Source organism: Piliocolobus tephrosceles, chromosome 2 (genome assembly GCF_002776525.5).
Source record: "Piliocolobus tephrosceles isolate RC106 chromosome 2, ASM277652v3, whole genome shotgun sequence".
In the NCBI taxonomy this organism is placed as follows: Eukaryota; Metazoa; Chordata; class Mammalia; order Primates; family Cercopithecidae; genus Piliocolobus; species Piliocolobus tephrosceles.
Window position 1 is genome coordinate 127,260,831 of NC_045435.1, and position 72,089 is coordinate 127,332,919.

Here is a 72,089-nt window from a genome sequence, read left to right on the forward strand (position 1 = left end):
AGTGCTCCCAAATGTACCACCACAAGCTAAACATACCCAGGGTTTTAAAACTACTCAACATAAGGAGAGGCTTAACTAAGTGACAGGAATTAAGATGACAAAGGCTAGTTTCACAGAAAGCTTCCTTCTGGATTTTACCTAAGGATATTTCTTTCTCCATTTTCTAAGTATCCTTCCCAAATGTCCTACCTCAGATTCCACAAAAACAGTGATTTCAATCTGCTCCTTCCAAAGAATGGTTTAAATCTATGAGCCTAATACACACATCACAAAGCAGTTTCTCAGAAAGTTACTCTGCAGGTTTCATCGGAAGATGTTTCCTTGCTCACCACAAGCCTCCAGGCGTCACGAAATATCCATTCACAGATTCTCCAAAGACAGAATTTCGAAACTGGGCAACATAGAGTCAGCATAAATTCTGAGAAGTGAATGCACATATCAGAGAGCAGATTCCTGGAGCTCTTCTTTCATGATTTTATTTCAGTATATTTTGCTATTTGCCATAGTCCTCAAAGCACTCTGAAATATCACTTTTTCGGTTTCACAGGAACAGTGTTCAAACCCTGCTTTGTGAGAAAAGAGGTTTAACTCCCTGAGTAGTTTCTCAGAAAGCTTCTTTCCGGTTTTTATCTGATGATATCTCCTCTTTCTCCAAAGGCCTGAATGTGCTCCTAAATGTCCCTTCGCAGATACACGCACGATGGAGTTTCCAAACTGCATAGTATAAGAAAGGTTTGAATATGCGAGATGAATAGTTATATCTAACACAAAGTGTTTTCACAGAAATGATATTTCTATTTTTTGTCTGAGGATATTTCCTTATTCACCAGAACAGTCCCTTTACTCCTGAATGTCTCTTGGTAGCTTTTTCACGAAAAGGGATTCCTGAATCCTCTAGGAGAAGAAAAGTATATTTCTGTGAGTGGAATGAACATGTCACAAATCAGCTCCTCAGAAAGCTTCTCTCCAGTTTCTATCTGAAGACGTTTTCTTTCTCATCGTAACCCTCATATCACTCCTGCATATCCGTTCACAGTGTAAACAAAAACAGTGTTATGATACAACTCAATGAAAAGAGAAGCTTAACTGTGTGAGCAGAATTCACGTGACACATAGCAGGTTCACAGAAAACTTCCTTCTGGTTTCTCTCTGAGGTTATTTCTTTTTCAGGGTATTCTAAAGAGTGTCTCCAAATGTCCTTTCTGAGATTCTACAGAAACAGTGATTTCAAACTACTCAATACAAAGAATGATTTAACTCTTTGAGATGAACACAAACATTCCGAAAGAGTTGCGCAGAAAGCATCTATCCAATTTTCGATGTGAGACATTTCCTTGCTCGACACATGCCTCTGGTTACCACTTACTATCCCTTCGCAGAACCCTCAAAGGCCGACATTCAAACTGGGAAATGTAGAGTAAGCTCTCACCCTGTGAAAAGAACGCGTATGTCAGAGAGAAGTTTCTTCGAGTGCTTCTTCCTGTTTGTCATTGGATGACATTTCTCTTTTTGCCATAGTCTTCAATGTGCTTCGAATATCCCTCTTTTGGTTTTACAGGAACAGTGTTCAAACTGTGCCTTACGAGAAGAACATGAAAACTCCCTGAGTGGAATGCACACATTTAAGGCCCAAATGTGATCCCAAATATCCCTTCGTGGATCCATCCACGAGGGAGTTTCCAAGCTGAGTAATGTAAAGAAAGCTTCATCTGTGTGAGAAGAATAAACAGCAAAAAGCAGATTCACAGAAAGCTTCTTTCCAGTTTTTATCTGAAGATATTTCATTTTTCACCATAGTCCTGAGTGTGTTCCTGAAAGTCCTTTCATGGATCCGTCCATGACAGTTTTCAATCTGTGTAATGTAAGGAAACCTTTACCTCTGTGAGATGATTACACGTATCACAGAGTAGTTTCCTAGAAATCTTCTTTCCAGGTTTTGTCTGAGGCTGTTTGCCTTTTCATCATCGGCATCAACATGCTCCCGAATATCACTTGGTACCTGTTTCTCCAACAGGGATTCCCCGACGCTGTATGAGAAGAGACGTATAACACTGTAAGTGGAATGCACACGTCAGAAAGCAGTTCCTCGGAAAGCTGCTCTCCAGTTTCGGTCTGAACATATTTCCTTTATCACCATAAGCCTCAAAGTGCTCCCGAATGTCCCATCACAAGCTAAACATACACAGGGTTATAAAACTTCTCAATGTAAGGAGAGGCTTAACTAACAAGAGGAATTAAGATGACACAGAGTAGTTTCACAGAAAGTTTCCTTCTGGGTTTTACCTGAGGGTCTTTCTTTCTCCATGTTCTAAAGATCGTTCCCAAATGTCCTTCCTCAGATTCCACAAAAACAGTGATTTCAATCTGCTCAATCTAAAGAATCGTTTAAATCCATGAGACGAATACACACATCGCAAAGCAGTTTCTCAGAAAGTTACTCTACAGGTTTCATCGGAAGATGTTTATTTCCTCACCACAAGCCTCCGGGCGTCACTAAATATCCCTTCACAGATTCTTCAAAGACAGAATTTCGAAACCGGGCAACATAGAGTGAGCATAAATTCTGTGAAGTAAATGCACATATCAGAGAGAAGATTCTTGGAATGCTTCTTCCTCGATTTTATTTCAGTATATTTCACTATTCGCCATAGTCCTCAGTGTGCTCTGAAATATCACTTTTTCCGTTTCACAGGAACAGTTTTGAAACCCTGTCTTGTGTGAAAAGAGGTATAACTCCCTGAATGGAATGCATACATCACAAGTTGTTTCTCAGAAAGCTTATTTCCAGTTTTTATCTGATGATATCTCCTCGTTCGCCGAAGCCCTGAATGTGCTCCCAATGTTCCTTTGCGGATACGTGCATGACGGATTTTCCAAACTGCATACTATAGGAAAGGATGTAACTATGCGAGATGAATGTATATATCTAACACGAAACAGTTCCACAGAAATCTTCTTTCCAGTTTTTCTCTAAGGATAATTCTTTTTTAACCGTAGCCTTCCCTGTAGTCTCAAATGTCTCCTGGTAGCTTTTTCTCCAAAAGAGATTCTGGAATCCTCTAGAAGAAGAAAGATATATTTCTGTGAGTGGATTGCATGCGTCACAAAGCACTTCCTCAGAAGACTTCTCTCCAGTTTCTATCTGAAGATGTACCCTTTCTCATCATGAGTCTGAAAGCGCTCCTCAATATCACCTCTCAGACTAAACAAAAACAGTGTTATGATACTGCTCAATGAAAAGGGAAGCTTAACTGTGTGAGCGGAATTCACGTGACACAGATCAGTATCACAGAAAGCTTCCTTCTGGTTTCTAACTGAGGTTATATCTTTTTCAGGATATTCTAAAGAGCGTTTACAAATATCCTTTCTCAGATTCCACAGAAAGAGTTATTTCAAACTGCTCAATCCAAAGAATGATTTAACTCTATGATATGAATACAAACATCACAAAAGAGTTGCACAGAAAGCTTCTCTCCAATTTTCGATGGAAGACGTTTCCTTGTCTCACACAGGCCTCCGGTCGCCACTTACTATCCCTTCGCAGAAACCAAAAAGATTGACTTTCAAACTGTGAAATGCAGAGAAAGCTTTAACCCTGTGAAAGAATGGACATGTCAGAGAGCAGTTTCTTCGAGTGCTTCTTTCTGTTTTTTACTGGACGACATTTCACTTTTTGCCATAGTCTTCAATGTGCTCCAAATATCACTCCTTCGGTTTTACAGGAACAGTGTTCAAACGGTGTCTTATGAGAAGAAAGTTATAACTCCCTGAGTTGAATGCACATCACCAAGCAGTTTCTCAGAAAGCTTCTCTGCCATTTTTATCTGACTATATTTCCTATTTCACCATAGGACTGAATGTAATTCCAATATTCCTTCGCAGATCCATCCACGAGGGAGTTTCCAAGCTGTGTAATGTAAAGAAAGGTTCATCTGTGTGAGACGAATAAACATAGCAAAAATCAGATTCACAGAAAGCTTCTTTCCAATTTTTATCGGAAGATATTTCCTTTTTGCCCATACTCCTGAATGTGCACCTGAAGGTTCCTTCATGTATCCGTTCATGACAGTTTCCAAACTGCGTGATGTAAAGAAAGCTTTATCTATGTTAGATGTTTACACATATCACAGAGTAGTTTCCTAGAAAGCTTCTTTCCAGTTTCTGTCAAGGCTATTTCCCTTTTCACCATCGGCATCAACATGCTCTCGAATATCACTCGGTACCTGTTTCTCCAAAAGGGTTTCCCCAACGCTATATGAGTAAAGACATATAACATTGTGAGTGGAATGCACACGTCACAAAGCAGATCCTCGGAAAGATTCTCTCCAGGTTCTGTCTGAATATATTTCCTTTTCCACCATAAGCCTCAAAGTGCTCCCAAATATCCCTTCACACACTAAACATAAAGAGGGTTAGAAAACTGTTCAATGAACAGAGAGGCTTAACTGAGAGAGAGGAATTAAGGCGACACAGAGCAGTTTCACAGAAAGCTTCCTTCTGTATTTTTCCTGCGGATATTTCTTTCTCCATAATCTAAGGATCAAATGTCCTTCCCCAGATTCCACATAAACCGTGATTTCAAGCTGCTCAATCCAAAGAATGGTTTAACCCTATGAGACGAATACACACATCACAAAGCAGTTGCTCAGAAAGTTTCCCTGCAAGTTTCATCGGAAGACGTTTCCTTGCTCACCACAAGCCTCCTGGCATCACAACATATCCCTTCACAGATTTTTCGAAGACAGAGTTTCAAAACTGTGCAACATAGATTAAGCATTAACTCTGTGAAGTGAAAGCACATATCAGAGAAGAGATCCTTGGAGTGCTTCTTCCCCGAATTTATTTCAGTATATTTCACTATTCGCCATAGTCCTCAATGCGCTCCAAAATATCGCTTTTTCGGTTTCACAGGAACAGTGTTCAAACACTGCATTGTGAGAAAAGAGGTATAACTCCCTGAGTGGAAAGCATACATCACAAAGTAGTTTCTCAGAAAGCTTCTATCCAGTTTTATCAGAAGATATCTCCTATTTCACTGTAGGCCTGAATGTGCTCCCGAATGGACATTCGTGGATCCGTGCATGATGGAGTTTGCAAACTGCATAATATAAGAAAAGCTTTAACTACGTGAGATAAAGAAATATATCTAACCCAAAGCCGTTTCACAGAAATCTTCTTTCTAGTTTTTGTCTGAGGATATTTCTTTTTTCTCCGTAACCCTCCATATACTCCCGAATGACTCTTGGTAGCTCCTTCTGCAAAAGGGATTCAGGAATCCTCTGGGAGAAGAAAGGTATATTTCTGTGAGTGGAATGCACACGTCACAAAGCAGCTCCTCAGAAAGCTTCTCTCCAGTTTCTATCTGAAGACGTTTTCTTTATCACTTTCAGCCTGTAAGGGCTCCAGAATATCCCTTTCACAGACTAAACAAAAACAGGGTTATGATACTGCTCAATGCAAAGAGTAGCTTCACAGTGTGAGTGGAATTTACGTGACACAGGGCAGTTTTACAGAAAGCTTCCTACTTGTTTCTCTCTGAGGTTAATTCTTTTTCAGAATATTCTAAAAAGCGTTTTGAAATGTCCTTTCTCAGTTTCCAGAAACAGTGATTTCAAACTGTTCAATCCAAAGAATGATTTAACTCTATGAGATGAACACAAATATCACAACAGAGTTGCACAGAAAACTTCTCTCCAGTTTTCGGTGGAAGACATTTCCTTGCTCGACCCAGGCCTTTGGTTGCCACTTACTATCCCTTCCCGGAACCCTCAAAAACCAACTTTCAAACTGGGAAATGCAGAGTAAGCTCCAACCCTGTGAAAAGAATGAACCTGTCAGAGAGCTGTTTCTTTGAGTGCTCCTTTCTTTTTTTATTGGACGCCATTTCACTTTTTACAATACTCTTCAATGTGCTCCGAATATCACTCTTTTGGTTTTACAGGAACAGTGTTCAAAATGTGCCTTATGAGAAGAAATTTATAACCCCCTGAGTAGAATGCAACATAATCAAGCAGATTCTCAGAAAGCTTCTCTGCAGTTTTTATCTGACTCTATTTCCTATTTGACCATAGGCCTGAGTGTGATCCCAAATATACCTTCGCAGATTCATCCGGGAGGGAGTTTCCAAGCTGCGTAATGTAAAGAAATCTTCACTTTGTGAGATGATTACACATATCAAAGAGTATTTTCCTAGAAAGCTTCTTTCCAGTTTTTGTCTGAGGCTATTTCCCTTTTTTGCCATTGGCATCAACATGTTCCCGAATATCACTTGGCACCTGTTTCTCCAAAACGATTTCCCTGATGCTGTATGAGAAGAGAGGTATAACACTGAGTGTAATTTACACGTTACAAAGCAGCTCCTCTGAAAGCTTCTGTTCAGTGTTGGTCTGAACATATTTACTTTTTCACTGTGAGCCTCAAAGTGCTCCCGAATATCCCATCACACGCTAAACGTACACAGGGTTAGAAAACGGCTCAATGAAAAGAGAGGCTTAGCTGAGCAATAGGAATTAAGATGACACAGAGCAATTTCACAGAAAGCTTCCCTCTGGATTTTGCCAGAGGATATTTCTTTATCCATGTTCTAAGGATCATTCCCAAACGTCTTCCTCAAATTCCACAAAGGCTGTGATTTCAAGCTGCTCAATCCAAAGAATGGTTTAACTCTATGAGACGAATACACTCATTGCAGAGCAGTTGCTCAGAAAGTTTCTCTGCAGGTTTAATCGGAATATGTTTCCTTGCTTACCACAAGCCTCCGGGCATCATTAAATGTCCTTTCACAGATCCTTCAAATACAGAGTTTCGAAACTGGACAACATAGAGTTAGCATTAACTCTGTGTAGTGAATGCACATATGAGAGAGCAGATTCTTATAACGTTTCTTGCTCGATTTTATTTCAGTATTTTTCACTCTTTGCCATAGTCCTCAATGGGCTCCGAAATATCACTTTTTCGATTTCACAGAAACAGTGTTGAAACAGTGCTTTGTGAGAAAAGAGGTATAACTCCCTTAGAGGAATGCATACATCACAAAGTAGTTTCTCAGAAAGCTTCTATCCAGTTTTTATCTGAAGATATCTTCTCTGTCACCATAGGCGTGCATGTGCTCCCGAATATCCCTTCGTGGATCTGTGCATGACAAAGTTTCCAAACTGCGTAATATAAGAAAAGTTTTAACTATGCGAGATGAATCAATATATCTAACACAAAGCAGTTTCACAGAAATCTTTCCGGTTTTTGTCTGAGGATATTTCCTGTTTCTCCATAGTCGTCCCTATACTCCCAAATGTCTCTTGGTAGCTCTTTCTCCGAAAGGGACTCCAGAATCCTCTTTGAGACTAAAGGTATATTTCTGTGAGTGGAATGCACACGTCACAAAGCAGCTCCTCAGAAAGTTTCTCTCCAGTTTCTATCTGAAGACGTTTCCTTTCTCACTGTAAGCCTCAAAGTGCTCCTGAATAACCCTTAACACACTAAGCAAAAACAGCTTTATGATACTTCTCAATGAAAAGAGAAGCTTAACTGTGTGAGCAGAATTCACGTGACATGATACTTCTCAATGAAAAGAGAAGCTTAACTGTGTGAGCAGAATTCACGTGACACAGTGCAGTTTCACAGAAAGCTTCCTTCTGGTTTCTCTCTGAGGTTATTTCTTTTTCAGGATATTCTAAAGAGCGTTTCCAAATGTCCTGTCTCAGATTCCACAGAAACAGTGATTTGAAACTGCTCAAACCAAAGAATGATTTAACTCTATGAGATCAATACAAACATCACAAAATCGTTGCTCAAAAAGCTTCTCACCAATTTTCTTTATTATTATTATTATTATACGTTAAGTTCTAGGGTACATGTGCATAACGTGCTGGTTTGTTACATATGTATACTTGTGCCATGTTGGTGTGCTGCACCCATCAACTCGTCAGCACCCATCAATTTGTCATTTTTATCAGGTATAACTCCCAATGCTATCCCTCCCCCATCCCTGCTCCCCATGATAGGCCCCGATGTGTGATGTTCCCTTTCCCTAGTCCAAGTGATCCATTTTTCGATGGAAGACATTCCCTTGCTCACCATAAGCCTCCAGGAGACACTAAATATCCCTTCAGAGATTCTTCAAAGACAGAGTTTGGAAACTGGGAAACATAGAGTAAGCATTAACTTCGTGAAATGAATGCACATGTCAGGGAGCAGATTCTGCGAAAGATTCTTGCTCGATTATATTTCAGTATATTTCACTATTCGCCGTAGTCCTCAAAGCGTTGTGAAATATCACTTTTTCGGTTTCACAGGATCAGTGTTGAAACACTGCCTTTTGAGAAAAGAGATATAACTCCCTGAGTGGGATGCATACATCACAAAGTATTTTCTCAGAAAGCTTCTATCCAGTTTTTATCTGAAGATATCTCCTCTTTCACTGTAAGCCTGAATGTCCTCCCGAATGTCCCTTTGCAGATCCATGCATGATGGAGTCACCAAACTGCATAATATAAGAAAAATTTTACCTATGCAAGATGAATAAATATTACTAACATGAAGCAGTTTCACAGAAATCTTCTTTCCAGTTTTTGTCTGAGGATACTTCCTTTTTCAGCATAGCAGTCCCTATACTCCCGAACTTCTCTTGGTAGCTTTTTCCCCAAAAGGGATTCCGGAATCCTCTAGGAGAAGAAAAGTATTTTTCTGTGAGTGGAATGCACACGTCACAAAGGATCTCCTCAGAAAACTTCCCTCCAGTTTCTCTCTGAAGACTTTTCCTTTCTCACTGTAAGCCTCAAAGAGCTCTTGAATATCCCTTCGTAGACTAAGCAAAAACAGTGTTATGATACTGCTCAATGAAAAGAGAAGCTTAACTATGTGAACGGAATTCACGTAACACAGAGCAGTTTCACAGAAAGCTTCCTTCTGGTTTCTCTCTTAGGTTATTTCTTTTTCAGGATATTCTAAAGAGTGTTTTCAAATGTCCTTTCTCAGATTCCACAGAAACAGTGATTTCAAACTGCTCAATCCAAAGAATGATTTAATGCTATGAGATGAATACAAACATCACAAAAGAGTTGTGCAGAAAGCTTCTCACCAATTTTTGATGGAAGACATTTCCTTGCTCCACACAGGCCTCCGGTTGCCACTTACTATCCCTTCGAAGGACCCTCAAACACCTACTTTCAAACTGGGAAATGTACAGTAAGCTTTAACCATGTGAAAAGAATGGACCGGTCAGACACCAGTTTCATCGAGTGATTCTTTCTGTTTTTTATTGGACGACATTTCACTTTTTGCCATTGTCTTCAATGTGCTTCGAAGATCACTCTTTTCGTTTTACAGTAATAATGTTCATAGTGTGCCTTATGAGAAGAATGTTATGACTCCCTGAGTGGAATGCACACGTCCCATAGCAGTTTCTCAGAAAGATTCTCTCCAGTTTTTATCTGACTATATTTCCTCTTTCACCATAGGCCTGAATGTGATCCCAAATATGACTTCCTGGATCAATCCACGAGGGAGTTTCCAAGCTGTGTAATGTACAGAAACCTGCATCTATGTGGGATGAATAAAGATAGCAAAAAGCAGATTCAAAGAAAGCTTCTTTGTAGTTTTTATCTGAAGATATTTCCTTTTTCAGCATAGTCCTGAATGTGCTCCCCAAGGTCCCTTCTTGGATCAGTCCATGACAGTTTCCAAGCTGCATAATGTAAAGAAAGCTTTATCTATGTAAGGTGATTACACATATCACAGAGTATATTCCTAGAAAGCTTCTTTCCAGTTTTTGTCTTAGGGTATTTCCGCTTTCACCATCAGCATAAACATGCTCTCGAATATCACTGGATAACTGTTTCTCCAAAAGGGTTTCCCCGACGCTGTATGAGAAGAGAGGTTCAACACTGTAAGTGGAATGCACACGTCACAAAGCAGATCCTCAGAAAGCTTCTCTCCAGTTTCTATCTGAAGACGTTTCTTTTCTCACCACAAATCTCAAAGCGCTCCTAAATACCCCTTCTCAGAGTAAACAAAAACAGTGTTATGATACTGCTCAATGAAAAGAGAAGCTTAACTGTGTGAGTAGAATTCAAGTGACACAGAGCAGTTTCGCAGAAAGCTTCCTTCTGTTTTCTTTCTGAGGTTATTTCTTTTTCAGGATATTCTAAAGATTGTTTCCAAATGTCCTTTCTCAGATTCCACAGAAACAGTGATTTGAAACTGCTCAATCCAAGGAATGATTTAACTCTGTGAGATGAAGGCAAACATCACAAAAGAGTTGCGCAGAAAGCTTCTCTCCAATTTTCGATGGAAAACATTTCCTTGCTCGACACATGCCTCTGGTTGCCACTTACTATCCCGTGGCAGAACCCTCAGAGGCCGACTTTCAAACTGAGAAATGTAGAGTAAGCTTTAACCCTGTGTAAAAAATAGACATGTCAGAGAGCTGACTCTTCGAGTGCTTCTTCCTGTTTTTTATTGCACGACATTTCACTTTTTGCCATAGTCCACAAGGTGCTCCGAATATCACTCTTTTGATTTCACAGGAACAGTGTTCACACTGTGCTTTATGAGAAGAAAGTTATTAGTCACTGAGTGGAAACCACACATCACCAAGCAGTTTCTCAGAAAGCTTCTCTCCAGTTTTAATCTGACTATATTTTCTATTTCACCATAGGCCTGAATGTGATCCCAAATATCCCTTCGTGGATCCATCCACGAAGAAGTTTCCAAGCTGCGTAATATAAAGAAAGCTTTACCTATGGGAGATTATTATACATATCACAGAGTAGCTTCCTAGAAAGGTTCTTTCCAGTTTTTGTCTGAGGCTATTTCGCTTTTCACCATCTGCATCAACATGCTCCCGAATATCACTTAGTGCCTGTTTCTCCAAAAGGGTTTCCTCAACACTGTATGAGAAGAGAGATATAACAGTGTGAGTGGAATGAACACATCACAAAACAGTTCGTCGGAAAGCTTCTCTGCAATTTCGGTCCGAACATACTTCTTTTTTCACTGTTAGCCTCAAAGTGCTCCCGAATATCCCATCACATGCGAAACATGCACAGGGTTAGAAAACTGCTCAATGAAAAGAGAGACTTAACTGAGCAAGAGGAATTCCGACCACACAGAGCAGTTTCACAGAAAGCTTCCTTCTGGATTTTACCTGAGAATATTTCTTTCTCCATTTTCTAAGGATCGTTCCAAAATGTCTTTCAGCAGATGCCACAAAAACAGTGATTTCAAGATGCTCAATGCAAAGAATGGTTTAACTCTATGAGAAGAATACACACAATGCAAAGCAGTTGCTCAGAAAGTTTCTCTGCAGGTTTCATCGGAAGATGATTCCTTGCTCACCACAAGCCTATGGGCGTCACTATATATACATTCACAGATTCGTCAAAGATACAGTTTCGAAATTGGGCAACATAGAGTAAGCATTAACTCTGTGAATTGAATGCACGTATCAGAGAGCAGATTCTTGGAACGCTTCTTCCTCGATTTTATTTCAGTATATTTCACTATTCGCCATAGTCCTCAAGGCATTCTGAAATATCAGTTTTTCGGTTTCACAGGAAGAGTGTTCAAACGTCGCCTTCTGAGAAAAGCGGTATAATACCCTGAGGGGAATGCATACATAACAAAGTTGTTTCTCAGAAAGCTTCTATCCAGTTTTTATCTGAAGATATCCCCTCTTTCACCGTAGGTCTGAATGTGCTCCCGAATGTCCCTTCGTGGATCTGAGCATGACAGAGTTTCCAACCTGCGTAATATAAGAAAAGTTTTAACTATGCGAGATGAATAAATACATCTAAAACATAGCAGTTTCACAGAAATCTTCTTTCCAGTTTTTGTCTGGGGATATTTCCTTTTTCACCATAGCCCTCCATATATTCCCGAATGTTTCTTTCTTCAAAAGGGATGCTGGAATCTTCTAGGAGAAGAAAGGTATATTTCTATGAGTGGAATGCACACGTCACAAAGCAGATACTCAGAAAGCTTCTCTCCAGTTTCTTTCTGAAGTTGTTTCCTTTCTCACCATAAGCCTCAAAGTGCTCCTGAATATCCCTTCGCAGACTAAACAAAAACAGGGTTATGATACTGCTCAGGGAAAAGAGAAGCTTAACTGTGGGAGTGGAATTAACGTGACACAGAGTAGTTTCACAGAAAGCTTCCTTCTGGTTTCTCTCTGAGGTTACTTTTTTTTCAGGATATTCTAAAGATCGTTTCCAAATGTCCTTTCTCAGAATTCAGAGAAACAGTGATTTCAAACTGCTCAATCCAAAGAATGATTTCACTCTATGAGATGAATGCAAACATCACAAAAGTGTTGCGCAGAAAGCTTCTCTCCAATTTCCAATGGAAGACGTTTCCTTGCCTCACACAGGCCTCCGGTTGCTACTTAGTTTCCCTTCGCAGAACACTCAAAGACAAACTTTCAAACTGGGAAATGTAGAGTAAACTTTAACCCTGTGAAAAGAATGGACATGTCAGACAGCAGTATCTTCAAGTGCTTCTTTCTCTTTTTTATTGGATGACAATTCACTTTTTACCATAGTCTTCAATGTGCTCTGAATATCACTCTTCTGGTTTTATGGGAACAGTGTTCAAACTGTGCCTTAAGAGAAGAAACGTATACCCCACTGAGTGTAATGCACACATCACCAGGCCGTTTCTCAGAATGCTTCTCTCCAGAATTTATCTGAATATATATACTGTCTGACCATAGGCACGAATGTGATCTCAAACATCCCTTCACGGATCCATCCACAAGAGAGTTTCCAAGCTGCGTAATGTAAAGAAACCTTCATCTATGTGAGAAGAATAAACATAGAAAAAAGTAGATTCACAGAAATCTTCTTTCCAGTTTTTATCTGAAGATATTTCCTTTTTCACCACAGTCCTGAGTGTGCTCCCAAAAGTCCCTTCGTGAAGCCGTCCATGACAGTTTTACAGCTGTGTAATGTAAGGAAACCTTTATCTCTGTGATATGATTACACATATCACAGAGTAGTTTCCCAGAAAACTTCTTTCCAGGTTTTGTCTGAGGCTACTTCCCTTTTCATCATCGGCATCATCATGCTCCCGAATGTCACCTGGTACCTGTTTCTCCAAAAGGGTTTCCCCGACGCTGTATGAGAAGAGAGGTATAACACTATGACTGGAATGCACACGTCACAAAACAGTTCCTCGGAAAGCTTCTCTCCAGGTTCGGTCTGAACATATTTCCTTTTTCACCGTAAGCCTCAAAGTGGTCCCGAATGTCCCATCACATGCTAAACATACACAGGGTTATAAAACTACGCAACGTAACGAGAGTCTCAACTAAGCGAGAGGAATTAAGAGGACACAGCTTAGTTTCACAGAAAGCTTCCTTCTTGGTTTTACCTACGGATATTTCTTTCTCCATGTTCTAAGGATCATTTGCAAATGTCCTTCCTCAGATTCCACAGAAACTGTGATTTCAATCTGCTCTATCCAAAGAATGGTTTAAATCTATGAGATGAATACACACCTTGCAAAACAGTTGCTCAGAAATTTACTCTGCAGGTTTCATCGGAAGATGTTTCCTTGCTCAATACAAGCCTCCGAGCGTCACTAAACATCCCTTCACAGATTTTTCAAAGACAGAATTTTGAAACTGGGTAACATAGTGTAAGCATAAATACTGTGAAGTGAATGCACATATCAGAGAGCAGATTCTTGGAACACTTCTTCCTCGATTTTGTTTCAGTATATTTCACTATTTGCCATAGTCCTCAGTGCGCTCTGAAATATGACTTTTCCAGTTACACAGGAACAGTTTTTAAACACTGCCTTGTGAGAAAAGAGGTATAACTCCCTGAGCGGAATGCATAGATCATAAGTAGTTTCTCAGAAAGCTTCTCTCGATTTTTTATCTGGATATATCTCCACTTTCATGTAGGCCTGAATGTGCTCCCAAATGCCCCTTCGCAGTTTCGTGCATGATAGAGTCTCCAAACTGCGTAATATGAAAAAGTTTTGAACTATTCGAGTTGAATAGATATACCTAACATGAAGCAGTTCCACAGAAATCTTCTCTCCAGTTTTGTCTGAGGAGATTTCCTTTTTCACTGTAGCCATCCCTGTACTCCCGAATGTCTCTTGGTAGCTTTTTCTCCAAGAGGGATTCCAGAATCCTCTAGGAGAAGAAATGTATATTTTGGTGAGTGGATCGCACACGTCACAAAGCAGTTCCTTGAAAGCTTCTCTCCATTTTGGGTCTGAACATATTTCCTTTTTCACCATAAGCCTCAAAGTGCCCCCGAATGTCCCGTCACACACTAAACATACACAGGATTATAAAACTACTCAACATAAGGAGAGGCTTAACTAAGTGAGAGGAATATAGACGACACAGTGTAGTTTCACAGAAAGCTTCCTTCTGGATTTTACCTGAGGATATTTCTTTCTCCATGTTCTAAGGATCATTCCTAAATATCCTTCCTCAGATTCCACTAAAACAGTATTTTCAATCTGCTCAATCCACAGAATGGTTTAAATCTAGGAGATGAATACATACATTGCAAAGCAGTTTCTAAGAAATTTACTCTGCAGGTTTCATCAGAAGATGTTTGCTTGCTCACCACAAGCCTCTGGGCGTCACTACATATCCCTTCACAGATTTTTCAAAGACAGAATTTTGAAACTGGGCAACATAGAGTAAACATAAATTCTGTGAAGTGAATGCACATATCAGAGAGCAGATTCTTGGAACACTTCTTCCTCGATTTTATTTCAGTATGTTTCACTATTTGCAATTGTCCTCAGTGTGCTCTGAAATATCACTTTTTCGTTACACAGGAAGTTTTTAAACACTGCCTTGTGAGAAAAGAGGTATAACACCCTCAGCGGAATGCATACATCACAATGTAGTTTCTCAGAAAGCTTCTTTCCAGTTTTTATCTGATGATATCTCCTCTTTCACTGAAGGTCTGAATGTGCTCCCAAATGTCCCTTCGCAGATTCGTGCATGATGGAGATTCCAAACTGCGTAATAAAAGAAAGGTTTGAACTATGCGAGATGAATACATATATATCACACGAAGCAGTATCACAGAAAACTTTCCAGTTTTGTCTGAGGATATTTCCTTTTTCACCATAGCCGTCCCCATACTCCCGAATGTCTCTTGGTAGCTTCCTCCAAAAGGGTTTCCGGAATCCTTTGGGAGAAGAAAGGTATATTTCTGTGAGTGGAAGGCACACGTCACAAAGCAGCTCCTCATAAAGCTTCTACCCAGTTTCTATCTGAAGACGTTTCCTTTCTCACCGTAACCCTCAAATCACTCCTGAATATCCCTACGTAGTCCAAACAAAAACAGTGTTATGATACTTCTCAATGAAAAGAGAAGCTTAACAGTGTGAGTAGAATTCACGTGACACAGAGCAGTTTCACAGAAAGCTTCCTTCCGGTTTCTCTCTGAGGTTATTTCTTTTTCAGGATACTCAAAAGTGCTTCTCCAAATGTCCTTTCTCAGATTCCACAGAAATAGTGATTTCAAACTGCTCAATCCAAAACATGATTTAACTCTTTGAATTTAATACAAACGTCACAAAAGAGTTGCGCAGAAAGCTTCTCTCCAATTTTCACTGAGAAACATTTCCTTGCTCTACACAGGCCTCCGGGTGCCACTTATTATCCCTTTGCAGAACCCTCAGAGGCCGACTTTCAAACTTTCAAATGTAGAGTAAGCTTTCACCCTGTTAAAAGAATGGGCATGGCAGAGAGCAGTTTCTTTGAATGCTTCTTCCTGTTTTTTATTGGACGACATTTCACTTTTTGACATTGTCTTCAATGTGCTCTGAATGTCACTCTTTTGGTTTTACAGGAACAGTGTTCAAACTATGCCTTAGGTGAAGAACATTAAAACTCCTGCGTCGAATGCACACATCACCAAGCAGTTTCTCAGAAAGCTTCTCTCCAGTTTTTATTTGACTGTATTTCCCATTTGACCATAGGCCTGATTGTGATACCAAATATCCCTTCATGGATCCATCCACGAGGGAGTTTCCAAGCTGTGTAATATAAAGAAAGCTTTGTCTAGGTGAGAAGAATAAACATAGAGAAAAGCAGATTCACAGAAAGCTTCTTTCCAGTTTTTACTTGAAGATATTTCTTTTTTCACCACAGTCCTGTGTGTGCTCCCGAAAGTCCCTTCGTGGATCCGTCCATGACTGTTTTCAAGCTATGTAATGTAAGGAAACCTTTATCTATGTGAGGTGATTGCAGGTATCACAGGGTACTTTCCTAGAAAGCTTCTTTCCAGGTTTTGTCTGAGGCTATTTCCGTTTTCATCATCGGCATCAACATGCTCCGGAATATCACCTGGTACCTGTTTCTCCAAAAGGGTTTCCACAACACGGTATGAGAAGAGAGGTATAACACTGTGAGTGGAATGCACACGTCACAAAGCAGTTCCTCAGAAAGCTTCTCTCCAGTTTCGGTGTGAACATGTTTCCTTTTTCACCGTAAGCCTCAAAGTGCTCCTGAAAGTCCTATCACATGCTAATCCTACACAGGGTAATAAAACTGCTAAACGTAAGGAGAGGCTTAATGTAGTGAGAGAAATTAAGAAGACAGAGAGTAGTTTCACAGAGAGCTTCCTTCTGGATTTTACCTGAGGATATTTCTTTCTCCATGTTCTAAGGATCGTTCCCAAATGTTCATCCTCTGATTCGACAAAAACAGTGATTTCAATCTACTCAATCTAAAGAACGGTTTAAGTCTATGAGGCGAATACACACATCGCAAATCAGTTGCTGAGAATGTTACTCTTTAGGTTTCATCGGAAGAAGTTTCCTTGCTCACCACAAGCCTCCGGGAGTCACTAAATATCCCTTTACAGACTCTTTGAAGACAGAATTTCGAAGCTGGGCGACATAGAGTAAGCATAAATTCTGTGAAGTGAATGCACGTATCAGAGAGCAGATTCCTGGAACTCTTATTCCTCGGTTTTATTTCAGTATGTTTCACTCTTTGTCATAGCCCTCAATGGGCTCTGAAATATCACCTTTTCGGTTACACAGGAACAGTGTTTAAACACTGCCTTGTGATAAAAGAGGTATATCTCCCTGAGAGGAATGCATACATCACAAGTAGCTTCTCAGAAAGCTTCTATCCAGTTTTTATCTGAAGATATCTCCTCTTTCACAGTAGGCCTGAATGTGCTCTCAAAAGTCCCTTTGCAGATTCGTGTATAACGGAGTTTCCAAACTGTGTAATATAAGAAAGGTTTGAACTATGCGAGATGTATAGATATATATAACACGAAGCAGTTTCACAGTAATCTTCTTTCCAGTTTTGTCTGAGGATATTTCCTTTTTCACCACTGCCGTCCTTATACTCCCGAATGTCTCTTGGTATCTTTTTCTCCAAAAGGGATTCCGGAATCCTCTAGGAGAAGAAAGACATCTTTCTGTGAGTGGAATGCACACATAACAAAGCAGCTCCTCAGAAAGCTTCTCTATAGTTACTATCTGAAGACGTTTCCTTTCTCACCATAACCCTCAAATTGCTCCTGTATATCCCTTCACAGTCTAAACAAAAGCACTGTTATAATACACCTCAATGAAAAGAGAAGCTTAATTGTGTCAGCGGAATTCACGTGACACAAAGCAGGTTCACAGAAAGCTTCCTTCCGGTTTCTCTCTGAGGTTATTTCTTTTTCAGGATATTCTAAAAAGCGTCTCCAAATGTCCTTTCTCAGATTCCACAGAAACAGTGATTTCAAACTGCTCAATCCAAAGAATGATTTAACACTTTGAGATGAACACAAACATTACAAAAGAGTTGCGCAGAAAGCTTCTTTCCAAGTTTCGATGGGAAACATTTCCTTGCTTGACACAGGCCTCTGGTTGCCACATACTATCACTTTGCAGAACCCTCAGAGGCCGACTTTCAAACTGGGAAATGCAGAGTAAGCTTTAACCCTGTGAAAAGAGTGGGTATGTCAGAGAGCAGCTTCTTCGAGTGTTTCTTTCTGTTTTTTATTGGGCGACATTTCCCTTTTTGGCATTGTCTTCAATGTGCTCCGAATATCACTCTTTTGGTTTTACAGGAACAGTGTTCAAACTCTGCTTTTTGAGAACATTAAAACACCCTGAGTGGAATTCACACATCGCCAAGAAGTTTCTCAGAAAGCTTCTCTCCAGTGTTTATCTGACTATATTTCCTATTTGATTACAAGCCCAAATGTGATCTCAAATATCCCTTCATGGATCCATCCACGAGGGAGTTTCCAAGCTGCGTAATGTAAAGAAAGCTTCATCTCTGTGAGAAGAATAAACATAGAAAAAAGCAGATTCACAAAAGCTTATTTCCAGTTTTTATCTTAAGATATTTCCTTTTTCACCATAGTCCTGTGTGTGCTCCCGAAAGTCCTTCCATGGATCCCTCCATGACAGTTTTCTTTTTTTTTTTTTTTTTTTTTTGAGACGGAGTCTTGCTCTGCCACCCAGGCTGGAGTGCAGTGGCCAGATCTCAGCTCACTGCAAGCTCCGCCTCCCGGGTTTACGCCATTCTCCTGCCTCAGCCTCTGGAGTAGCTGGGACTACAGGCGCCTGCCACCTCGCCAGGCTAGTTTTTTGTATTTTTAGTAGAGACGGGGTTTCACCGTGTTAGCCAGGATGGTCTCGATCTCCTGACCTCGTGATCCACCCGTCTCGGCCTCCCAAAGTGCTGGGATTACAGGCTTGAGCCACCGCGCCCGACATGACAGTTTTCAAGCTGTGTAATATAAGGAAAACTTTATCACTGTGAGATGATTACACATATCACAGAGTACTTTCCTAGAAACTTTCTATCCAGGATTTGTCTGAAGCTATTTCCCTTTTCGTCATCAGCGTCAACATGCTCCCGAATATCACCTGGTACCTGTTTCACCAAAAGGGTTTCCCGACACTGTAGGAGCAGAGAGGTATAACACTGAGAGTGGAATGCACACGTCACAAAACAGTTCCTCGGAAACCTTCTTTCCAGCATAGGTCTGAACATATTTCCTTTTTCACCATAAGCCTGAAAGTGCTCCCTAATGTCCCGTCACATGCTAAACATACACAGGGTTATAAACCTACTCAAAGTAAGGAGAGGCTTAACTAAGTGAGAGGAATTAATATGACACAGAGTAGTTACACAGAAAGCTTCCTTCTTGATTTTACATGAGGATATTCTTTCTCCATGTTCTAGGGATTGTTCCCAAATGTCCTTCCTCAGATTCCACAAAAATAGTGATTTCAATCTGCTCTATCCAAAGAACGGTTTAAATCTATGAGACGAATACACACATCACAAAGCAGTTGCTGAGAAAGTTACTCTACAGGTTTCATCGCAAGATGTTTCCTTGATCATCACAAGCCTCCGGGTTTCACTAAATATCTCTTCACAGATTCTTTAAAGACAGAATTTCAAAACTGGGCAACATAGGGTAAGCATAAATTCTGTGAAGTGAATGCACATATCAGAGAGCAGATTCTTGGAGCACTTCTCTCTCTGTTTTATTTCAGTACATTTCACTATTTGCCATAGTCCTCAGTGCGCTGTGAAATATCACATTTTTGGTTACACAGGAACAGTATTTAAACACTGCCTTGTGAGAAAAGAGGTATAACTCCCTGAGCGGAATGCATAGATCACAATTAATTTCTCAGAAAGCTTCTATCCAGTTTTTATCTGAAGATATCTCCTTTTTCACTGTAGGCCGGACTGTGCTCGTGAACGTCTCTTCACGGATTCGTGCATGACGTAGATACCAAACTGTGTAATATAAGAAAGGTTTGAACTATGTGAGATGAATAGTTATATCGAACACGAAGCAGTTTCACAGAAATCTTCTTTCCATTTTTTGTTGGAGGATATTTCCTATTTCACCATAGCCGTCCCCATACTCCTGAATGTGTCTTATTAGCTTTTTCTCCAAAATGGATTCCGGAATCCTCTAGGAGAAGAAAGGTATATTTCTGTGAGTGGAATGAACACTTCACAAAGCAGCTCCTCAGAAAGCTTCTCTCCAGTTTCTGTCTGAAGAGGTTTCCTTTCTCACCGTAACCCTAAAATCGCCCCTGAATATCCCTTCGCAGTCTAAACAAAAACAGTGTTATGATACTGCTCAATGAAAAGAGAGGGTTTCCTGTGTGAGCGGAATTCACGTGACACAGAGCAGGTTCACAGAAAGCTTCCTTCTGGTTTCTCTCTGAGGTTATGTCTTCTTCAGGATATTCTAAAGAGCGTCTCCAAATGTCCTTTCTCAGATTCTACAGAAACAGTGATTTCAAACTCCTCAATCCAAAGAATGATTTAACTCTTTGTGTTGAACACAAACATGAAAAAACAGTTTTGCAGAAAGCTTCTCTCCAATTTTCGATTGGAAACATTTCCTTGCTCGACACAGGCCTCCGGATGCCACATACTATTCTTTCACAGAACCTTCTGAGGCCGACTTTCAACCTGCGAAATGTAGAGTAAGCTTTAACCCTGTGAAAAGAATGGGCATGTCAGAGAGCAGTTTCCTCGAGTGCTTCTTTCTGTTTTTTATTGCACGACATTTCACTTTGCCATAGTCTTCAATGTGCTCCACATATCACTCTTTTGGTTTTACAGGAACAGTGTTCAAACTGTGCCTAATGAGAAGCATATTATAACTCCCTAAATGGAATGCACACATCACCAATCAGTTTCTCATAAATCTTCTCTCCAGTTTTTATCTGACTATATTTCCTATTTGACCATACGCCCGAATGTGATCCCCAATATCCCTTCGTGGATCCATCCACGAAGGAGTTTCCAAGCTGCATAATGTAAAGAAAGCTTCATCTATGAGAGAAGAATAAACATAGAAACAAGCAGATTCACAGAAAGCTTCTTTCCAGTTTTTATCTGAAGATATTTCCTTTTTTACCAGTCCTGAGTGTGCTCACGAAAGTCCCTTCCTGGATACGTCCATGGCAGATTTCAAGCTTTGTAATGCAAGGAAACCTTTATATCTGTGAGATGATAACACATATCACAGAGTATTTTCCTAGAAAATTTCTTTCCAGGTTTTTTCTGAGGCTACTTCCCTTTTCAAGATCAGCATCACCATCCTCCCTAATATCACGTGGTACATGTTTCTTAAAAACAGTTTCCCCGACGCTGTATGAGAAGAGAGGTATAACTGTGAGTGGAATGCACACGTCATGAACCAGTTCCTCGGAAAGCTTCTCTCCAGTTTCTGTCTGAACATATTTCCTTTTTCACTGTAACCCTGAATGTACTCCAGAATGTCCCATCACACACTAAACATACACAGGGTTATAAAATTACTCAATGTAAAGAGAGGCTTAACGAAGCAAGAGGAATTAGGATGACACAGAGTAGTTTCACAGAAAGCTTCCTTCTTGCTTTTACCTGAGGATATTTCTTTCTCCATGTTGTAAGGATCGTTCCCAAATGTCCTTCCCCTGATACCACAAAAACAGTGATTTCAATGTGCTCAATCCAAAGAACTTTTTAAATCTTTGAGACAAATAAACACATCATAAAGCAGTTGCTCAGAAAGTTACTCTGCAGGTTTCATCGGTAGATGTCTCCTTCCTCACCACAACCCTCCGGGCGACACTAAGTATCCCTTCACAGACTCTTCAAAGACAAAATTTCGAAACTGGGCAACATGGAGTAAGCATAAATTCTGTGAAGTGAATCCAATTATCAGAGAGAAGATTCTTGGAACGCTTCTTTCTCGATTTTATTTCAGTATATTTCACTATTTGGCACTGACTTGTGAGAAAAGAGGTATAACTCCCTGAGTGGAAAGCATACATCACAAAGTAGTTTCTCAGAAAGCTTCTGTCCAGTTTTTATCTGAAGATATCTCCTCTTTCACCATAGGCCTGAATGTGCTCCCGAATGTCACATCGCGAATCTGTGCCTGACGGAGTTTCCAAACTGCATAATATAGTTAAAGTTTTACCTATGCGAGATGAATAAATATATCTAACACAAAGCAGTTTCACAGAAATCTTCTTTCCAGTTTTTGTCTGATGATATTTAATTTTTCACCATAGCCGACTCCAGATTATATCTTGGTACCTTTTTCTCTGAAAGGGATTCCGGAATTCTCTAGGAGAAGAGAGGTACATTTCTGTGAGTGAAATGCACATGTTACAAAGCAGCTCCTCAGAAAGCTTCTCTGCAGTTTCTATCTGAAGACGTTTCCTTTCTCACCATAAGCCACAAAGACCTCCAGAATATCCCATCGCAGACTAAACAAAAACAGTGTTATGATACAGCTCAATGAAAAGAGAAGCTTAACAATGTGAGCGGAATTCACGTGACACAGAACAGTTTCACAGAAAGATTCCTTCTGATTTCTATCTGAGGTTATTTCTTTTTCTGGATATTCTAAACAGCGTTTCCAAATGTCCTTTCTCAGATTATACAGAAAGAGTGATTTCAAACTGCTCAATCCAAAGAATGATTTAACGCTATGAGATGATTACAAACATCACAAAAGTGTTACGCAGAAAGCTTCTCTCCGATTTTGGATGGAGGACATTTCCTGGCCTCACACAGGCCTCCGTTTGCCACTTACTATCCCTTCGCAGAAACCTCAAAGAATGACTTTCAATCTGGGAAATGTAGAGTAAGCTTTAACCCAGTGAGAAGAATGGACATGTCAGAGAGCAGTTTCTTCGAGTGCTTCTTTCCTTTTTTTATTGGATGACATTTCAGTTTTGGCCATAGTCTTCAATGCTCTCCGAATATCACTCTTTTGGTTTTACAGGAACAGTGTTCAAACTGTGTTTTATGAGAAGAATCTTGATGGATCTGTCCATGACAGTTTCCAAGCTGCTTAATGTAAGGAAAGCTTTATCTATGTGAGATGATTACACATGTCACAGAGTAGTTTCCTAGAAAGCTTCTTTCCAGTTTTTGTCTGTGGCTATTTCCGTTTCCACCTTCAGCATCAGCATGCTCCCGAATATCACCTGGTAGCTGTTTCTCCAAATGGGATTCCCCGACGCTGTATGTGAAGAGAGGTATAATACTGGGAAGGGAATGAACAGGTCACAAAGCAGTTCCTCGGAAAGTTTCTGTCCAGTTTCAGTCTGAACATATTTCCTTTTTCACCATTAGCTTCAAAGTGCTCTGGAATATCCCATCACATGCTAAACATACACAGGGTTAGAAAACTGCTCAATGAAAAGAGAGACTTATCTGAGTGAGAGGAATTAAGATGACACAGAGCAGTTTCACAGAAGCTTCCTTCTGGATTATATGAGAGGATATTTCTTTCTCCATATTCTAAGGATCATTCCAAAATGTCCTTCCTCAGATTCCACAAAAACAGTGATTTCAAGCTGCTCAATCCAAAGAATGATTTAACTCTATGAGATGAATACACACATCGCAAAGCAGTTGCTCAGAACTTTTCTCTGCAGATTTCATCGGAAGGCGTTTCCTCTCTCACCACAAGCCTACAGGCCTCACTAAATATCCCTTCACAGATTCTTCAAAGACAGAGTTTTGAAACTGGGCAACATAGAGTAAGCAATAACTCTGTGAACTGAATTCCCATATCAGAGAGCAGATTCTTGGAACACTTCATCCTTGATTTTATTTCAGTATATTTCACTATTCACAATAATCCTTAATGCGTTTCAAAATATCACTTTTTCGGTTTCACAGGAACAGTGTGCAAACACTGCCGTGTGAGAATCAGGTATAACTTCCTCATTGGAATGCATACATCACAAAGTATTTTCTCAGAAAGCTTCTATCCAGTTTTTATCTGAAGATATCTCCTCTTACATCTTAGGCCTGAATGTACCCATGACTGTCCTTTCGCGGATCTGTGCATGACGGAGTTTCCAAACTCCGTATTATAATTAATGTTTTAACTATGCGAGATCAATAAATATATCTAACACAAAGCAGTTTCACAGAAATCTTCTTTCCAGTTTTTGTCTGAGGATATTTCCTTTTTCACCGTAGTCGTCGCTATACTCCCAAATAAATCTTCGTATTTTTTTTTTCTCCAAAAGGGATTCTGAAATTCTCTAAGAGAAGAAAGGTATATTTCTGTGAGTGGAATGCACACATCACAAAGCAGCTCCTCAGAAACATTCTCTCCAATTTCTATCTGAAGACGTTTCCTTTCTCACTGTAAGCCTCAAAGACCTCCAGAGTATCCCTTCCCAGACTAAGCAAACCATGGTTATGATACAGCTCAATGAAAAGAGAAGCTTAACTGTGTGAATAGAACTCACGTGAAACAGAGCAGTTTCATAGAAAGCTTCCTTCTGGTTTCTCTCTGAGATTATTTCTTTTTCACGGTATTCTAAATAGCGTTTCCAAATATCCTTTCTCAGATTCCACAGAAACAGTGATTTCAAACTACTCCATCCAAAGAATGATTTATAGCTATGAGATGAATGCAAATATCACAAAAGAGTTGGGTAGAAAGCTTCTCTCCGATTTTCAATGGAAGAAATTTCCTTGCCTCAGACAGGCCTCTGGCCGCCACTTACTATACCTTGGCAGAAACCTCGAAGACCAACTTTCAAACTAGGAAATATGGAGTAAGCTTTAACCCTGTGAAAAGAGTGGACATGTCAGAGAGCAGTTTTACGAGTGCTTCTTTCTTGTTTTTATTGGACCACATTTCACTTTCTGCCATAGTCTTCAATGTGCTCCGAATATCACTCTTTTGGTTTAACAATAACTGTGTTCAAACTCTGCCTTACAAGAAGAAAGTTATAACTCCCCGAGTAGAATGCTCTCATCACCAAGCAGTTTCTCAGAAAGCTTCTCTCCAGTATTTATCTGACTATATTTGCTATCTCACCGTAGGCCCGAATGTGCTCCCAAATATCCCTTTGCAGATCGATCCACGAGGAAGTTTTAAGCTGTGTAATGTAAAGAAAGTTTAATCTATGTGAGATGAATAAGCAAAGCAAAAAGAAGAATCACAGAAAGCTTCTTTAAAGTTTTTATCTGAAGATATTTCCTTTTTCACCCTAGTCCTGGATGTGCTCCCGAAGGTCTCTTCGTGGATCCGTCCATGACAGTTTCCATGCTGCGTAATGCAAAGAAAGCTTCAACTATGTGAGATGATTACACATATCACAGAGTAGTTTTCTAGAAAGAATCTTTCCTGTTTTTGTCTGAGTCTATTTCCCTTTTCATCAAAGGCATCAACATACTACAGAATATCAGTTGACACCAGTTTCTTCAAAATGTTTTCCTGACGTTGTATGAGAAGGGAGGTATAACACTGTGAGTGGAATGCACTGGTCACAAAGGAGTTCCTAGGAAAGCTTCTCTCCAGTTTTGGTCTGAACATATTTCCTTTTTCACCATAAGCCTCAAAGTGCCCCGAATATCCCATCTCACACTAAACACATACAGGGCTAGAAAAGTGCTCAATGAAATGAGAGGCTTAACTGAGCAAGAGGTATTAAGACAGCACAGAACAGTTTCACAGAAGGCTTCCTTTAGGCACGAATGTGATCCCAAATATCCCTTTGCGGATCCATCCACGAGGGAGTTTCCAAGCTGCGTAATGTAAAGAAAGCTTCATCCATGTGAGATGAATAAACCTATCAAAAAGCATACTCACTGAAATCTTCTTTCCAGTATTTATCTGAAGATATTTCCTTTTTTACCATAGTCCAGAAAGTGTTCCTGAAGGTCCGTTCTTCGAATCCTCCATGACATTTTCCAAACTGTGTAATATAAAGCTTTATCTATGTTACATTATTACATATATCACAGAGTAGTTTCCTAGAAAGCTTCTTTCCAGTTTCTGTCTGAAGCTATTTCCCTTTTCACCATTGGCATCAACATGCTCCCGAATATCACTTGGTACCTGTTTCTCCAAAAGGATTTCCCCGATGCCGTATGGGAATAGAGGTATAAGACTGTGAGTGGAATGCACACATCACAAAGCAGTTCCTCGGAAATCTTCTCTCCAGTTTCGGTCTGAACCCATTTCCTTTTTCACCATAAGCCTCAAATTGCTAGTGAATATCCCATCACACGCTAATATGCACAAGGCTAGAAAACTGCTCAATGAAAAGAGAGGCTTATCTGAATGAGAGGAACTAAGACGACACAGAGTAGTTTAACAGAAAGCTTCCTTCTCGATTTTACCTCAGGATATTTCTTTCTCCATATTCTAAGGATCATTCCAGAATGTTCTTCCTCAGATTCCACAAAAACAGTGATTTCAAGCTGCTCCATCCAAAGAATGGTTTAACTCTAGGAAATGAATACACACATCGCAAAGCACTTGCTCAGAACGTTTCTTTGCAGGTTTCATTGGAAGACGTTTCCTCGCTCACCATGAGCCTCCGGGCGTCACTAAATAGCCCTTCACAGATTCTTTGAAAGCAGAGTTTCAAAACTGGGCAACATAGAGTAAGCATTAACTCTGTGAAGTGAATGCACATATCAAAGAGCCGATTCCTGGAAAGCTTCTTCCTCAATTTTCTTTCAGTATATTTCACTATTCCACATAGTACTCAATGCTTTCTGAAATATCACTGTTTTGCTTTCAGAGGAACAGGTTTCAAACACTGAGTTGTGAGAAAAGAGGTATATCTCCCTGAGTGGAATGTATACATCACATAGTTGTTTCTCAGAAAGCTTCTATTGAGTTTTTATCTGAATATATCTCCTCTTTCACTGTAGGCCTGAATGTGCTCCCAAACGTCCCTTCATGAATCTGTACATGACGGAGATTCCAAACTGCATAATATAATTAAAGTTTTAACTATGAGAGACGAATAAATGTATCTAACAAAAAGCAGTTTCACAGAAATCTTCTTCCAGTTTTTGTCTGAGGATATTTCCTTTTTCACCACAGTCGTCGCTATACTCCCGAATATCTCTTGGTAGATATTTCTACAAACGGGATTCTGGAATCCTCTAGGAGAAGAAAGGTATACTTTTGTGAGTGGAATGTACACGTCACAAAACAGCTCCTCCTAAAGCTTCTCTTCAGTTTCTATCTGAAGAAGTTTCCTTTCTCACCATAAGACTCGAAGCCCTCCAGAATATGCAGTCGCAGACTAAACAAAAACAGTGTTATGATATAGCTCAATGAAAAGAGAAGCTTAACTGTGTGAACGGAATTCACGTGACACAGAACAGTTTCACAGAAACATTTCTTCCGGTTTCTATCTGAGGTTATTTCCTTTTCAGGATATTCTAAAGAGCGTTTCTAAATCTCCTTCCTCAGATTCCACAGAAACAGAGATTTCAAACAGCTCAATCCAAAGAATGATTTAACGCTATTAGATGAATACAAACATCACAAAAGGGTTGCGCAGAAAGCTTCTCTCCGATTTTCGATGGAAGACATTTCCTTGCCTCACACAGGCCTCTGATCGCCACTTACTACCCCTTCGCAGAACCCTCAAAGATCGAATTTCAAACTCGGAAATGTAGAGTAAGCTCTAACCCTGTGAAAAGAGTGGACATGTCACAGAGCAGATTCTTGGCGTGTTTCTTTCTGTTTTTTAATGGACCACATTTCAATTTTGCCATACTCTTCAATGTCTTCCAAATATCTCTCCTTTGGTTTTACAGGAACAGTGTTCAAACTGTGCCTTATGAGAAGAAAGTTATACCGCCCACAGTGGAATGCACACATCACGAAGCCCTTTCTCAGAAACCATCTATCCAGTTTTTATCTTACTGAATTTCCTATTTCACCATAGGCCCGAATGTGATCCCAAATATCCGTTTGTGAATCCATCCACGAGTGAGTTTCCAAGCTGCATAATGTAAAGAAAGCTTCATCTATGTGAGATGCATAAACATAGCAAAAAGCAGATTCACAGAAAGCTTCTTTCCAGTTGTTATCTGAAGATATTTTCTTTTTCACCATAGTTCAGAATGTGCTCCCAAAGGTCCCTTCGGGGATCTGTCCATGACAGTTTGCAAGCTGTGTAATGTAAAGAAAGCTTTATCTATATGAGATGATTACACATATTACAGAGTAGTTTTCTAGAAAGCTTCTTTCCAGGTTTTGTCTGAGGCTATTTCCCTTTTCACCATCGACCTCACCATGCTCCCGAATATCTTTTGGTACCTGTTTCTCCAGAAGGGTTTCCCCGATGCTGTATGAGAAGAGAAGTATAACACTTTGACTGGAATGCACACATCACAAAGCCGTTCGTCGTAAACCTTATCTCCAGTTTCCATCTGAACATATTTCCTTTTTCACCGTTAGCCTCAAAGTGCTCCCGAATATCCCATCACACGTTAAACCTGCACATGGCTTGAAAACTGCTCAATGAAAAGAGAACCTTATCTGAGTGAGAGGAATTAAGATGATACAGAGCAGTTTCAGAAAGACTTCTTCTGGATTTTACCTGAGGATATTTCTTTCTCCATATTCTACGGATTGTTCCCAATTGTCCTTCCTCAGATTCCACAAAAACAGTGATTTCAAGCTGCTCGATCCAAATAATGATTTACTGTATGAGGTGAATACACACATCGCAAAGCACTTGCTCAGAACGCTTCTGTGCCGGTTTCATCAGAAAAGGTTTCCACACTCACTGTAAGCATCCGGGCATCGCTAAATTTCCCTTCCCAGATTCTTCAAAGACAGAGTTTCAAAACTGGGCAACATTGCATAAGCATTAACTCTGTAAAGTGAATGCACATATCAGAGAGCAGATTCTTGGAACGCTTCTTCCTCGATTTTACTTCAGTATATATCACTATTTGCCATAGTATTCAATGCGTTCCAAAACATCACTTTTTTAATTTCACAGGAACAGTGTTCAAACACAGCCTTGTGAGAAAAGAGGAATAACTCCCTGAGTGGAATGCACACATCACTAAGTATTTTCTCAGAAAGCTTCTATCCAGTTGTTATCTGAAGATATCTCCTCCTTCTACGTGTACCTGAATGTGCTCCCGAATATCCATTCGTGGATCTGTGCATGACGACGTTTCCAAACTGCGTAATATAATTAAAGTTTTAACCACGCGAGATGAATAAATATATCTAACACAAAGCAGTTTCACAGAAATCTTCTTTCCAAGTTTGTCTGAGAATATTTCCTTTTTCACCATAGTCGTCGCTAGAGTACCAAATATGTCTTGGTAGCTATTTCTCCAAAAGGGATTTGGGAATCCTCTAGGAGAAGAAAGCTATATTTCTGTGTGTGGAATGTGCACGTCACAAAGCAGCTCATCACAAAGCTTCTCTCCAGTTTGTATCTGAAGAGGTTTCTTTTCTAAACGTAAGTCTCAAAGACCTCCAGAGTATCCCTTTGCAGACTAAGCAAAAACAATGTTACGATACAGCTCAGTGAAAAGTGAAACTTAAATGCGTGGGTGGAATTCATGTGACACAGAGAAGTTTCACAGAAAGCTTCCTTCTGGTTTCTCTCCGAGGTTATTTCTTTTTCAGGATATTCTAAAGAGCGTTTCTAAATGTCCTTTCTCAGATTCCACAGAAACAGTGATTTCAAGCTGCTCAATCCAAAGAATGATTTACCTGTATGAGATGAATACACACATCACAAAGCACCTGCTCAGAACGCTTCTGTGCAGGTTTCATCAGAAAAGGTTTCCACGCTCACCGTAAGCCTCCGAGCGTCACTAAATATCCCTTCACAGATTCTTCAAAGACAGAGTTTCAAAACTGGGCAACATTGAGTAAGCATTAACTCTGTGAACTGAATGCACATATCAGAGAGCAGATTCTTGGAATGCTTCTTCCTCGATTTTATTTCAGTATATATCAGTATTTGCCATAGTCTTCAATGCATTCTGAAATATCACTTTTTCGATTTCACAGGAACAGTGTTCAAACACTGCGTTGTGAGAAAAGAGGTATAACTCCCTGAGTGGAATGCATACATCACTAAGTAGTTTCTCAGAAAGCTTCTATCCAGCTTTTATCTGAAGATATCTCCTCCTTCTACGTGTTCCTGAATGTGCTCCCGAAGGTCCATTCGTGGATCTGTCCATGACGAAGTTTCCAAACTGCATAATATAATTAAAGTTTTAACTATGCGAGATGAATAAATATAACTAATGCAAAGTAGTTTCACAGAAAACTTCTTTTCAGGTTTGTCTGAGGATAATTTCTTTTTCACCATAGTCGTCACTATAGTCCCGAATATCGCTTTGTAGCTTTTTCTCCAAAAGGGTTCCGGAATCCTCTAGGACAAGAAAGCTATATTTCTGTGTGTGGAATGCACACGTCACAAACCAGCTCATCAGAAAGCTTCTCTCCAGTTTCTATCCGAAGAGGTTTCTTTTCTAACCATCAGCCTCAAAGACCTCCAGACTATCCCTTTACAGACGAAGCAAAAACAGTGTTATGATACAACTTAATGAAAAGAGAAGCTTAAATGTGTGAGCGGAATTCATGTGACACAGACCAGTTTCACAGAAAGCTTCCTTCTGGTTTTCTCTGAGGTTACTCCTTTTTCAGGATATTCTAAAGAGCATTTCCAAATGTCCTTTCTCATTTTCCACAGAATCAGTGATTTCAAAATGCTCAATCCAAAGAATGATTTAACGCTATGAGATGAATGCAAACATCACAAAAGAGTTCCACAGAAAGCTTCTCTCCGATTTTCGATGGAAGACATTTTCTTGCCTCACATGGGCCTCCGGTCGACACTCACTATCCCTTCACAGAACCTCAAAGACCGACTTTCAAACTGTGAAATGCAGAGTGAGATTTAACTCTGTAGAAAGAATGGATACATCAGGGAGCAGTTTCTTCGAGTGCTTCTTTCTTTTTTTATTGGATGACATTTCACTTTTTGCCTTAGTCTTCAATGTGCTCCGAATATCACTCTTTTGGTGTTACAGGAACAGTATTCAAACTGTGCCTTATGAGAAGAAAGTTATACCTCCCTGAGTGGAATGCACACATCACCAAGCAGTTTCTCAGAAAGCTTCTCTCCAGTTTTAATCTGACTATATTTCCTCTTTCACCATAGGCCCGAAGGTGATTCCAAATATCCCTTCATTGATCCATCCAGGAAGTAGTTTTAAAGCTATGTAATGTAAAGAAAGTTTCATGTATGTGAGCTGAATAAACACAGCAAAAAGCAGATTCATAGAAGGCTTCCTTCCAGTTTTTATCTGAAGATATTTCCTTTTCACCATAGTCCAGAATGTGCTCCCGAACGTCCCTTTGTGGATCCGTCCATGACCGTTTCCAAGCTGCGTAATGTAAAGAAAGCTTTATCTATGTAAGATAAAGTTATCACAGGTATCACAGAGTAGTTTCCTAGAAAGCCTCTTTCCAGTTTTTGTCTGAGGCTATTTCTCTTTTCACCATTGGCATCAACACACTCCTGAATCTCACTTTGGACCTGTTGCTCAAAAAGTGTTTCCCCGACGCTGTATGGGAAGAGAGGTATAACACGGTGAGTGGAATGCACACGTCACAAAGCAGTTCCTCGGAAAGTTTCTCTCCAGTTTCGGTCTGAACATATTTTCTTTTTCACCGTTAGCCTCAAAGTGCTCCCGAATATCCCGTCACACGCTAAACATACGCAGGGGTAGAAAACTGCTCAATGAAAAGAGAGGCTTATCTGAGTGAGAGGAATTAAGACGACACAGAGCAGTTTCACAGAATGCTTCCTCCTGGATATTGCCTGAGGTTATTTCTTTCTCCGTATTCTAAGGATCGTTCCCAAATGTAATACCTCAGATTCCACAAGAACAGTGATTTCAAGCTGCTCAATCCAAAGAATGGTTTAACTCTATGAGAAAAACACACAAATTGAATAGCAATTGCTCAGAACGTTTCTCTGCAGGTTTCAAAAGAAGACGTTTCTTCGCTCACCACAAGCCTCTGGTGTCACTAAATATCCCTTCACAGATCTTCAAAGACAGAGTTTCAAAACTGGACAACATACAGTAAGCATTAACTCTGTGAAATGAATGTACATAAGAGAGTAGAGATTCCTGGAACACTTCTTCCTCGATTTTATTTCAGTACATTTCACTATTCGCCATAGTCCTCAAAGCACTCCGAAATATGATGTTTTCAGTTTCACAGAAAGAGTGTTCAAACATTGCCTAGTGACAATAAAGGTATAAATCCCTGAGTGGAATGCATACATCACAAAGTAGTTTCTCAGAAACCTTCTATCCAGCTTTTATCTGAAGATATCTCCTCTTTCACCATAGGCCTGAATGTGCTCTCGAATGTCCATTCATGGAGCAGTGCATGATGAAGTTTCCAAACTGCGTAATATAACTAAAGTTTTAACTATGCGAGATGAAAAAATATATCTAACACAAAGCAGTTTCACAAAAATCTTCTTTCCAGTTTTTGTCTCAGGATATTTCTTTTTCAACATAGTCATTGCTATACTCCCAAATATCTCTTGGTAGCTTTTTCTCCAAAAGGGATTTCGAAATCATCTAGGAGAAGAAAACTATATTTCTATGAGTGGAATGCACACGTCACAAAGCATCTCCTCAGAAAGCTGCTCTCCATTCTATCTGAATGCGTTTCCTTTCTCACCATAGGCCTCAAAGCCCTCCAGAATATCCCTTCACAGACTAAACAAAAGCAGTGTTATGATACAGCTCAATGAATAGAGAAACTTAACTGTGTGAGCGGAATTCACGTGATGCAGACCAGTTTCACAGACAGCTCCTTCTGGTTTCTATCTCAGGTTATTTGTTTTTCAGGATATTCTAAAGAACGTTTCCAAATGTCCTTTCTCAGATTCCACAGAAACAGTGATTTCAAACTGCTCAATCCAAACAGTGATTTAACTCTATGAGATGAATACAAACATCACAAAAGAGGTGCACAGAAAGCTTCTCTTGGATTTTCGATAGAAGACATTTCCTTGCCTCACACAGGCCTCGGGTCTCCACTTAATATCCCTTCGCAGAACGCTCAACGACCCACTTTCAAACTGGGAAATGTAGAGTAAGCTTTAACCTTGTGAATAGAACGGACATGTCAGAGAACGGTTTCTTCGAGTGCTTATTTTTGTTTTTTATTGGACGATATTTCACTTTTTGCCATAGACTACAATGTGCTCCAAATATCACTCTTTTGGTTTTACAGGAACGCTGTTGAAACTGTGCCTTATGGGAAGAAAGTTACAACTCCAAGAGTGCAATGCTCACATAACCAAGCAGTTTCTCAGAAAGCTTCTCTCCTGTTTTTATCTGACTGTATTTCCTATTCCACCAAAGGCCTGAATGTGATCCCAAATATCCCTTCACGGATCCAACCACGAGGGAGTCACCTAGCTGCGTAATGTAAAGAAAGCTTCATGTATGTGAGATGAATGAACATAGCAAAAAGCAGATTCACAGAAAGCTTTTTTCCAGTTTTTATCTGAAGATATTTCCTTTTTCACCCTATTGCAGAATGTGCTCCCGAAGGTCCCTTCGTGGATTTGTGCATGACAGTTTCCAAGCTGCCTAATGTAAAGAAAGCTTTATCTATGTGAGATGATTACACATATCACAGAGTTGTATCCTAGACAGCTTCTTACCAGTTTTTGTCTGAGGCTATATCCCTTTTTAACCATTGGAATCACCATGCTCTCGAATATCACTTGGTACCTTTTTCTCCAAAAGGGTTTCCCCAATGCTGTATGAGAAGAGAGATATAACACTGTGACTGGAATGCACACGTCACAAAGCAGTTCCTCGTAAAGCTTCTCTCCAGTTTCAGTCAGAACATATTTTCTTTTTCACCTTTAGCCTCAAAGTGCTCCCAAATATCCCATCACATGTTAAACATACACAGGGCTAGAAAACTTCTCAATGAAAAGGGAGGCCTATCTGAGTGAGAGAAAATAAGACGAAACAGCGCAGTTTCTCAGAAAGCTTTCTTCTGGATTTTACCTGAGGATATTTCTTTCTCCATATTCTAAGGATTGTTCCCAATCGTCCTTCCTCAGATTCCACAAAAACAGTGATTTCAAGCTGCTTAATCCAATGAATGGTTTAACTCTATGAGAAGAACGCTCACATTGCAAACCAGTTGCTCAGAACGTTTCTCTGTAGGTTTCATCAGATGACGTTTCGTCACTCACCACAAGCCTCCAGGCATTGCTAAATATCCCTTCACAGATTTTTCAAAGACAGAGTTTTGAAACTGGGCAACATATAGTAAGCGTTAACTCTGGGAAGTTAATGCACATATTGGAGAGCAGATTCTTCAAATGCTTCTTTCTCAATTGTATTTCAGTATGTTTCACTATTTGCCATAGTCTTCAATGCATTCCAAAATATCACATTTCCGTTTTCACAGGAACAGGTTTCAATCACTGCCTTGTGAGAAAAGAGGTGTAACTCCCTCGGTGGAATGCATACATCACAATGTAGTTTTTCAGAAAGTTTCTATCCAGTTGTTATCTGAAGATATCTCCTCTTACACCGTATGCCTGAATGTGTTCCTGAATGTCCCTTCGCTGATCTGTTTATGACGAGGTTCCAAACAGCATAATATAAGGAAAGTTTTAACTATGCAAAATGAATAAATATACCTAACACAAAGCAGTTTCACAGAAATCTTCTTTCCAGTTTTTGTCTCAGGATATTTCCTTTTTCACCATAGCCCTCCCTATACTCCCAAATATCTTTTGGTAGTTCTTTCCCCAAAAGGGATTCTGGAATCCTCTAGGAGAGAAAAGGTATATTTCTGAGAGTGGAATGCAAACGTCACAAAGCAGCTCCTCAGAACTCTTCTCTCCATTTTCTATCTGAAAACGTTTCCTTTCTCACTGTAAGCCTCAAAACGCTCCTGAATATTCCTTCACAGACTAAATAAATCATTCTTATAATACTGCTCAATGAAAAGAGCATCTTAACTCTGTGAGCAGAATTCACGCGACAAAGAGCAGTTTCACTGAAAGCTTCCTTCTGATTTCACTATGAGGTTTTTTTTTTTTTTTCAGGATATTCTAAATAGCGTTTCTAAATGTCCTTTCTCAGATTCCACAGAAACAGTGATTTGAAACTCCTCATTCCAAAGAATGATTATATCTATGGGATGAATGCAAACATCACAAAATAGTTGCGCAGAAAGCTTCTCTCCAATTTTCGATGGAAGGAATTTCCTTGCTTGACACAGGCCTCCGGTTGCCAATTAGTATCCCTTTGCAGAACCCTCAAAGACCGACTTTCAAACAGGGAAACTTAGAGGAAGATTTAACCATGTGAAAAGAATGGACGTGTTAGAGAGAAGTTTCTTCGAGTGCTTCTTTCTGTTTTTTATTGGACGACATTTCACTTTTTGCCATAGTCTTCAAAGTGCTCTGAATATCACTGTTTTGGTTTTACAGGAACTGTGTTCAAACTGTGACTTATGAGAAGAAAGTTACGACTCCCTGAGTGGAATGCTCACATAATGAAGCAGTTTCTCAGAAAGCTTCTCTCCAATTTTTATCTCACTATATTTCATATTTCACTGTAGGCCCGAATGTGATCCCAAACATCCTTTGCGGATCCATCCACGAGGGAGTTTGCAAGCTGGGTAATGTAAAGAAAGCTTCATATATGTGAGATGAATGAACATAGCAAAAAGCAGATTCACATAATGCTTATTTCCAGTTCTTATCTGAAGATATTTCCTTTTTCACCATAGTCCAGAATGTGCTCCCGAGGTCCCTTCGTGGATCCGTCCATGACAGTTTCCAAGCTGCGTAATGTAAAGAAAGCTTTATCTATATGAGATGACTGCATATATCACAGAGTAGTTTCCTAGAAAGCTTCTTTCCAGTTTTTGTCTGAGGGTATTTCCCTTTTCACCATCAGCATCAACATGCTCCCGAATATCACTTGGTACCTGTTTTTCCAAGAGGTGTACTGACGCTGTATGAGAAGAGAGGTAGAACACTGTGAGTGGAATGCACACGTCATAAAGCAGTTCCTCAGAAAACTTCTCTCCACTTTCGGGCTGAACATATTTCCTTTTTCACCGTTAGCATCAAAGTGCTCCAGAATATCCCTTCACACGCTAAACATACACAGGGCTAGAAAACTGCTAAATGTAAATGGAGGCTTATCTGAGTGAGAGGAATTAAGAAGACACAGAGCAGTTTCACAGAAAGTTTCCTTCTGGATTTTACCTGAGGATATTTCTTTCTTTGTATTCTAACGATTGTTCCCAAATGCCCTTCATCAGATTCCACCAAAACAGTGATTTCAAGCTCTTCCATCCAAAGAATGGATAACTCCAGGAGACAAATATACACACCATAAAGCAGTTGCTCAGAACGTTTCTCTGGAGGTTTCATTGGAAGACTTTTCCTTGCTCACGTCAAGGCTCTGGGCATCACTAAATATCCCTTTCCAGATTCTTTAAAGACAGGGTTTCGAAACTGGGCAACATAGAGTAAGCATTAACTCTGTGAAGTGAAGGCGCATATCAGAGAGGACATTCTTGGAAGGCTTCTTTCTCGATTTTATTTCAGTATATTTCACTATTCGCCATAGTCCTCAATGCGTTCCGACATATTACTTTTTTCCCTTTCACAGGAAAAGTGTTGAAACACTGCCTTCTGAGAAAGGAGGTGTATCTCCCTGAGTGGAATGCATACATCACAAAGTAGTTTCTCAGAAAGCTTATATTCTGTTTTTATCTGAAGATATCTCCTCTTTCACCATAGGCCTGAATGTTCTCCCAAATGTCCCTTCGCAGATGTGTTCATGACGGAGTTTCCAAACTGCGTAATATAATTAAAGTTTTAACTATGGGAGACGAATTAATTTATCTAACACAAAGCTGTTTCACAGAAATCTTTCCAGGTTTTGTCTGAGGATATTTCCTTTCTCACCATAGTCGACTCCTGAATATCTCTTGGTAGCTTTTTCTCCAAAAGGGATTCCGAAATCCTCTAAAAGAAGAAAGTTATATTTCTGTGAGTGGAATGCACGCGTCACAAAGCAACTCCTCAGATAGCTTCTCTGCAGTTTCTAGCTGAAGGCATTTCCTTTATCACCATAAGCCTCAAAGCCCTCCGGAGTATCCCTTCACAGACTAAACATAAACAGTGTTATGATACAGCTCAATGAAAGGAGAAGCTTAACTGTGTGAGTGGAATTCATGTGACACAGAGCAGTTTCACAGAAAGCTTCCTTCTGGTTTCTGTGTGAGGTTATTTCTTTTTAGATATATTATAAAGAGAGTTTCCAAATGTCCTTACTCAGATTCCAAAGATACAGTGACTTCAAACTGCTCAATCCAAAGAATGATTTTTTATTATATGAGATGAATACAAACGTCACAAAAGTGTTGTGCAGAAAGCTTCTCTCCAATTTTTGATTGAAGACATTTCCTTGCCTCACAGAGGCCTCTAGTCGCCCCCTAATATCCCTTCACAGAACCCTCAGAGACCGGCATTCAAAATGGGAAATGTAGAGAAAGCTTTAACCCTGTGAAAAGAATGGACATGTCACAGTGCAGTTTCTTCGGGTGCATCTTTCTGTTTTTTATTGGACAACATTCCACTTCTTGCCATAGTCCTCAATGTACTCCTAATATCACTCTTTAGTTTTACAGGAACAGTGTTCAAACTGTGCCTTATGAGAAGAAAGTTGTAACTCCCTGAGGGGAATACACACATCACCAAGCAGTTTGTCGGAAAACTTCTCTCCAGTCTTTACCTGACTATATTTCCTATTTCACCATAGGCCTGAATGTGATCCATATTATCCCTTTGTGGATCCATCTACGAGGGAGTTTTCAAGCTGTGTAATGTAGAGAAAGCTTTATCTATTTGAGATGAAAAAAAAATAGCAAAAAGTAGATTCGCAGAATACTTCTTTCCAGTTTTTATGTGAAGATATTTCCTTTTTCACCATAGTCCAGAAGGTGATCCCGAAGGTCCTTCATGGATCCGTTCAAGACAGTTTCCAAACTGCGTAATGTAAAGAAAGCTTTATCTATCTGAGATGATTATACATATCACAGAGTAGTTTCCTAGAAAACTTCTTTCCAGTTTTTGTCTGAGGCTATTTCCCTTTTTACCATCGGCATCAGCATGCTCCCGAATATCACTTGGTAGCTGTTTCTTGAAAAGCATTTCCTTGACGCTGTATGAGAAGAGAGGTATTACACTGTGGCTGGAATGCACACGTCACAAAGCAGTTCCTTGGAAAGATTCCCACCAGTTTCGGTCTGAACATATTTTCTTTTTCACTATTAGTCTCAAAGTGCTCCCGAATATCCCATCACACGCTAAACATACACAGGGCTAGAGAACTGCTCAATGAAAAGAGAGGCTTATCTGAGTGAGAGGAATTAACATGACACAGGGCATTTTCACAGAAAGCTTTCTTCTGGATTCTACCTGTGGATATTTCTTTCCCCATATTCTAATGATCGTTCCCAATGTTCTTCCTCAGATTCCACAAAAACGGTGATTTCAAGCTGCTCAATCCAAAGAATGGTTTAACTCTATGAGACGAATACACACACCAGAAAGCCGTTGCTCAGAACGTTAGTGTGCAGGCTTCATCGGAAGGCATTTCGTCGCTCACCACAAGCCTCCAGGCATCACTAAATATCCCTTTGCAGATTCTGCAAGACAGAGTGCCGAAACTGGGCAACATAGAGTAAGCATTAACTCTGTGAAGTGAATGCACATATCAGACACAGATTCTTGGAACGCTTCTTCCTCGATTTTATTTCAGTATATTTCACTATTCGCCATAGTCCTCAATGCATTCCAAAATATCATTTTTTTGGTTTCACAGGAGGAGTGTTTAAACACTGCCTTGTCAGAAAAGAGGTATAACTCCCTGAGTGGAATTCATACATCACAAAGTAGTTTCTCTGAAAGCTTCGATCCAGTTTTTATCTGAAGATATCTCCTCTTTCACCGGAGGCCTGAATGTGCTCCCGAATATCCCTTCACGGATCTGTTCATGACGGAGTTTCCAAACCGCGTAATATGATTAACGTTTTAACTATGCAAGACGAATCAATGTGTCTAACATTAAGCAGTTTCACAGAAATCTTCTTTCCAGGTTTTGTCTCAGGACATTTCACCATAGTCATCGCTATACTCCCGAATATCTCTTAGTAGCTTTTTCTCCAAAAGGGATTCCAGAATCCTCTAGGAGAAGAATGGTATATTTCTTTCAGTGGAATACACTCGTCACAAAGCAGCTCCTCTGAAAGCTTCTCTCCAGTGTCTATCTGAAGACGTTTCCTTTCTCAGCATATGCCTCAAAGCCTTTCAGAGTATCCCTTTGCAGAATAAACAAAAACAGTGTTTTGATACAGCTCAATGAAAAGAGAAGCTTGACTGAGTGTGCAGAATTCACGTGGCACAGAGCAGTTTCACAGAAAGCTTCCTTCTGGTTTCTATCTGAGGTTATTACTATTTCAGGATATTCTAAAAAGAGTTTCTAAATGTCTTTCTCAGATTCCACAGAAACAGTGATTTGAAACTCCTCATGCCAAAGAATGATTATCTCTATGAGATGAATACAAACATCACAAAATAGTTGCACACAAAACTTGTCTCCAATTTTCGATGGAAGAAATTTCCTTGCCTAACACATGCCTCCGATTGCCACTTAGTATCACTTTGCGGAAGCCTCAAAGACCGACGTTCAAATTGGGAAATGTAGAGGAAGCTTTAACCCTGTGAAAAGAATGGACATGTCAGAGAGCAGTTTCCTCCAGTGCTGCTTTCTGTTTTTTATTAGACGACATTTCACTTTTTGCCATAGTTTTCAATGTGCTCTGAATATCACTGTTTTGTTTGTACAGGAACAGTGTTCAAACTGTGCTTTATGAGAAGAAAGTTTCAACTTCCTGAGTGGAATGCTTACATCATGAAGCAGTTTCTCAGAAAGATTCTCTACAATTTTTATCTCACTATATTTCGTATTACACCATGGGCCCAAATGTGATCCAAAATATCCTTTCACGGATCCATCCATGAGGGAGTTTCCAAGCTGCATAACACAAAGAAAGCTTCATCTCTGTAAGATGAATAAATATAGCAAGAAACAAATTCACAGTAAACTTATTTCCAGGTTTATCTGAAGATATTTCCTTTTTCACCATAGTCCTGAATGTGCTCCCAAATGTCCCTTCATGGATCCGTTCATGACAGTTTCCAAGTTGCGGAATGTAAAGAAAGCTTTACTATGTGAGATGATTACACATATCACAGTGTAGTTTCCTACAAAGCGTCTTTCCAGGTTTTGTCTGAGGCTATTTCCCTTCTCACCTTCAGCAACTACATGCTCCTGAATATTACTTGGTACCTGTTTCTCCCAAAGGGTTTCCTTGATGCTGTATGAGAAGAGAGGTATAACACTGTGACTGGAATGCACAAGTCACAAAGCATTTCCTCAGAAAGCTTCTCTCCAGTTCGGTCTGAACATATTTCCTTTTTCACTGTTAGCCTCAAAGAGCTGCCGAATATCCCATCACAGGCTAAACATACACAGCGTTAGAAAACTGTTCAATGAAAAGTGAGGCTTAACTGAGCATGAGGAATTAAGAGGGCACCATTAGCCTCAAAGTACTCCCGAGTGTCCCATCACACATTAAATATACACAGGGCTAGAAAACTGCTCAATGAAAAGAGAGGCTTAACTGAGTGAGAAGAATTAAGACGACACAGAGCAGTTTCACGAAAGCTTCCTTCTGGATTTTACCTGAGGATGTTTCTTTCTCAATATTCTAAGGATCATTCCCAAGTGTCCTTCCTCAGATTCCTCTAAAACAGTGATTTCAAGCAGCTCAATACAAAGAATGGTTTACCACTAAGAGACGACTACACACATCATAGAGCAGTTGCTCAGAACTTTTCTCTGCAGGTTTCATCAGAAGGCGTTTCCTTGTTCACCACAAGCTTCTGGGCGTCACTAAATATCCCTTCACAGATTCTTCAAAGACAGAATTCCGAAACTGGGCAAAATAGGGTAAGCATTAACTCTGTGAAGTGAATGCACGTACCAGAGAGCAGATTCTTGGAAAGCTTCTTCCTCGATTTTATTTTAGTACATTTCACTCTTCACCATAATTCCCCGAAATATCACTTTTTCGGCTTCACAAAAACGGTGTTCAAACACATTTTTGTGAGAAAAGAGGTAAAACTCACTCAGCGGAATGCATGCATCACAAAGTAGTTTCTCAGAAAGATTCCATCCCCTTTTTATCTGAATATATCTACTCTTTCACTGTAGGCCAGAATGTGCTCCCGAAAGTCCCTACGCTGATCTGTGCATGATGACATTTCCAAACTGCATAATATAATTAAAGTTTTAACTATGCGAGATGAATAACTATATCTAATACCAAGAGTATCACAGAAATATTCTTTCCAGTTTTTGTCTGAGGATATTTCCTTTTTTACCATAGTCGTTGCTATACTCTCGAATATCTCTTGGTAGCTTTTCCTCCAAAGGAAATTCTGGAAACCTCTAGGAGAAGAAAGATGTATTTCTGCGAGTGGAATTCACACGTCACAAAGCAGCTTCTCAAAAAGCTTCTCTCCAGTTTCTATCTGAGGACGTTTCCTTTCTCACCCTAAACCTCAGAGCCCTCCAGAATATCCCTTTGCAGACTAAAAAAAAAGTCTTATGATACAGCTCAATGAAAAGAGAAGCTTAACTGTGTGAATGGAATTCACGTGACACAGAGCAGTTTCACAGAATATTTCTTCCAGTTTCTCTCTGAGGTTATTTCTTTTTCAGGATATTCTAAGGAGGATTTCCAAATGTCCTTTCTCAGACTCCAGAGAAACAGTGATTTCAAACTGCTCAGTCCAAAGAATGATGTAACTCTATGAGATGAATACAAACATATCAAAAGTATTGCACAGAAGGATTCTCTCCAATTTTCGATGGAAGACATTTCCTTGCTCGACACAGGCCCCCGGGTTCCACTTACTCTCCCTTCGCAGTAACCACAAAGACCAATGTGTGTCTTTCTGAGATGTACGGTGAAAGAGGAGATATCTTCAGATAAAAACTGGATAGAAGCTTTCTGAGAAGCTACTTTGTGATGTACATCTCTTTCTTCTTTGATTTTATTTTAGAAGATACCTCCTCATTCACCGTAGGCCTGAAAGTGCTCCCGAATGTCCCTTCGTGGATCTGTGAATAACTGAGTTTCCAAACTGCATAATAAAATTAAAGTTTCAACTATGTGAGACGAATAAATATATCTAACACAAAGCAGTTTCACAGGAATCTTCTTTCCATTTTTTGTCTGAGGATATTTTCGTGTTCACCATAGTCGTCACTATACTCCCGAACATCTCTTGGTAGCTTTTTCTCCAAAAGGCATTAAGGAATCCTCTGGGAGAAGAAAGGTATATTTCTGTGAGTGGAATGCACATGTCACAAAGCAGCTCCTCAGAAAGCTTCTCTCCAGTTTCTATCTGAAGACGTTTCCTTTCTCACCGTAAGCCTCAAAGCCCTCCAGAATATCCCTTCACACACAAAACGAAAACATTGTTATTATACAGCTCAATGAAAAGAGAAGCTTAACTGTGTGAGCAGAATTCACGTGACACACAGCAGTTTCACAGAAAGCTTCCTTCTGGATTCCCTCTGAGGTTATTTCTTTTTCAGAATATTCTAAAGAGCATTTCCAAATGTACTTTCTCAGATTCCACAGAAACCGTGATTTCAAATTGCTCAATCCAAAGAATGATTTAACACTATGAGATAATTGCAAACATCACAAAACAGTTGCAAAGAAAGCTACTCTCCAATTTTCGATTTTTGACAATTCCTTGCTTCACACAGGCCTCCAGATGCCACATGGTAACGTTTCACACAAACCTCAAAGACCGACTTTCAAACTGGGAAATGTGGAGTAAGCTTTAACCCTGTGAAAAGAATGGACATGTCAGAGAACAGTTTCTTCGAGTGCTTCTTTCTGTTTTTTATTGGACGACATTTCACTTTTTGGCATTGTCTTCAATGTGCTCCAAATGTCACTCTCTTGGTTTTAGAGGAACATTGTTCAAACTGTGCCTTATGAGAAGAAAGTTAAAACTCCCTGAGTGGAATGCACACATCACCAAGCAGTTTTTCAAAAAGCTTCTCTCCAGTTTTTATCTGACTATATATCCTATTTCAACATAGGCCTGAATGTGATCCCAAATATCCCTTCGCGGATCCATCCACGAGGGAGTTTCCAAGCTGCGTAATGTAAAGAAAGCTTCATCTATGTATGATGAATAAACATAGCAAAAAGCGGATTCACAGAAAGCTTCTTTCCACTTTTTATCTGAAGATATTTTCTTTGTCACCATAGTCCAGAATGTGCTCCTGAAAGTCCCTTCGTGGATCCATGCATGACAGTTTCCCAGCTGTGTAATGTAAAGAAAGCTTTATCTATGTGAGATGATTACACATATCATAGAGTATTTTCCTAGAAAGCTTCTTTCCAGTTTTTGTCTGAGGCTATTTGCCTATTCACCTTCGGCATCCACATTCTCCCGAAAGTCACCTAGTACCTGTTTCTGCAAAAGGGTTTCCCTGATGCTGTATGAGAAGAGAGGTATAATACTGTGACTAGAATGCACACATCACAAAGGAGTTCCTCGACAGCTTCTCTCCCGTTTCGGTCGGAACATGTTTCCTTTTTCACCGTTAGCCTCAAAGTGCTCCCGAATATCCCATCACATGTTAAACATAAGCAGGGCTAGAAAAATGCGCAGTGAAATGAGAGGCTTAACTGAGTGAGACGAGTTAAGACGAAACACAGAAGTTTCACTGAAAGCTTCCTTCTGGATATTACGTAAGGATATTTCTTTCTCCATATTCTAAGGATCGTTCCCAAATGTCCTTCCTCAGATTCCACAAAAACAGTGATTTGAAGCTGCTCAATACAAAGAATGGTTTAACTTTAGGCGACGAATACACACATTGCAAAGCAGTTGCTCAGAACGTTTCTCTGCAGGTTTCATCAGAAGATGTTTCCTCGCTCACCACAAGCCTCCGGGCATCTCTCAATATCCCTTCCCAGATTCTTCAAAGAAAGAGTTTCGAAACTGGGCAACATAGTGTAAGCATTATCTCTGTGAAGTGAATGCACATATCAGAGAGCAGATTCTCGGAACGCTTCTTCCTCGATTTTATTTCAGTATATTTCACTACTTGCCATAGTTTTCAAGGCGTTTCAAAATATCACTTTTTCGGTTTCACAGGAACAGTGTTCAAACACTGCCTTGTGAGAAAAGAGGTATAACTCATTGAGAGGAATGCATTCATCACACTGTAGATTCCTTTTTCATCCTAGTCTTGAATGTGCTCCCGAAGGTCCCTTCGTGGAGCTTTCCAGGAGTGTTTCCAGGCTGCATAATGGAAAGAAAGCTTTATCTATGTGAGATGATTACACATACCACTGAGTAATGTTTGGACGAACGGAGACATGATGGTGCATTTCCGGGTTCTTCATCACCAACTCTTCCTGTGTGTATGAAAATGCAGCTGGTGGCCCGGAAGGTACAGACCAACCAGGCATGTGCCAGGTGATGTCAATCCGAAGAGACCAAGATTTACCTTGTGGTACCTGTGGAGCCTTCTCACCCCTGACATGCCCGTGCCCCACCTATTGTCCTTCCACTCCTAGAAAAGCCGCTCCCGGCAGGCATGCTGTGTGGGTGTCCTCAGCCCCTACTCTTGTCAGAACTGCATTAGGAACTCCTACTGGGCGACTCTCTTGGCCTTCTTTGCTGGAGGCCGACAGACTTCACCTGACACACCTTTTTTCCTGGAGCTAGATGACCAAAGAGTAAATTTGCAGTTTTGCTTTTAGCCTTGCCTACTCGCTGGTTCTTTTGTGCTCACTCTGGTGGTTCTTAGAAAAACAAATAAAGTAGTTTCCTATAAAGCTTCTTTCCAGTTTTTGTCTGAGGCTATTTCCCTTTTCACCATCAGCATCAACATGCTCTCGAATATCACTTGGTACCTGATCCTCCGAAAGGGTGGCACTGACGCTGTATGAGAAGGGAGGTATAACGCTGTGAGTGAAATGCACATGTCACAAAGCACTTCCACGGAAAGCTTCTCTCCACTTTCGTTCTGAATATATTTCCTATTTCACTGTAAGGTTCATAGTGCTCCTGATTATGGCATCACATGCTAAACAAGCACAGGGTTAGAAAATTGATCAATGGAAAGAGAGGCTGAACTGAATGAGAGGAATTAAGGGGACACAAAGCAGTTTCACAAAAAGCTTCCTTCTGGATTTTCCCTGAGGATATTTCTTTCACCATATTCCAAGGATTGTTCACAAATGTCCTTTCACAGATTCCACAAAAACAATGATTTCAAGCTGCTCAATCCAAAGAATGGTTTAACTCCTTGAGACGAATACACACATTGAAAGCAGTTGCTCAGAAAGATTCTCTGCAGGTTTCATTGGAAGACGTTTCCTCGCTCAACACAAGCCTCTGGGCGTCACTAAATATCCCTTCACAGATACTTCAAAGACAGAGTTTTGAAACTGGGCAAAATAGGGTAAGCATTAACTCTGTGAAATGAATGCACATAGAAGAGAGCAGATTCTTCGAACACTTCTTTCTCGATTTTGTTTCAGTATAATGCACTATTCACCATAGTCCTAAAGGCGTTCCAAAATATCAGTTTTTCGGTTTCACAAGAAAGTGTTCACACACTGCCTTGTGAGAAAAGAGGTATAACTCCCTGAGTGGAATGCATACATCACAAAGTAGTTTCTCTGAAAGCTTCTGTCTAGTTTTTATCTGAAGATATCTCCTCTTTCACCATAGGCCTGAATGTGCTCCCGAATGTCCCTTTGTGGATCTGTGCATGACGAAGCTTGCACCCTGCATAATATAATTAAAATTTTAACTATGTGAGACCAATAAATATATCTAAAACAAAGCAGTTTCACGGAAATCTACTTTCCAGTGTTTGTCTTAGGATATTTACTTTTCACCATAGTCGTCTCCATACTCCTGAATATCTCTTGGTTCCTTTTTCTCCAAGAGGGATTCTGGAATGTTCAGGAAGAAGAAAGGTATATTTACCTGAGGGGAATACACACGTCACAAAGCAGCTCCTCAGTAAGCTTCCCTCCAGTTTCTATCTGAAGCCGTTTCCCTTCTCACCGTAAGCCTCAAAGCCCTCCAGAATATCCCTTCGCAGACTAAACAAATAAGTGTTATGATACAACTCAATGATAGGAGAAGCTTTACTGCATGTGCGGAATTCACATGACACAGGGGAGTTTCAAACAACGCTTCCTTCTGGTTTCTCTGTGAGGTTATTCCTTTTTCAGGATATTCTAAAGAGCGTTTCCAAATGTCCTTTCTCAGATTCCACAGAAACATTGATTTCAAACTGCTCAATCCAAAGAATGATTTAACTCTATGTGATGAATACAAACTTCACAAAACACTTGCACAAAAAGCTTCTTTCCGATTTTACATATAAGATATTTCCTTGCTTCACCCATGCCTCTGGTCGCCACATATTATCCCTTTGCAGAACCCTCAAAGACCAAATATCAAACTGGGAAATGTAGAGTAAGTTTTAACCCTGGGAACAGAATGGACATGTCAGAGAGCAGCTTCTTTGAGTGTTTCTTTCTGGTTTTTATTTGACGACATTTCACTTTTTGCCATAGTCTTCAATGTGCTCCGAATATAACTCTTCTGGTTTTACAGGAACAGTGTTCTAACTGTGTCTTATGAGAAGAAAGTTTTAAATCCCTGAGTTGAATGGGCATATCACCAAGCAGTTTCTCAGAAAACTTCTCTCCAGTTTTTATCTGACTATATTTCCTATTTCACCATAGACATGAATGTGATCCAAAATAGCCCTTGGTGGATCCATCCATGAGGCATTTTCCAAGTTGCATAATGTAAAGAAAGCTTCATCTATGTGAGATGAATAAACATGGCAAAAAGCAGATTCACAGAAAGCTTCTTTCCAGTTTTATCTCAAGATATTTCCTCTCTCACCACAGTCCAGTGTGTGCTCCTGCAGGTCCCTTCATGGATCCGTCCATGACAGTTTCCAAGCTGCCTAATGTAAAGAAAGCTTTATCTATGTGAGCTGATTATATCATATCATATCATGGAGTAGTTTCCTAGAAAGCAAACTTCTTTCCAGTTTTTGTCTGAGGCTTTTTCCCTTTTCACCATCGGAATCATCATGCTCCCAAGTATCACTTGGTACCTGTTTCTCCAAAAGTGTTTCCCCGACGCTGTAAGAGCATAGAGGTATAACAATGTGACTGGAATGCACACGTCACAGGGCAGTTCCTCAGAAAGTTCCTCTCCAGTTTTGGTCTGATCATATTTCCTTTTTCACCTTTAGCCTCAAAGGGCTCCTGAATATCCCATCACATGCTAAATATACACAGGGCTAGAAAACTGCTCAATGAAAAGAGAGGTTTATCTGAGTGAGAGAAATTAAGGCGACACAGAGCAGTTTCACAGAAAGGTTCCTTCTGGATTTTACCTGAGGATATTTCTTTCTCCATATTCTAAGGATGGTTCCCAAATGTCCTTCCTCAGATTCCACAAAAACAGTGATTTCAAGCTGCTCAATCCAAAGAATGATTAAACTATATGACACGAATACACACATCACAAAGGAGTTGCTCTGAACGTTTCTCTGCTATTTTCATCGGAAGACGTTTCCTCGCTCACAACAAGCCTCCAGGCATCACTAAATATTCCTTCACATATTCTTCAAAGACAGAGTTTCGAAACGGGGCAAATTAGAGTAAGCATTAACTCTGTGAAGTGAATGCACATATCAGAGAACAGATTCGTGGAAAGCTTCTTCCTCGATTTTATTTCAGTATATTTCACTACTTGTCATAGTCCTCAAGACATTCTGAAATATCACTTTTTCGGTTTCATAGGAACAGTGATCAAACACTGCCTTGTGAGAAAAGAGGTATAACTCCCTGAGTGGAATGCATACATCACAAAGTAGTTTCTCAGAAAGCTTCTATACAGTTTTTATCTGAAGATATCTCCTCTTTCACCGTAGGTCTGAAAGTGCTCCCAAATGTCCCATTGCAGATCTGTGCATGACGGAGTTTGCAAACTGCGTAATATAATGAAAGTTTTAACTATGTGAGACACGTAAATATGTCTAACATAAAGCAGTTTCACAGAAACCTACTTTCCAGTTTTTGTCTGAGGATATTTCCTTTTTCACCATGTTCATTGCTATGCTCCCGAATATCTCTTGGTAGCCTTTTGTTCAAAAGGGATTCCGGAATTCTCTAGGGAAGAAAGGTATATTTCTGTGAGTGGAATGCACACATCACAAAGCAGCTGCTCACAAAGATTCCCTCCAGTTTCTATCTGAAGATGATTCCTTTCTCACTGTAAGCCTCAAAGCGCTCGTGAATATCCCATCGCAGACTAAATAAAAACCTTGTTATAATACTGCTCAATGAAAAGAGTAGCTTAACTGTGTGAGGAGAATTCACATGAGACAGAGCAGTTTCAGAGCTCCCAAATATCACTTTGCAGAATCCACGACAAAAGTGTTAGCAAACTGTTCCAGGAAGGGAAGTGTGGAACTCTGTGAGATGATGTCACACAACAGAAAGCAATCTCTGAGAAAGCTTCTCTCTAGTTATTATCTGAGGATATTTCTTTTTTCACCCTGGGCCCCAATGGGCTCCCAAATATCACTTTGCAGATTCCATGAAAAGAGTGTTAGCAAACTGCTTCCTAAGGACGAAGTTGTAACTCTGTCACATGAATTCACAGATCACAAAGAAGTTTCTCAGAAAGCTTCTTTCACGTTTTTAACTGATGATATTTCCTTTATCAGCATAGGCCTCAATGCAATCCAAAATACCCCTTCTCAGGTGCCTCAAAGACAGTGTTAATGGACTGCTCCATGATACATAAGTGTAACTCTGTGAGATGAATTCAAACATCACCACGATGTTTCTAGGACAGCTTCTTTCTAGTTTTGATCTGAGAATACTTCCTTTGTCACCATAAGCTTCATTGCGCTAAGAAGTATCCCATTGCAGATTTCAAGAAAACTGTGTTAGCAAACTGATCACCGAAGAGAAACGTACAACTCTGTGAATTGCATTCACATATCACAATGCACTTTCACAGAAGGCTTCTTTCCAGTTTTTATCTGAGGATATTTCCTTTTTCACCATAGGCCTCAATGAGATCCCAAATATCACTTTGCAGAATCCATGACAACAGTGTTAGCAAACTGTTTCAAGAAGGTAAGGGTGGAATTCTGTGTGATGAAGTCACACATCAGAAAGCAAGCTCTCAGAAAGCTTCTCTCTAGTTATTATCTGACCATATTTCCTTTTTCACCATTGGCCCCAATGAGCTCCCAAATATCACTTTGCAGATTCCACGAAAAGAGCATTATCAAACAGCTTTCTGAGGACAAGTTGTATCTCTGTGAGATGAATTCACAGATCACAAAGAAGTTTCTCAGAAAGCTTTTTCACGTTTTTAACTGATGATACTTCCTTTATCAGCGTAGGCCTCAATGCAATCAAAAGTAGGCCTTCTCAGCTTCGTCAAAGACAGTGTTAATGGACTGCTTCATGAAACATAAGTGTAGCTCTGTGATGTGAATCCACACATCACCAAGAAGTTTCTAACAATGCTTCTTTATAATTTTCATCTGAAGATATGTCCTTTGTGACCGTAAGCTTCATTGCGCTAAGAAGTATCAAACTGCAGATTTCAAGAAAACTGTGTTAGCAAACTGATTACTGAAGAGAATCGTGTAACTCTATGAATTGCATTCACACATTGCAATGCAGTTTCTCACAAGGCTTCTTTCCAGTTTTTATCTGAGGATATTTCCCATTTCACCATAGCCCTCAGTGAGCTTCCAAATATCACTTTGCGGAATCCACGACAACAGGGTTAGCAAACTGTTCCAAGAAGGGAAGGGTGGAACTCTGTGTGATGAAGCCACATACCAGAAAGCAATCTCTCAGAAAGCTTCTCTCTAGTTATTATCTGAGGATATTTCGTTTTTCACCATGGGACCCAATGGGCTCCCAAATATCACATTGCAGATTCCACGAAAAGAGTGTTATCAAACAGCTTCCTAAGGAGAAAGTTGTATCTCTGTGAGGTGAATTCACAGATCACAAAGCAGATTCTTAGAAAGCTTCTTTGACGTTTTTAACTGATAATATTTCCTTTAACAGTGTAGGCCTTAATTCGATCCAAAGTAGCCCTTCTCAGTTTGCTCAAAGACAGTGTTAATGGACTGCTCCATGAAATATAAGTGTAACTCTGTGACATGAATTCACACATCACCAAGAAGTTTCTAAGAAAGCTTCTTTCTAGTTTTCCTCTGAGGATATTTCCTTTCTCACCGTATGCTTCATTGTGCTAAGAAGTATCCCATTTCAGATTTCAAGAAAACTGTGTCAGCAAACCGATCTCTGAAGAGAAAATTGTAACTCTATGAGTTGCATCCACATGTCACAAGGCAGTTTTTGAGAACGCTTCTTTACAGTTCCTATCTGAGGATATTTCCTTTTTCACTACAGCCCTCAATGAGCTCCCAAATATCACTTGGCAGAATCCACGACAACAGTGTTTGGAACTTGCTGCAAGAAGGGAAAAGTAAATTTCTGTGTTATGAATTCACACATCAGAAAGCCATTTCTTAGAAAGCTTCTTTCCAGTTATTATCTGAGGATATTTCCGTTTTCATGATAGGCCTCAATGCGCTCCCAAATATCACTTTGCAGATTCCACGAAAACACTGTTAGCAAACTGCTTCATGAAGACTCTGTTGTTACTCTGAGAGATGAATTCACATATCACAAAGAAGTTTGTCACAAAGCTTCTTTCACTTTTTTAATTGAGGATATTTCCTTTAACATCATAGGCCTCAATGCGATCCAAGGTAGCACTTCTCAAGTTGCTTAAAGTGTAAATCGGCTGCTCCATGAAACGTATGTTTAAATCTGTGAGATGAATTGACACATCACAAAGAAGTTTCTAATAAAGCTTCTTTGTAGTTTTTGTTGGAGGATACTTCCTTTGTCACCGTAAGCCTCATTGCACTCAGAAGTATCCAATTGCAGATTGCGAGAAAACTGTGTTAGCAAACTGATCTCTGAAGAGAAAAGTGTAACTCTGTGAGTCACATTTACACATCATCATGCAGTTTCTCAGCATGCTCCTTTCCAGTTTTAATCAGAGGATAATTCCTTTTTCACCATAGCCCTCAATGAGTTCCCAAATATCACTTGGCAGAATCCACGACAACAGTGTTACGAATCTGCTGCAAGAAGGGAAAAGTGAATATCTGTGTTATGTATTCAGACATCAGAAAGCAACTTCTGAGAAAGCTTCTTTCTAGTTAATATCTGAGGATATTTCCATTTTCGCCATAGGCCTCCATGTGCTCCCAAATGTCACTTTGCAGAATTCAGGAAAACACTGTTAGCAAACTGCTATAAGAAGGGACAGGTGAATGACTTTGTGATAAATTCACAAATCACAAAGCAATTTCTCAGAAAGCTTCTTTCTAGATTTTATCTGAGGATATATCGGCTTTCACTATGGGCCTCCATGTGCTCCCAAATATCACTTTGCAGATTCCACAACAACAGTGTTAGCAAAGAGCTTCTTGAAGACAAAGTTGTAACACAGTGAGATGAATTCACATATCACAAAGAAGTTTCTCAGAAAGCGACTTTCTAGTTTTTATTTGAGCATATTTCCTTTGTCTCTGTCAGCTTTATTGCACTAAGAAATAACCCAATGCAGATTTTAAGAAAAGAGTGTTAGCAAACGGATCAATGATAAGGAAAGTGTAACCCTGTAGGGAATGGATAGGTTAGCCTGTTGCTGTGTTATTATAGATAGAAGTAAGTTTAAGAGACTCCATTCGGCTCTATATTTGAGATGCTGTTAATCTGTGACTCTACTCCCAATCTTGTCCTTGCTAGAAACATTGCTGTGCTAATTAAAGTTGAAAGGATTTGGGGCTGTAAGGAATGTGCTTTGTTAGGCAAATGTTTAAAGCCTGCTTGTGGTTGAAGGTCAGTACCATTCCTTTAAATCTCAGTAAAAGAAAAACATCTGTCTCCTGCCCGATCCTGGGAAAATGCAACAGCTCCGTGTATCTGTATGCCTTACTGCTAATTTACTCCCTTATCCTTTTGGCAATAAATACTGAGGGAACTCAGAGACCAGTGCCAGTGTGGGTCCTCTGAAAGCACAGCACTGGTCCCCTGGGGTCCCGCTTTTCTTTCTCTATACTTTGTCTCTGTGTCTTTATTTCTTTTCTCAAGTCTCTCGTTTCCACCTAGCGAGAAGCACCCACAGGTGTGGAGGGGCAGGTCACCCCTTCATCTGGCGTCCAACGTGGGAGCTTTTTGCTAAGGTGAAGGTACGCTGGAGCGTGGTCATTGAGGACAAGTCGACGAGAGACTCCCGAGTACTCTACAGTCAGCCTTGCGGTAAGCTTGTGTGCTCGGAAGAACCTAGGGTAACAATGGGGCAAACTAAAAGTAAATATGCCTCTTATCGTAGCTTTATAAAAATTCTCTTAAAAAGAGGGGGAGTTAAAGTGTCTACCAAAAATCTAAATACGCTCTTTCAAACAATAGAACAGTTTTGTTCATGGTTTCCAGAACAGGGAACTTTAGATCTAAAAGATTGGGAAAAAATTGGCAAAGAATTAAAACAAGCAAGTAGGGAAGGTAAAATCATCCCACTTACAGTATGGAATGATTGGGTCATTGTAAAAGTAGCTTTAGAACCATTGCAAACAGAAGAAGATAGCGTTCCAGTTTCTGATGTCCCTAAAAGCTGTGCAGTAGATTGTGAAAAAGAGGCAGGGATAGAATCCCAGAAAGGAAAAAAAAGTTCACACTGTGAATGTGTAGCAGAGCTGGTAATGGCTCGGTCAACGCAAAATTTTGACAACAATGAATTACAGGAGGTAATATATCCTGAAACGTTAAAATTAGAGGAAAAAGATCCAGAATTAGCAGAGCCATCAGAGTCTAAACCACGATGGCCAACACCTCTTACAGCAGCTCAGATGCCTGCAACCTTAGAACCTCAAATGCAGGTTAAACAAGTACAAACTCCAAAAGAAGATCAAATAGAGAAAGATAGAGTCTCTGTCATGGCAATGCCAATGCAAGTACAGTATCCACAATATCAGCACGTAGAAAGTAAGATCCAGCAGCCAGTAGCCTATCAATACGGGCCGCCAGCTGAACTGCAGTATTGGCAGCCCCCAGAAAATCTGTGTGGACAGCCAGGAACATTTCCAGTGCCACAGGGTAGGGCGCCATATCCTCAGCCGCCCACCATGAGACTTAATCCTACAGCACCGCCCAGTACACAGGGTAGTGCAATACATAAAATTATTGATGAGGCAAGAAAACAGGGAGATATTGAGGCGTGGCAATTCCCAGTAATATTAGAAGCAAGACCACCTAGAGTAGGGGCCCAAGAGGGAGAGCCTCCCGTGGCTGAAGCCAGATATCAGTCCTTTTCTATAAAAATGCTAAAAGAAATGAAAGAAGGAGTAAAACAGTATGGACCTAACTCTTCTTACATGAGAACATTATTAGATTCCATTGCTCATGGACATAGACTCATTCCTTATGATTGGGAGATTCTGGCAAAATCCTCACTCTCACCCTCTCAATTTTTACAATTTAAGACTTGGTGGATTAATGGGGCACAAGTGCAGGTCCGAAGAAATAGGACTGCCAATCCTCCAATTAACATAGATGCAGATCAACTATTAGGAATAGGTCAAAATTGGAGCACTGTTGACCAACAAGCAATAATGCCAAATGAGGCCATTGAGCAAATCAGGGCTTTCTGCCTCAGGGCCTGGGAAAAAATCCAAGACCCAGGAACCGCCTGCCCTTCCTTTAATACAGTAAGACAAGGCTGTAAAGAGCCCTACCCAGATTTCGTAGCAAGACTTCAAGATGCTGCTCAAAAGTCAATTACCGATGAGAATGCCCCTTGATGGCATATGAAAACGCCAATCCGGATTGTCAATCAGCCATTAAGCCGTTAAAAGGAAATGTTCCCGCAGGATCAGATGTAATCTCAGAGTACGTTAAAGCCTGCGATGGAATTGGAGGAGCTATGCATAAAGCTATGCTTATGGCTCAGGCAATCACAGGAGTTGCTTTAAGAGGACAAGTGAAAACATTTGGGGGAAAATGTTATAATTGTGGTCAAATTGGTCATCTAAAAAAGAATTGCCCAGTCACAAATAAACCAAATGTAACTACTCAAGTTACTACTACAACAGATAAAGGGCCACCTGGCCTATGTCCAAGATGTAAAAGAGGAAAACATTGGGATAATCAATGTCGTTCTAAATTTGATAAAAATGGGCAACCACTGTTGGGAAACGAGAGGAGGGGCCAGCCTCAGGCCCCACAACAAACTGGGGCATTCCAAATTCAACCCTTTGTTCCTCAGGATTTTCAGGAACAACAACCCCCACTATCGCAAGTGTCTCAGGAAATAAGCCAGTTATCACAATACAGCAATTATCCCCCGCCACAAGTGGCAGTGCAGCAGTAGATCTATGTGCTTTACAAGCAGTCTCTCTGCTTCCAGGGGAGCCTCCACAAAAATTCCCCACAGGGGTATACGGCCCATTGCCTGAGGGGACTGTAGGACTAATCTTAGGAAGATCAAGTTTAAATCTAAAAGGAGTTCAAATTCATACTGGTGTGGTTGATTCAGACTATGAAGGCGAAATTCAATTGGTTATTAGTTCCTCAATTCCTTGGAGTGCCAGTCCAGGAGACAGGATTGCTCAATTATTACTCCTACCTTATATTAAAATTGGAAACAGTGAAATAAAAAGAACAGGAGGGTTCGGAAGCACTGATCCAGCAGGAAAGGCTACATATTGGGCAAGTCTGGTCTCTGAGAGCAGACCTGCATGTAAGGCCATTATTCAAGGAAAACGGTTTGAAGGGTTGGTAGACACAGGAGCAGATATCTCTGTCATTGCTTTAAATCAGTGGCCAAAAAATTGGCCTAAACAAAAGGCTGTTACAAGACTTGTCGGCGTAGGCATGGCTTCAGAAGTGTATGAAAGTACAATGATTTTACATTGTTTAGGGCCAGATAATCAAGAAAGTACTGTTCAGCCAATGATTACTTCAATTCCTGTTAATCTATGGGGTCGAAATTTGTTACAACAATGGGGTGCAAAAATTATTATGCCTGCTCCATTGTACAGCCCCACAAGTCAAAAAATCATGACTAAAATGGGATATATACCAAGAAAGGGATTAGAAAAAAATGAAAATGGCATTAAAGTCCCAATTGAGACTAAGAAAAATCAAGAAAGAAAAGGAAAAGGGATCCTTTTTAGGGGCGGCCACTGTAGAGCCTCCTAAACCCATTCCATTAACTTGGAAAACAGAAAAACCGGTATGGGTAAATCAGTGGCCGCTACCAAAGCAAAAACTGGAGGCTTTACACTTATTAACAAAGGAACAATTAGAAAAGGGACACATTGAGCCTTCATTCTCACCCTAGAATTTTCCTGTATTTGTAATTCAGAAAAAATCAGGCAAATGGCGTATGTTAATGGACTTAAGAGCCGTAAACGCTGTAATTCAACCCATGGGGCCTCTCCAACCTGGATTGCCCTCCCCGGCCATGATCCCAAAAGACTGGCCTTTAATTATAATTGATCTGAAGGATTGCTTTTTTACTATTCCTCTGGCAGAACAAGATTGTGAAAAATTTGCCTTTACTATACCAGCCATAAATAATAAAGAACCAGCCACCAGGTTTCAGTGGAAAGTTTTACCACAGGGAATGCTTAATAGTCCAACTATTTGTCAAACTTTCGTAGGTCAAGTCCTTCAACCAGTTAGAGACAAATTTTCAGATTGTTATATCATTCACTATATTGATGACATTTTATGTGCTGCAGAAACAAGAGACAAATTAATTGACTGTTACACATTTCTGCAAGCAGAGTTTGCCAATGCAGGACTAACAATAGCATTTGATAAGATCCAAACCTCTGCTCCCTTTCATTATTTAGGGATGCAAATAGAAAATAGAAAAATTAAGCCACAAAAAAATAGAAATAAGAAAAGATACATTAAAAACATTAAATGACTTTCAAAAATTTTTAGGCAATATTAATTGGATTCGGCCAACTCTAGGCATTCCTACTTATGCCATGTCAAATTTGTTCTCAATCCTAAGAGGAGACCCAAACTTAAATAGTAGAAGAATATTAACCCCAGAGGCAACAAAAGAAATTAAATTAGTGGAAAAAAAAATTCAGTCAGCGCAAATAAATAGAATAGATTCTTTGGCCCCACTCCAACTTTTGATTTTTGCCACTGCACATTCTCCAACAGGCATCATTGTTCAAAATACTGATCTTGTGGAGTGGTCATTCCTTCCACACAGTACAATTAAAACTTTTACATTGTACCTGGATCAAATAGCTACATTAATTGGTCAAACAAGATTACGAATAATAAAGTTGTGTGGTAATGACCCAGACAAAATAGTTGTTCCTTTAACCAAGGAACAAGTTAAACAAGCCTTTATCGATTCTGGTGCATGGCAAATTGGCCTTGCTGATTTTGTGGGAATTATTGATAATCATTACCCAAAAACAAAAATCTTCCAGTTTTTAAAATTGACTACTTGGATTTTACCTAAAATTACCAGACATAAACCTTTAGAAAATGCTCTGACAGTATTTACTGATGGTTCGAGCAATGGAAAAGCAGCTTACACAGGGCCAAAAGAACGAGTAATCAAAACTCAATATCAATCAGCTCAAAGGGCAGAGTTGGTTGCAGTCATTACAGTGTTAGAAGATTTTAATCAACCTGTTAATATTATATCAGATTCTGCATATGTAGTACAGGCTACAAGGGATGTTGAGACAGCTCTAATTAAATATAGCATAGATGATCCGTTAAACCAGCTATTCACTTTGTTACAACAAACTATAAGAAAGAGGAATTTCCCATTTTATATTACTCATATTCGAGCACACACTAATTTACCAGGACCTTTAACTGAAATAAATAAACAAGCTGACTTACTGGTATCCTCTGCATTCATAAAACACAAGAACTTCATGCTTTGACTCATGTAAACGCAGCTGGGTTAAAAAACAAATTTGATGTCACATGGAAACAGGCAAAAAATATTGTACAACATTGTACCCAGTGCCAAGTACTACACCTGCCCACTCAAGAGGCAGGAATTAATCCCAGAGGTCTGTGTCCCAATGCATTATGGCAAATGGATGTTACCCATGTACCTTCATTTGGAAAATTATCATATGTTCATGTAACAGTTGATACTTATTCACATTTCATATGGGCAACATGCCAAACAGGAGAAAGTACTTCCCATGTTAAAAAACATTTATTATCTTGTTTTGCTGTGATGGGAGTCCCAGAAAAAATTAAAACTGACAATGGACCAGGTTATTGTAGTAAAGCTTTCCAAAAATTCTTAAATCAGTGGAATATTACACATACAACAGGAATTCCTTATAATTCCCAAGGACAGGCCATAGTAGAAAGAACTAATAGAACACTCAAAACTCAATTAGTCAAACAAAAAGAAGGGGGAGACAGTAAGGAGTGTGCCTCTCCTCAGATGCAGCTTAATCTAGCACTCTATACTTTAATTTTTTTAAACATTTATAGAAATCAAACTACTACTTCTGCAGAACAACATCTTACTGGTAAAAAGAACAGCCCACATGAAGGAAAACTGATTTGGTGGAAAGACAACAAAAATAAGTCATGGGAAATAGGGAAGGTGATAACCTGGGGAAGAGGCTTTGCTTGTGTTTCACCAGGAGAAAATCAGCTTCCTATTTGGATACCCACTAGACATTTGAAGTTCTACAATGAACCCATCGGAGATGCAAAGAAAAGCGCCTCCACGGAGACGGAAACACCGCAATCAAGCACCATTGACTCACAGGATGAATCAAGTGGTGATATCAGAAGAACAGATGAAGTCACCACGCACCAAGAAGGAGGAGCTGCCAACCTGGGCACAGTTAAAGAAGCTGACACTGTTAGCTAGAAAAAGCCTAGCTAGCACAAAGGTGACACAAACCTCAGAAAAAATGCTGCTTGCAGCTTTAATGGTTGTATCAACGGTGGTAAGTCTCCCCATGCCTGCAGGAGCAGCTGCAGCTAATTATACCTACTGGGCCTATGTGCCTTTCCCGCCCTTAATTCGGGCAGTGACATGGATGGATAATCCTATTGAAGTATATGTTAATAATAGTGTGTGGGTACCTGGTCCCACAGATGATCGTTGCCCTGCCAAACCGGAGGAAGAAGGAATGATGATAAATATTTCCACTGGGTATTGTTATCCTCCTATATGTCTAGGGAAAGCACCAGGATGTTTAATGCCTGCTATCCAAAATTAGTTGGTAGAAGTGCCTACTCTCAATCCCATCAGTATATTTACTTACCACAAGGTTGTGGAATTCACAATCTGGTATCGATCAAAAATTGGCAAATCAAATTAATGATCCTAAACAAACTGTCATTTGGATGGGAGATAGGCTCATGAGCTTAGAACATCGTTTCCAGTTACAGTGTGACTGGAATACTTCAGATTTTTGTATTACACCCCAAGTTTATAACGAGTCTAAACATCACTGGGACATGGTTAGACGCCATTTACAGGGAAGAGAAGATAATCTCACTTTAGACATTTCTAAATTAAAAGAACAAATTTTTGAAGCCTCTCAAAGTCACTTAAATATTGTGCCTGGAGCTGAGGCGTTAGATCAAGTGGCAAAAAATCTTTATGGATTAAACCCCACGACTTCGATTAAGTCTATTGGAAACTCTACTGTAGTAAATTTTGGAATTATGTGTCTCTGTTTAATCGGTTTGTTTTTAGTGTGCTAGACCAGTCGAAGAATCCTGTGCCAAAATCGAGAGAACGAACAAGCCTTCATCACCATGGCACATTTGTATAGAGGAAAGGAGAAAAAAAAATGTTGCGAAAAGTCAGGGACCTTGAACAGAGGGACTGGCTGGAGCCACAACAAAAAAAAACATAAAATATAAAGATTTCATGGACATTTTATTAGTTCTTCAAAATTTATACTTTTGTAATTTCTTATGTCTGTCTTTAATGTCTTAATCCCATTATTTTCTTTGTAAGATCAGGAAGATATATGTCACCTCAGGACCCTATAATAATTGCCTTAACTGCACAAATTGTTTGTAGAGCATGTGTGTTTAAACAGTATGAAAACTGGGCATCTTGAAAAAAGAACGAGATAACAGCAGTGTTCAGGAAACAAGGGAGGTAACCTTGAATTGGCCGCCGGTGAGCCGGACGGAACAGAGCCATATCTTTTCACCTTTTGCACACAAATAGGAGAGATATCGCTGAATTCTTTTTCTCAGCAAGGAATATCCCTGAGAAGGAGAATGCGCTCTAAGGGTAGGCCTATAAACGACCCCCTTGGAGGCGTGCCGCCTTTTACAGTTGAAGCCGAAGGGATGAAATAAGCCCCAGCCTCCTGTAGTGCTCTCAGGCTTATTGGGAGGAAAAAAATTCCCACCTAATAAATTTTGGTCAGTCAGGTTGTCTACTCTCAAACCCTATTTCCTGAAAAAATGATATCAATGACTATGCGTGCCCTAAAATTTCATTAGCAACTTTAATTTTAATGTTAACACCATCCTGTGATCTCATCCTGCCTCCACTTGTTCTGTAATATTCTATTATTTTGTGAAGTATGTAATCTCGGTGTCATGATGATAATGGTGATTGTGTTGAAAAGAAAAGGGGGAAATGTAGGGAAAGGATAGGTTAGCCTGTTGCTGTGTTATTATAGATAGAAGTAAGTTTAAGAGACTCCATTCGGCTCTATATTTGAGATGCTGTTAATCTGTGACTCTACCCCCAATCTTGTCCTTGCTAGAAACATTGCTGTGCTAATTAAAGTTGAAAGGATTTGGGGCTGTAAGGAATGTGCTTTGTTAGGCAAATGTTTAAAGCCTGCTTGTGGTTGAAGGTCAGTACCATTCCTTTAAATCTCAGTAAAAGAAAAACATCTGTCTCCTGCCCGATCCTGGGAAAATGCAACAGCTCCGTGTATCTGTATGCCTTACTACTAATTTACTCCCTTATCTTTTTGGCATTAAATACTGAGGGAACTCAGAGACCAGTGCCAGTGTGGGTCCTCTGAAAGCACAGCACTGGTCCCCTGGGGTCCCGCTTTTCTTTCTCTATACTTTGTCTCTGTGTCTTTATTTCTTTTCTCAAGTCTCTCGTTTCCACCTAGCGAGAAGCACCCACAGGTGTGGAGGGGCAGGCCACCCCTTCATAACTCTGTGAGTTGTATTCACAAATCTCAATGCAGTTTCTCAGAATGCTTCATTCCAATTGTAATCTGAGGTGATTTTCTTTTCCACCATAACACTATCGGGGTTCCGAAATATCACTTAGCAAATTCCACGAGAACAGTCTCAATGAACGGCTTCATGAGGAGAAAGGTGTAACTCTGTGAGATGAATTCGCAGAACACATTGAAGTTTCCCAAAAAGCTTCCTTCTCATTTTTAATGGAGGATATTTAATTTGGCCCTATAACCTTCAAAGGGATCTGAAAGACCAGTTCTCAGATTCCACAAAAACAGGGCTAGCCAACGGCTCCACAAAACACAGGAGTAACTCAGTGAGTTGAATTCACACATCACAGAGCAGTTTCTCAGAAAGCTGCTTTCTTCTTTGAGATGAGGTTATTTGTTGTCTCAAGCGCCACCATGTGTCTTAGTGCAGTTTCTGTGAAAACACTGTTAGCAATCTCCAACACCTGTTGTTTCCCGATTTTTTAATGATTGCCATTCTAACTGGTGTGAGATGGTATCTCATTGCGGGTTTGATTTGCATTTCTCTGATGGCCAGTGATGATGAGCATTTTTTCATGTGTCTGTTGGCTGTATGAATGTCTTCTTTTGAGAAATGTCTGTTAGCTTCATTTCATTAGATGAATGAAAACAATCATCTAAACCTCTGAACTGAATTCACCCAAAACAGAGAAGTTTCTGAGAAGGCTTCTCTGCAGATTTGTCTGAAGATATTTCATTATTCAGCATGGGATTCAACGATATCGAAGACATCACTTCTGAGCTTCCACACAGTCAGTGCAAGCAGACTCCTCCATGAAACAGTGGAGTAACACTTTGAAATGAATTCATACATCACATAGCAGTTTCTCAGAAAGCTTCATTCTGGTTTTCTCAGAGGATATTTCCTTATTCACCATAGCCCTCAATGAGCTCCCAAATATCACTTTGCAGATTCCATGACAACAGCGTTAGCAAACTGCTTCATGAAGACAAAGTTGTAACTCTGTGAGACGAATTCACATATCACAAAGAAGTTTCTCAGAAAGCTACTTTCTAATTTTTCTTTGAGGATATTTCCTTTGACACTGTCAGCTTCATTTTGCTAAGAGATATCCCAATACAGATTTCAAGAAAAGAGTCTTAGCAACGGATCAATGAAAAGGAAAGTGTAGAATAATTTATAATCCTTTGGGTATATACCCAGTAGTGGGATGGCTGAGTCATACGGTACATCTAGTTCTAGATCCTTGAGGAATTGCCATACTGTTTTCCATAATGGTTGAACTAGTTTACAATCCACCAACAGTGTAAAAGTGTTCCTATTTCTCCACATCCTCTCCAACACCTGTTGTTTCCTGATTTTTTAATGATTGCCATTCTAACTGGTGTGAGATGGTATCTCATTGCGGTTTTGATTTGCATTTCTCTGATGGCCAGTGATGATGAGCATTTTTTCATGTGTCTGTTGGCTGTATGAATGTCTTCTTTTGAGAAATGTCTGTTCATATCCTTTCCCCACTTTTTGAAGGGGTTGTTTGCTTTTTTCTTGTATATTTGTTTGAGTTCTTTGTAGATTCTGGATATTAGCCCTTTGTCTGATGAGTAGATTGCAAAAATTTTCTCCCATTCTGTAGGTTGCCTGTTCACTCTGATGGTAGTTTCTTTTGCTGTGCAGAAGCTCTTTAGTTTAATTAGATCCCATTTGTCAATTTTGGCTTTTGCTGCCATTGCTTTTGGTGTTTTAGACATGTAGTCCTTGCCCATGCCTATGTCCTGAATGGTACTACCTAGATTTTCTTCTAGGCTTTTTATGGTATTAGGTCTAACATTTAAGTCTCTAATCCATCTTGAATTAATCTTCGTATAAGGGGTAAGGAAAGGATCCAGTTTCAGCTTTCTACTTATGGCTAGCCAGTTTTCCCAGCACCATTTATTAAATAGGGAATCCTTTCCCCATTTCGTGTTTCTCTCAGGTTTGACAAAGATCAGATGGCTGTAGATGTGTGGTATTATTTCTACTACAAAGAGACATGCACACGTATGTTTATTGCGGCACTATTCACAATAGCAAAGACTTGGAATCAACCCAAATGTCCATCTGTGACAGACTGGATTAAGAAAATGTGGCACATATACACCATGGAATACTATGCAGCCATAAAAAACGATGAGTTTGCGTCCTTTGTAGGGACATGGATGCAGCTGGAAACCATCATTCTTAGCAAACTATCACAAGAAGAGAAAACCAAACACCACATGTTCTCACTGATAGGTGGGAACTGAACAATGAGATCACTTGGACTCGGGAAGGGGAACATCACACACTGGGGCCTATCATGGGGAGGGGGGAGGGGGGAGGGATTGCATTGGGGAGTTATACATGATTTAAATGATGAAAGCTACTTTCTGGTTTTTCTCTGAGGATATTTACTTTCTCAACGTCAGCATCATTGTGCTAACAGATATCCCAATGCAGATTGCAAGAAAGGAGTCTTAGCAACAGATAATGAAAATGAAAGTGTAACTCTGTGAGTTGCATCCACATGTCACAAGGCAGTTTCTCAGAACGCTTCTTTCCAGTTTTTATCTGAGGATATTTCCTTTTTCACCATAGCCCTCAATGAGCTCCCAAATATCACTTAGCAGAATCCACGATAACAGTGTTAGAAACTTGATGCAAGAAGGGAAAAGTGAAACTCTGTGTTATGAATTCACACATCAGAAAGCAACTTCTGAGAAAATTTCTTTCTAGTTATTACCTAGGATATTTCCGTTTTTATCTTAGGCCTCAATGCTCTCCCAACTATCACTTCGCAGATTCCATGAAAACACTGTTAGGAAACTGTTTCATTAAAAGTAAATTGTTACTCTATGAGATAAATTAACATATCATAAAGAAGTTTGTCACAAAGCTTCTTTCACGTTTTTAATTGAGGATATTTCCTGTAACAGCATAGGCCTCAATGCGATCCAAGGTAACACTTCCCAGGTTCCTCAAAGACAGTGTTAATCGACTGCTCCATGAAATGTAAGTGTAACCCTATGAGATGAATTGACACATCACAAAGAAGTTCCTAAGAAAGCTTCTTTGTAGTTTTTGTCTGAGAATATTTCCTTTGTCACCATAAGCCTCATTGCGTTCAGAGTATTCAGTTGCAGATTTCAAGAAAACTGTGTTAGCAAACTGATCTCTGAAGAGAAAAGTGTAACTCTGTGAGTTGCATTCCCACATCATAATGCAGTTTCTCAGAAGGCTTCTTTCCAGTTTTTATCTGAGTATATTTCCTTTTTCACCATAGCCCTCAAGGAGCTCCCAAACATCACTTTGAAGATTCCATGACAACAGTGTTAGCAAACTGCTTCGTGAAGACAAAGTTGTAAATCAGTGAGATGAATTCAAATGTCACAAAGAAGTTTCTCAGAAAGTGACTTTCTAGTTTTTAATCTGAGGATATTTACTTTGTCACCATCAGCTTCACTGAGCTGAGAAAAACCCCAATGCAGATTTCAAGAAAAGATTGTTAGCAAACAGATCAATTGAAAGGAAAGTGTCACTCTATGAGTTTTATTCACAGGTCACAATGCAGTTTCTCAGAACGCTTCCTTCCAGTTTTTATCTGAGGAGATTTCCTTTTTCAACACAGCCCTCGCTGTGCTCCAAAATATCTTCTTGCAAATTCCACGAGAACAGTCTCAACGAATGGCTTCATGAGGAGAAAGGTGTAACTCTGTGAGGTGAATTCACAGATCACATTGAAGTTTCTCTGAAAGCTTCTTTCTCATTTTTAACGGAGGATATTTCCTTTGGCCCTGTAGTCTTCAAAGGGATCCGAAATATCAGTTCTCAGATTTCACAAAAACAGAGCTAGCCAACGGCTCCACGAAATACAGGAGTAACTGAGTGAGTTGAATTCACACATCACAGAGCAGTTTCTCAGAAAGCTTCTTTCTTGTTTTAGCTAAGGTTATTTGTCGTCTCAGAGCGCCACCGTGTGTCCTATGGCAGTTTCTGCAAAAACACTGTTAGCAAGCTCCTGAATGAAAAGTGACATCTAACCCTGTGAGCTGTATTCACCCACAACAAAGAAGTTTCTGAGAAGGCTTCTCTGCAGATTTATCTGAAGATATTTCATTATTCACCATGGGATTCAACGATATCCAAGACATCACTTCTGAGCTTCACAAAGTCAGTGCTAGCAGACTCCTCTGTGAAACAGTGGTATAACACTTTGAAATGAATTCATACATCACAAAGCAGTTTCTCAGAAAGCTTCATTCCGGTTTTTCTCAGAGTATATTTCCTTTTTCACCGTAGCCCTCAATTATCTCCCAAATATCACTTTGCAGATTCCACGACAACAGCGTTAGCAACCTGCTTCCCTATAACCCTCACTGGGCTCCCAAATATCTCTTGGCAGAATCCACGACAACAGTGTTAGGAACCTGCTGCAAGAACAGAATAGTGAATCTCTGTGTTATGAATTCACACGTCAGAAAGCAACTTCTGAGAAAGTTTCTTTCTCAATTTTATCTGAGGATATTTCCGTTTTCACCGTAGGCCTCAATGCGCTTCAAAATATCACTTTGCAAATTCCACGAAAACACTGTTAGCAAACTGCTTCATGATGTCTAAGTTATTACTCTCTGAGATGAATTCACACAGCACAAACAAGTTTGTAACAAAAATTCTTTCACGTTTTTTATTAAGGATATTTCCTGTAACAGTGTAGGCCTCAATGCGATCCAAAGTAGCACTTTTCAGGTTCCTCAAAGACAGTGTTGATCGACTGCTCCATGAAACGTAAGTTTAACTCTGTGAGATGAATTGACACATCACAAAGAAGTTTCTAAGAGAGCTTCCTTGTAGTTTTTGTCTGAGGATATTTCTTTGTCACAGTAAGCCTCATTGGGCTCAGAAGTATCCAATTGCAGATTTCAAGAAAACTGTGTTAGCGAACTGATCTCTGAAGAGAAAAGTGTAACTCTTGTGAGTTGCATTCACACATCATAATGCAGTTTCACAGAACGCTTCTTTCCAGTTTTAATCTGAGGATATATCCTTTTTCCCCATAGCCCTCAATGAGCTCACAAATATCACTTTGCAGATTCCACAACAACAGTGTTAGCAAACTGCTTCGTGAAGACAAAGTTGTAATTCAGTGCGATGAATTCACATGTCACAAAGAAGTTTCTCAGAAAGCTACTTTCTAGTTTTTATCTGAGGATATCTCCTTTGTCACCGTCAGCTTCTTTTCGCTAAGAAATATACCAATGCAGATTTCAGGACAAGAGTCTTATCAAAGGTATGAATGAAAAGGAAAGTGTAAACTGTGAGTTGCATCCACATGTTGTGATGCAGTTTCTCAGAACGCTTCTTTCCAGTTTTTATCTGAGGATATTTCCTTTTTCACCACAGCCCTCCGTGAGCTCCCAAATATCAGTTCACAGGATCCACAAGAACAGTGTTAGGAAACTGCTGCAAGAAGGGAAAAGTGAATCTCTGTGTTACGTGTTCACACAGCAGAAAGCAACTTCTGAGAAAGCTTTTTCTAATTATTATTTGAGGATATTTCCTTTTTCACCATAGGCCTCAATGCGCTCCCAAATATCACTTTGCATATTCCACGAAAATACTGTTAGCAAACTGCTACAAGAAGGGAAATGTCAATGTCTTTGTGATGAATTCACAAATCACAAAGCAATTTATCGGAAAGAGTCTCTCTAGATTTTATCTGAGGATATTTCCGTTTTCACCCTGGGCCTCCATACAATCCCAAATATCACTTTGCAGATTCCACGAAAACAGTGTTAGCAAACTGCTTCATGAAGACAAAGTTGTAACTCGGTGAAATGAATTCACATGTCACAAAGAAGTTTCTCAGAAAGCTACATACTGGTTTTTATTTGAGGATATTTCCTTTTCTCCGTCAGCTTCATTGCGGGAAGAAATATCCCAATGCAGATTTCAAGAAACGAGTGTTAGCAAACGGAATAATGAAAAGGCAAGTGTAACTCTGTGAGTTGTATTCACAGGTCACAATGCAGTTTCTCAGAACGCTTCCTTCCAGTTTTTATCTGAGGAGATTTCCTTTTTCAACACAGCCCTCACTGTGCTCCAAAATATCTTCTTGCAAATTCCACGAGAACAGTCTCAACGAATGGCTTCATGAGGAGAAAGGTGTAACTCTGTGAGGTGAATTCACAGATCACATTGAAGTTTCTCTGAAAGCTTCTTTCTCATTTTTAATGGAGGATATTTCCTTTGGCTCTATAGTTTTCAAAGTGATCCAAAATATCTTTTATCTGATTCCACAAAAACAGGTCTAGCCAATGGCTCCAGGAAACACAGGAGTAACTCAGTGAGTTGAATTCACACATCACAGACCAGTTTCTCTGAAAGCTTCTTTCTTCTTTGAGCTGAGGTTATTTGTGGTCTCGGAGCGACACTGTGTGTCTTGTTGCAGTTTCTGCAAAAACTCTGTTAGCAAGCTTCTGAATGAAAGCAATCATCTAACACTGTGAGCTGAATTCACCCACAACAGAGAAGTTTCTGGGAAGGCTTCGCTGCAGATTTTTCTGAAGATATTTCATTATTCACCATGGGATTCAACGATATCCAAGACATCACTTCTGAGCTTCCACAAAGTCAGTGCAAGCAGACTCCACCATGAAACAATGGTGTAACAATTTGAAATGAATTCACACATCACAAAGCAGTTTCTCAGAAAGCTTCATTCCGGTTTTCTCTGAGGATATTTCCTTTTTCACGATATCTCTCAATGAGGTCCCAAATATCAGTTTACAGAATCCACGAAAACAGTGTTAGCACACAGCTACAAGAAGAGAAAGGTGAATCTCTTTGTGATGAATTCACATATCAGAAGGCAATTTCTCAGGAAACTTCTTTCTAGTTTTCACCTGAGGCTATTTCCGTTTTCACCATGGGCCTCAGTGTGCTCCCAAATATCACTTTACAGATTCCACCACAATAGTGTTAGCAAACGCCTTCGTGAAGACAAAGTTGTAACTCGGTGAGATGAATACACATGTCACAAAGAAGTTTCTCAGAAAGCTACTTTCTAGTTTTTATTTGAGTAAATTTCCTTTGCAACCATCAGCTTCACTGTGCTTAGAATTATCCCAATGCAGATTTCAAGACAGCAAAGGGATCAGTGAAAAGGAAAGTGTAACTCTGTGAGTTGCATCCACATGTCACAATGCAGTTTCTCAGAACATTTCATTCCAGTTTTTATCAGAGGAAATTTCCTTTTTCACCATAGCCCTCAATGAGCTCCCAAATATCACTTTGCAGATTCCACGACAACAGCGTTAGCAAACTGCAGCAAAAAGGGAATGGTGAATCTTTTTGTGATTAACTCACACATCAGAAAACAATTTCTCAGAGAGATTTTTTCTACTTTTTATCTGAGAATACTTCCGTTTTGACCATGGACCTCAATGTGTTCCCAAATATCACTTTGCAGATTCCACGACAACAGTGTTAGCAAACTGCTTCGTGAAAATAAAGTTGTAACTCAGTGAGATGAATTCACATGTCAGAAAGAAGTTTCTCAGAAAGCTACTTTCTAGTTTTTATTTGAGGAAATTTCCTTTGTCTCCATCTGCTTCATTTGCTTAGAAATATCCTAATGCAGATTTCAAGAAAAGAGTGTTAGCAAACGAATCAATGAAAAGGAAACTGTAACTCTGTGTGGTGTATTCACAGGTCACAATGCAGTTTCACCATAGGCCCAAATGTGATCCCTACTATTCCTTCATGGATCCATCCACGAGGGACTTCCAAACCACATAACGTAAAAAAAGCTTCCAATATGTGAGTTGAATGAATATAGGAAAATTCAGATTCAGAGAAAGCTTCTTTTGAGTGTTTATCTGAAGATATTTCCTTTTTCACAGTAGTCCTGAATGTGCTCCTGAAGGTCCCTTCGTGGATCCGTCCATGACAGTTTCCAAGCTGTGTAATGTAAAGAAAACTTAATCTGTGTGAGGTGATTACACATATCACAGAATAGTTTCCTAGAAAGTTTCTTTCCAGGTTTTTTCTGAGGCTATTTCCCTTTTCACCATCAGCATCAACATGCTCCAGAATATCACTTGGTACCTGTCTCTAAAAAACGGTTTCCCGATGCTGTATAAGAAGACAGGTATAACACTGTGAGTGGAATTCACAAGTCATAAAGCGGTTCCTTGGAAAGCTTCTCTTCAGTTTCGGTCTGAACATATTTCCTTTTTCACCGTAAGCCTCAAAATGCTCCCGAATATCCCATCACATGCTAAACATTCACAGGATGAGAAAACTGATCAATGAAACAAGAAGCTTAACTGAGTGAGAGGAATTAAGACGACACAGAGTAGTTTCACAGAAAGCTTCCTTCTGGATTTTAACTGAGGATATTTCCTTTTTGGTATTTTAAGGATCGTTCCCAAATGTCCTTCCTCAGATGCCACACAAACAGTGATTTAAAGCTGCCCAATCCAGAGAATGGGTTAACTCCATGAGTTTTTGTCTGAGGATATTTCCTTATTCACCAGAGCCATCCCTATACTCCCAAATGTCTCTTGGTAGCTTTTTCTCCAAAAGGGATTCTGGAATCCTTTTGGAGAAGAAAGGTATATTTCTTTGAGTGGAATGCACACGTCAAAAAGCAGCTCCTCAGAACGCTTCTCTCCAGTTTCTATCTGAAGGCGATTCCTTTCTCACCACGAGTCTCAAAGTGCTCCTGAATATCCCTTCTCAGACTAAACAAAAACAGTGTTATGATACTGCTCAATGAAAAGAGAATCTTAACTGTGTGAGCGGAATTCACGTGACAGAGAGCAGTTTCACAGAAAGCTTCCTTCTCTTTTCTCTCTGTGGTTATTTCTCTTTCAGGATATTCAAAAGAGCGTTTCCAAATGTCCTTTCTCAGATTCCAGAGAAACAGTGATTTCAAACTGCTCAATCCAGAGAATGATTTAACTCTATGAGATGAATACAAACATCACAAAATAGTTGCGCAGAAAGCTTCTCTCCAATTTTCGATGGAAGACATTTTCTTGCTTAACTCAGGCCTCCATTTGCCAATTACTATCCCTTTGCAGAACCCTCAAAGACTGACTTTAAAAGTGGGAAATGTAGTGTCAGCTTTAACCATCTGAACAGAATGGACATGTCACAGAGCAGTTTCTTCGAGTGCTTCCTTCTGTTTTTTATTGGACAACATTACACTTTATGCCACAGTCTTCAATGTGCTCCGAATATCACTCTTTTGATTTTACAGGAACAGTGTTCAAACTGTGCTCTATGAGATGAAGGTTATAACTCCCTGAGTGGAATGCTCACATCACCAAGCAGTTTTCAGAAAGTTTCTCTCCATTTTTCATCTGACCATTTTTCCTCTTTCACCATAGGCCCGAATGTGATCCCAAATATCCCTTCACGGATCCATCCACAAGGGAGTTTTCAAGCTCTGTAATGTAAAGAAAGCTTCCTCTATGTGAGATGAATAAACATAGCAAAAAGCAGATTCACAGAAAGCTTCTTTCCAGTTTTTATCTGAATGTATTTCCCTTTTCACCGTAGTCCTGATTGTGCTCCCAAATGTTAGTTAGTGGATCCGACCATGACAGTTCCAAGCTGTGTAATGTAAAGAAAGCTTTATCTATGTGAGTTCATTACACATATCACAGTGTAGTTTCCTAGAAAGCTTCCTTCCAGTTTTTGTTGACGCTCTGTCCCTTTTCACCATCGTCATCAACATGCTCCTGAATATAACTTGGTACCTGTTTCTCCAAAGGGTATCCCCAATGCTGTATGAGCAGAAAGGTGTAACAATGTGAGTGGAATGCAAAAGTCACAAAGCAGCTCCTCGGAATGCTTCCTCTCAGTTTCAGTCTGAACATATTTCCTTTTTCACCATAAGCCACAAAGTGATCCCGAATATCCCATCACACGCTAAACATACACAGGGTTAGAAAACTGCTGAATGAAAAGGGAGAAATAACTGAGGGAGCAGAATTAAGACGACACAGAACAGTTTCAAAGAAAGCTTCCTTCTGGGTTTTACCTGAAAATATTTCTTTCTCCATATTCTACGTATCGTTACCAAATATTCTTCCTCAGATTCCACAAAAACAGTGATTTCAAGCTCCTCAAACCAAAGAAGGTTTAACTCTATGAGATGAATACACACATTGCAAAGCAGTTGCTCAGAACGTTTCTCTGCCGGTTTCATCGGAAGATGTTTCCTTGCTCAACAAAACCCTCCAGACGTCACTAAATATCCCTTCAAGATTCTTCAAACACAGATGTTCGAAACTGGGCAACATAGAGTCAGCATTAACGCTGTGAAGTGAATGCACATATCAGAGAGCAGATTCTTGAAACGCTTCTTACTTGATTTCATTTCAGTATATTTCACTATTCGCCATAGTCCTCAATGTACCCTGAAATATCACATTTTCGGTTTCACAGGAACAGTGTTCAAAAACTGCCTTGTGAGAAAAGAGCTATAACTCCCTGAGTGAAATGCAATCATCACAAAGTAGTTTCTCAGAAAGCTTCCATCCAGTTTTTACCTGAAGATATCTCCTCTTTCACCATAGGTCTGAATGTGCTCCCGAATGTCCCTTCATGGATCCGTGCATGACGGAGTTTCCATACTGTGTAATATAAAGAAAGTTTTAACTATGCGAGATGAATAAATATATCTAACACAAAGTATTTTCACAAAAATCTTCTTTCCAGGTTTTGTCTGAGAATATTTCCTTTTTCACCATAGCCGTCCCTATACTCCCGAATGTCTCTTGGTACCTTTTTCTCCAAAAGGGAATCAGGAATCCTCTTTGAATAAAAAGATATATTTCTGTGTGTGGACTGCAGACGTCACAAAGCAGCTCCTCAGAAAGCTACTCTCCAGTTAATGTCTGAGGATGTATCCTTTCTCACCGTAAGCCTCAAAGCGTTGCTGAATATGCCTTTGCAGAGTAAGCAAAAACAGTGTTATGATACTGATCAATGAAAAGAGAAGCTTATCTGTGTGAGGGGAATTTGCGTGACAAACAGCAGTTTCACAGAAAGCTTCCTTCTGGTTTCTCTCTGAGGTTATTTCTTTTTCAGGATATTCTAAACAGTGTTTCCAAATGTCCTGTCTCAGTTTCCACAGTAACAGTGATTTCAAACTGCTCAGTCCAAAGAATGATTTAACTCTATGAGATGAATACAAACATCACAAAAGAGTGGCACAGAAGCCTTCTCTCCAATTTTCGATGAAAGGCATTTCCTTTTTGGACACAGACTTTCGGTTGCCACTTACTGTCCCTTCGCAGAACCCTCAAAGATGGACTTTCAACCTGGGAAATATAGAGTAAGCTTTAACTCTGTGAAAAGAATGGACATATCAGAGAGCAGTTTCTTCGAGGGCTTCTTTCTGTTTTTTATTGGACGACATTTCACTTTATGCCATAGTCTTCAATGTGCTCCGAATATCACTCTTGTGGTTTTACAGGAACAGTTTTCAAACTGTGCCTTATGAGAAGAATGTTATAACTCCCTGTGTGGAATGCACATATCACCATGCAGTTTCTCAGAAAGCTTCTCTCCAGTTTTTATCTGACTATATTTCCTATTTCACCATATACTCAAATGTGATCCCAAATATCCCTTCACAGATCCATCAATGAGGGACTTTCCAAGCTGCGTAATGTAAAGGAACCCTCATCTATGTGAGATGAATAAACATAGCAAGAAACAGATTCA